Genomic DNA, 72,089 nt, shown 5'->3' with positions numbered 1-72,089 from the left:
ACGGGATTAAAAATCATGACCTACCCTTGTAGGGTTTCAACTTCACTACTGAGAAATTTTCAGATTACAACCTATGCAACCTAGGAATTAACCTCTTAATCCCTCACTAACTTGTAACACTCTATTACAAGCCACTTTGTAATAACTCTATTACAAAGACTTTTACAACTTGACTAACTCTAGCTAAGACACAAACACAAGGGTTTATGGTTTAGAAAGAGTTTCCTATGCAATGCTTCTAAACAAGCTAAGTAAGAATTGCAATTGAAGAATTATTACAAAGTTACAACTCAACTAAGAACATACAATAACTTGATATGGGGAACTGGTCAATAGCAGTGTTGTTCTTTGTTCCCGATGCACTTGAGAATTGTCTGCTTGATGATCAATCACATGAGAGTAATTCTCTAAATGTTCAAATGATTTGTTTTACCTTCTTTGATGTTAATAATATATGTGTGACTTCACTTACAATAATTTAAGCAAGGTAGGTAAAAGGCCTTCCTCAAAAAGTTGATTGCTGCATTGTTCTTGTACTGTAGCGTGTATAGGCAGCAACTTTTCCAGCTAGAGAGTTGACTTTGTATAGTTACCTCTGGAGCTGGTAGCGACCTGTTCCCACTGTTGTTCCTTTGACTCTAACGAGTTGAACTGTGTCCCAACTGGAGACTTCCTACGCAATGCTTCTAAATAAGATAAGTAGGAATTACAATTGAAGAACTATTACAAAGTTACAACTCAACTAAGAACATACAATAACTTGATATGGGGAACTGGTCCGTAGCAGTGTTGTTCTTTGTTCTTGATGCACTTGAGAATTGTCTGCTTGATGATCAATCACGTGAGAGTTCTTGAGTGAATTCTCTAAGTGTTCAAGTGATTTGTTTTACCTTCCTTGATGTTAATAATACATGTGTGACATCACTTATAATGATGTAAGCAAGGTAGGTAAAAGGCCTTCCTCATAAAGTTGACTGTTGCACTGTTCTTGTACTGTAGTATGTGCAGGCAGCAACTTTTCTAACTGGAGAGTTGACTTCGTACAGTTACCTCGGGAGCTGGTAGAGACATGTTCCTTCTATTGTTCCTTTGACTCTAACGAGTTGAAGTGTGTCCCAGCTGGAGACATGTTGATCTTTTAAGGTCCTGAAGAAGTGTATCTGGTTCTTTAAAGTAAGTTTGTTAGATCGTCAAAATATAACAGAGATACACATATAACCTATCAATTTCTCCCTTTTTGATGATGACAAACTTATAATTAAAGATCCCCTAGAGAACCAACATTTCCTGTATTCCCCTAATTATGTTCCCTATCTTGTTCCCCCTGAATTATTTCCCCCCCTTTGGCATCATGAAAAGATTAGTAACAGGATTTTAAGCAATAAAGAAGTCTAGCTTTAAGTTAACGCATGCCACTTTTGTGCACACAATCATGACTAAAAACAGAGCATAAAAGCAAAGTATAAACATCAAAAAGGGAAAAGCTTGCATTAACATAATTTGGATCTTTTCAACAGGAGCATAGTCAATGTTAATGACCACCATCCACAATTTAGAACAACAAAAAAAACACCACAAACATCATCATAAAAACTGACACTGAGGGACTTGACCACAAACTAGATCATAGACTTGACACTGACAGGACACTATTTAGGGAGCACTAGAAGGAGAAGGATTGGAGGCAGAGGCAAGGGTTTGGAGGACTAAATCCATTCAAGCATTTGCTGACATTTTCTCGTTGAGCAGTCTCTCTTTCAGGTCCTCCACTTATTTTTTGAGCTCAGCATTCTGTTTTGTCAAATGAGCAATCTCTTCACTTTGAGAGCTACTAGAACCAGGTGCCTCTTGCAGCTGACTTAACTGAGTTTCAAGGATAGTATTCCTTGCTTTCAATTGCCTTATCTCAATAGTAGTACTGTTTTGAGCATTGATCAACTGAGATATAGTAGAAGTGCTTCCAACCCCTCCAACTTTCTCAATACACTCACATTCTTCAAGAGTAGCTTTGGAGAAAGTTTGCTTCTTGGTGCAAAATTTAGCTTGTCCCAGAGGAACCTTGAAGTGCTCAAAGACCTTGGTAAGAAGGAACCCATACGGCAACCCATGATTACCATCTTTAAAGTCTGCCACTTTATTCATGTGCTCTATCATGATCCCAGGCATATTGATGGTAGTGAAGTTGTCCAGTGCTTCCATGAGGAACAAGTATGCACAAGAGGTGATAGATCTTCTCTCAGCTCGAGGCAGCAATACCTTATTCACCATCTCAAATAGTAGTTGGTATATAGGAAGAAGGACCTTCTTCTGAACTCATTCCCCCTGCTGGACTGCTTTGTCCTTCAAGATTGCATTTCTGAAATTTCGAGAACAACTGAACACTAGACAGACCTTTAGCAGGCACTCCAAGAATAGACCCCAACAAAGTAGAATCCATTATCATATAAACTCCATTCACCAACACACAGATGTGATCATCCTCAACCTTGAATAAGTCGGCATAAAAACCTTGAACTTCCTCCTCATACACCTTTGAAGAATCATTTGTGAACAAATGTGTCCACTGTTGAAACTCATCCATCTCAACCAACTGTCTCATACCAGCCTCCTCCAAGATATTAGTGGAAACTTTGCGGCCCTATAGCACCTTTTGGCTCCTCAATCTCTCTTTCCCAACACTTCTTGGTTCACTAACTCTGGCCCTCTTTGAGGATCCAGGTTCTTCATTAGTATCAGCTCTTCTTTTAGTAGACTTGCGAACATTCTTCTCTTTTTCATCAGACTTCACAGACTTTTCACCCAATTCTTCCATCACACCAGCACCAGACTCTTCCATAGACTTATCACCAGATTCTTTCACTACATTTTTTGCTAGAGACAAAATCATCAGAATTGTTCAGATTTTTAGCTGAAACAAAAGATCTCCTTTTTGGCTTGGGGAAACCATGCATCTATGAGAGCTTTCTAGTCAAGGAACCAGGTTTCTCGGCTTCTTTCTCATCCACATTCACGACAGGCACTAACTTTTTACTTATAGCTTTCCCATATTTCACCAACGTTTTTCCCATTGACTTAGCTTGGCTATTCTTAAGAGCAGACTCAAGAGCCTCCTTCCTTTTCAACCTTGTAGTGGGTCGCTTAGGAGTAGACTCTTGGGCAACCATTGGTCTACGCCTAGTCAAGCTTGCTATTGGCAAATCATCAGAATCCTCTTCATTATCCCCTTTTTCTTCTTTGAACATAGACTCTTCCTCATGCACCACCATATACAAAGGCTCAACATCAAAATGAGGAGAAGGAGCAGGGTCAGTGCTTACCTGGGGTTTTGGAGAGGTCACCTGAGTTGGATCCTCCGAAGGGGGATCAGGTCCTCCAACAGGTTTCCCAGTATCACATTTATGTGCCGATGGTTCAACAGGCACAAGATCTTTACCCTCTCCAATAGTCTTAGACTCTTCCCCCTGAGTCTCAAAACCATCCTTACCTCCTTCGACAAAAACCCCTTCAATAGCTATGGACAACATGTTCTCTATTGCTTTTTTCTTTTGTACACCCATGGAAAACTCAGGAGAGGAAGGAGCATCACCTATGGACATAAGATCAGGAGCAGTCTTTGTTGAGTCAACATTATCAAAACCCTTAGTTGATCTACCTTTGACCCTTCTTCCATATGAGAACTTGAGATTTCCTGATTTTCTTCTTTGTCAGCAGTACTCTTTTCATCCCCTTTTCCCGGCGAAGAAGGAGAAGAGCTCTAGGCTACAGATTTTTTGGGAGTAGAAATTTTGTGACTCCAATGAGAACCAGAACTCGATTGGGTAGGAGAAGAGACAAAATGTAGGGGTGACTCTGTCCTAGGGTTTTGGGTAGTAGTAGTATGGAGTGAGGAGTCTAATATCGGTGTTTCAGCAGGTGAGGACTCAATGGGGTTGTCGCTTGGAACACTCGAGGTTGATTGATTTTCAGTCATAGTGAGAAGAAGAGAGGGGATTTGGTAGTTTGAAGAGAGAAAGAAGTAGGAGGGTTTTGAAATTTGATGGGAGGAGTTGTGACATTGATGGATGTATTTATGATGGATGAGGGACTGATTAAGAAAGGGCAGCAGTTTTGGGAGTTGGGTTGGTTTTCAATGGGTGAGACGTTTGGGTTCAAAAGATACGAAGAAAACAATTGGCATACTGATGATGTGGCACTTGTTTTAACCGTTCAAAATTGTGCATGAGAGAACAGAGAAACTACTAACTTGTGTCAGGAAAACCAGGTTCTCTCATAAATCTTGCATTTGTAAGCTTTGCCCTTTTTACCATCATACACTGTCTCAACTACTTATTTGCTCTGTAATTATCATGCATGTCTACCTATAACGGTATAGAGGTGAGTTAGACTTTGCCAAAAAACACTTTTTAGCTAATTTTACCTGAACATTTCTTTCATAGCCAATTGTTGAGGGGCCAAGTTCTCAATTGGGTTTTATCAACCCCAGTGCCAGACGATTTTTCTCAAAGTGTTCTCTGCTCAGGGCTTTGGTAAATATATCTGCAATTTGATCTTCAGTGCTGTAGAATTTCATGCATATAAGCCCCTTTTCAACATTGCCTTTGAGAAAATAATGACGTACATCAATGTGCTTGGTTCTCTTATGTTGAATTGAATTTTTTGCCATGTTGAGTGCATTTGTATTATCACATAAGAGAGGTACGCAGTCTGAGAATACTCCAAAATCTTCCAACTGCTGCTTGATCCACAGTAGTTGAGCACAACAAGAGGAAGCTGCTACATATTCTGCTTTTGCAATTGAAAGTGCCACTGAGTGCGCTTCCTTGTACCCCATGAGATTAGGCAAAAACCCAGGAAATGTTCCATTCCAGACGTGCTTTTCCTGTTCACTAGATATCCTACATAATCAGCGTCAGCATACCTAATAAGATTAAATATGTCACCTGAGGGATAGTAGAGAACCAGGTCTTGCGTTCTTTTGAGATATCTCAATATTCTCTTGTCAGCCTTCAGATGAGATTCCTTTGGATTGGATTGAAACCTTGCACAAAGACCCACGTTGAAAACAATGTCTGGTCTGCTTGTAGTGAGATACAGGAGTGACCCTATTATCCCTTTATACATGGCCTGATTTATAGGGGAATCAGGTTCATCCATGTCTAGATGGGTAGCTGTGGCAATAGGGGTGTCGATGACTTTTGATGCTTCCATGTCAAACCTTTTCAGCAGCTCGTTGATGTACTTTTGCTGACTTATCAATGTTTCCTTTTGAGATTGCTTCACTTTAAGTCTTAGGAAGAAATTTAATCATCCCATCATACTCATCTCTCATTCACTCCCCATGAGTTTTGCAAATTCTTCACAAAGAGAGTCAGATGTGGCTCCAAAAATGATATCATTAACATATACCTGAACAATGAGCAGGTTCCTCCCCTGTTTCTTCAGAAAAATGGTATTGTCAATTTTTCCTCTTGTAAAGCCTTTTTCTAGAAGGAATTTTGACAACCTTTAATACTGTCACGACCCGGATTTTCCACCCTCAGGAGTCGTGATGGCGCCTACTCATGAAAGCTAGGCAAGTCGAGTATTATAGATTCACTACCTCTTTTATTTAGCCCCTTTTTAATAGTTTAAATCAAGATGCAATCAACAGTGAAATATTAACAATAATTAAATACATGCGGAAGACGTAATCTGATAACTTAGCCAAAAACAAGTACGACAATATCAAGTACATCTCTACCCAGATCGGTGTCACAATATCACAGACCATCTACGAATACTACAACCAATTGTCTGGAAAGAAAGATACAATCTGTCTTTAAAGTAAATGAAAACAGAATATAAAGATAGAAGAGAACGCCGGGGCCTGCGGGCGCCTGTAGGACTACCTCAGGATCTCTGACTGGACTGAAGGCAGCCACCCAAAGCTATGGTCCAAAAGCTGCCGCTCGGTGATCTGCACACAGTACAAAGTGTAGTATCAACACAACCGACCCCATGTGCTGGTAAGTGCCTGGCCTAACCCCGGCGAAGTAGTGACAAGGCTAGGACCAGACTACCAAATAAAGCGGTGCAGTTATATAATATATAGCGGAAAATAAAACAGAAATAAACAAGTAAAGATGTGAGGGGGACATGCTGCGGGGGAATATCATTTACCATCAGTAATTTAAGAGAAAACATAAAGAACAATTTATAATTCATAGCAAAAGAATAAGGAACTCGTAACCAACCAATAAGCACTTTTATTAACTATTGTTGCGGCGCGCAACCCGATCCAAATCATAAAAATACTGTTGCGGCGTGCAACCCGATCCATATCATTTATCACTGTTGCAGCGTGAAACCCGATCCAATCATATTATTGTTGCGGCGTGCAACCCGATCCAAATATAATATTGTTGCGGCGTGCAACCCGATCCAAATATAATATTTTTGCGCCGTGAAGCCCGATCCACATATATAGTTCAACACCAATCATAAAGGGAGTCCCGACAAGGGATCAATAAAGAAACAACACTATCCCGACAAGGGAATCGACAGTATAAGTAAATACATTCCGGAAAGGGAAAATCAATTATAACCAAACTTGTTCCAACATCTAACTTCCTCAACTAGCACCATTACTCAATCATAAGTGATTTCCACGAGAATAATCATAATCCGTGCTCAACACAGAGAATCAACAATTTAGGCATTCGTAGTATTTGTTAAGAACACAATAATTTCAATTTAAGACTCACGGTCATGCTTGACACCAACGCATAGGTACTCGTCACCATGCCTATACATCGTACTCAACAAGTAACACGTAGCAAATAAGACACAACTCCTAATCCCTCAAGCTAAGGTTTGACCAAACACTTACCTCGAACTTTCACGGTCAACTCAAGCCTCAAACACCGCTTTTCCTTTAGAATTCGCCTCCGAACAACTCGTATCTGGCCCAAATTGATTTAACAATATCAATAAATACTAAAGAATTCATACCCAATGCTTAATTATAGATTTCCTATCATTCTTCACAAAAGTCAAAAATCGACCCCGGACTCGCCTGGTCAAAATACGAGGTTCGGACCAAAACCCAATCACCCATTCACCCACGAGCCCGAATATGTAATTAATTTCGAAATCCGACCCCAAAACGAGGTCTAAATTCCATTTATACAAAAAGCCCTAACTCCACCCAAATCCCTAATTTTCTTCCTTTAAGAACATGATTTATGCCTATAAATCTAATGAGTGTTAATGGAAATTGAAGAAAATGAGTCTAAGATTACATACCTATGAATTTGTGGTGAGGTTCTCTTTTAAAAATTGCCCAATTTGGAGTTTGGAAGAAGAAGTTATGAATTTTGGGTTTAATCCCGAATGTTCTGTTACTGTTTAAAAATCAATGGGCAGACCTTCATCACGTTCGCGATGGGTCTACTGTATTCGCGAAGAGCAGCCTTCCTCCGGCTTATGCGATCGCGAGTCCTCTTATGCGTTCATGAAGGGTTGGCCCCCTTGACCTTCGCGTTCGCGGGGCTGTGCACGCGTTCGCGTAGAGGAATGATCACTTCCTAGATCAGCCCCCCATTTACACTACATGTTCGGGGGAAATGGGTCGCGTTCGCGTAGAGCAAACCCCCAGTGCTCCGCGTTCGCGTCCCTTACCTCGCGTTCGCATTGAACAAATCCACCCCTACCCAATTTTCCCTTTCGTGATCGTGAAGCACAGAAGGCCTGTGCATCATAACAACAGTTTCTGCAATTTTCCTAAGTTAAAAATTCTCTCGAGACCTATCTGAAACTCACCCGAGCCCTCAGAACTCCAAACCAAACGTGCACACTACCTTAAAAACACCCTACAAACTTGCTCGTGCGATCAAATCACCAAAATAACATCAACAACTACGAATTTAGCATCAAAATCATGAAATCACTTAAGAACTTCAAATTTTCCAATTTTCTCAAATACAGTTCGATTCACGTCATTTCAAGTCCGTTTCTTACCAAATTTCACAAACTTATCTTAAATCACATATAAGACCTGTACCGGGCTCCGAAACCAAAATACGGGCCCGATACCATCAAGTTTTAAACACATTTCATTTCCAAAAACTCATAAATATTCCAGAAAATAATTTTCTTTAAAAAAATTCATTTCTCGGCCTTGGGACCTCGGAAGTCGATTCCGGGCATACGCCCAAGTCTCATATTTTCCTACGGACCCTCCGGGACTATCAAATCACGGGTCCAGATCCGTTTACCTAAAATGTTGACCGAAGTCAACTTAAATTCATTTTGAAGTCAAAATTCATCATTTTTCACAAATTTTCACATAATGGCTTTCCGGTTACGCGCCCTGCGCACGAAAATCGAAGTGATGCTGAAAGAGGTTTTTAAGGCCTCGAAACGCATAATTAATTTCTAAAGCAAGCGACCCACATTCTCCACCTCTAAAACAACCGTTCGTCCTCGAACGGACATAAGAAGGAAGTACCTAAGTCGGGGAAAAGATGGGGATAACGGCTTCGCATATCGGACTCGGACTCCCAGGTTGATGCCTTAGCAGGCTGACCTCTCCACTATGCATGAACAGAAGGGAAACTCTTCAATCTCAACTGACGAACTTGCCGGTCTAGAATAGCTACCGGCTCCTCCTCATAGGACATGTCGTTGTACAACTGGACAGTGCTAAAATTTAACACGTGGGATGGATCGCCGTGATACTTCCGAGCATGGACATATGAAACACTGGATGCACGGCTGATAAGCTCAGTGGCAACGCAAGTCTGTAAGCCACCTCCCCCACTCGCTCAAGAATCTCAAACAGGCCAATGAACCTAGGGCTAAGCTTGTCGTTCTTCCCAAATCTCATCACGCCCTTCATAGACGACACTCGAAGCAATACCCGCTCACTGACCATGAAAGCCAAATCACGAACCTTATTGTTGACATAACTCTTTTGCCTAGACTGATCTGTGCAAAGCCTATCTTGAATGATCCTGACCTTGTCCAAGGCATCCTGCACCAGATCCGTACCCAACAATCGAACCTCCCCCAGCTCGAACCATCCAATCGGTGACCGACACTGACTACCATACAAAGCCTCATAAGGAGCCATCTAAATACTCGACTGATAGCTATTGTTGTAAGAAAACTCTGCTAAAGTCAAAAACTGATCCCACGAGTCAATGACATAAGCTCAGAGCATATCCTCCAAAATCTGAATAGTCCGCTTGGACTACCCGTCCGTCTGAGGATGAAACGCTGTACTCAACTCAACCTGTGTGCCTAACTCTCGCTGAACTGCTCTTCAGAAATGTAAGGTAAACTGCGTACCTTGATCCGAAATGATAGACACGAGCACACCATGAAGATGAACAATCTCCCGGATATAGAACTCAGATAACCTCTCGGAAGAATAGGAGACTGCCATAAGAATGAAATATGCTGACTTGGTCAGCCTATCAATAATAACCCACACTACATCGAACTTCCTCTAAGTCTATGGGAGTACAACAATGAAGTCCATAGTGATACACCCCATTTCCACTCAGGAATCTCAATCTTCTGGAACAAACCACCGGGCCTCTGATGCTCGTACTTAACCTGCTGACAGTTCAAACATCGAGCCACATGAGCAACAATGTCCTTATTCATTCTCCACCACCAATAATGCTGCCGCAAATCCTGATACATCTTAGCAGCGCCCGGATGAATAGAGTACCGAAAACTATGGGCCTCTTCTAAAATCAACTCTCGGAGTCCATCCACATTAGGAACACAAACTCGACCTTGCAATCTCAAAACTCCATCATCTCCTAAGGTAACTTGCTTGGCACCTCCGTGCTGCACTGTGTCTCTAAGGACACACAAATGAGGATCATCATACTGCCGACCTTGGATACACTCCAATAAAGAAGAACGGGCGACTATGCAAGCTAACACACGACTGGGCTCAGAAACATCCAAACTCATGATCTGATTGGCCAAAGCCTGAACATCCAAAGAAAGCGGTCTCTCACCGACCAGAATATAAGCGAGACTGCCCATACTAGCTGACTTCCTACTCAAAGCATCGGCCACCATATTGGCCTTTCCCGGATGATATAAGATGGTGATATCATAGTCCTTTAATATCTCCAACCACCTTCTCTGCCTCAAATTTAGCTCCTTATGCTTGAACAAATATTGTAGACTCTTGTGATCTATGAACACCTCATATGCTATGCCATACAGATAATGCCTCCAAATCTTCAACGCGTGAACAATGGCTGCTAACTCCAAATTATGAACCGGATAGTTCTTCTCATGAATCTTCAATTATCGTGAACCATATGCAATGACCTTTCCATCCTGCATCAAAACTGCACCAAGTCTAATACGAGATGCATCACAATAAACTATATATGGCCCTGAACCTGTGGGCAAAATCAACACCGGTGCCATAGTCAAAGCTGTCTTAAGCTTCTGAAAGCTCACCTCACACTCATCTAACCACCTGAACTAGGCACCCTTCTGGGTCAACTTGGTCATTGGGGATGCAATAGAAGAAAACCCCTCCACAAACCAATGATAGTAGCCTGCCAAACCCAAGAAACTCTGGATCTCTGTAGCTGATGCAGGTCTAGACCAGTTCTCAACTGCCTCTATCTTCTTCAGATCAACCTGAATACCCTCTGCTAATACAACATGACCCAAGAGTGCAACTGAACTCAACCAGAACTCCCACTTCGAAAACTTGGCATACAACTGACTATCCCTCAAAGTCTGAAGAACCACCCTAAGATGCTGCTCGTGCTCCTCCCGACTGCGGGAATAGATCAAAATATCATCAATGAAGACTATCACGAACGAATCCAAGTAAGGCCTGAACACTCGGTTCATCAAATCCATAAAAGCTGCTGGGGCATTAGTCAACCCGAATGACATCACCAAGAACTCATAATGCCCGTATCGAGTGCGGAAAGATGTATTAGGGACGTCGGATGCCCTAATCCTCAACTGATTGTAGCCAGATCTCAAGTCGATCTTTGAAAATACCTTGGCACCTTGAACCTGATAAAACAAATCATCAATCCTCGGCAATGGATACTTATTCTTGATTGTAACCTTGTTCAACTGCTGGTAATCTATACATATTCGCATCGATCCATCCTTCTTCTTAACAAACAATACTGGAGCACCCCAAGGCGAAACACTAGGTCTAATGAAACCTTTTTCAAGCAAGTTTTGCAACTACTCCTTCAACTCTTTCAACTCAGGCGGGGCCATATGATACGCTGGAATAGAAATGGGCTGAGTGCCCTGAGCCAAATCAATACAGAAGTCAATATCCCTGTTGGGTGGCATACCCGGCAGGTCTGAAGGAAATACCTCAGGAAACTCACGAATAACATGCACAGAATCAATAGAAGGAACCTTGGCACTAGAATCACAAGCATATGCCAAATAGGCCAAATACCCCTTCTCGACCATACGCCGAGCCTTCATATAAGAGATAACACTACGGGTAGAATGACCAGGAGTCCCTCTCTACTATAAACGAGGTAGACCCGTCAAGGCTAAGGTCACAGTCTTGGCATGACAGTCCAAGATAGCATGGTAAGGTGATAACCAGTCCAACCCCAATATGACATCAAAATCAACCATGCCCAGAAATAAAAAATCTACACGAGTCTCAAGACCCCCAATCACAACTATACACGAACGATGGACTCAATCTACCACAATAGAATCACCCACCAATGTAGACACATATACAAGGGCACTCAAGGAATCACTAGGCATGACAGATACGGTGCAAAATTAGATGACAAATAGGAGTATGTAGACCCTGGATCAAATAAAACTAAAGCATCTCTGCTACAAACCAGAACAATACCTGTGATAACTGCATCGGAAGCCTCAGCCTTAGGCCTGGCTAGAAGAGCATAACATCGGGTCTGGGACCCACCACCCTGAACTACATCTCTGGGACGACCTGTTTCTGGCTGGCCTCCACCTCTAGCTGCCTGACCTCCACCTCTAATACCTCTACCTCCACCTCTAGCACCTCTACCCCCACCCCTAGCTGGCGGAATGGGTAGTAGAATACTTGGCACCTGAACCATATCACGGGAACCCTGCTGCTGTGACTGAAAACCCACCAATCTCGGACAAGCCCTTTGGATATGACCATACTCACCGCACTCAAAGCATCCACCTGAATGTTGCAGCTGAGGAAACTGAGACGAACCCTGGAGACCTGAATAACTACCCCGAAAACTCTAGAGCGACAGTGAACTAATAGGAGCTGGTGGTACACTATAGGGTTGCTGATCAGAATACTACATATGAGAACCACGGCCACCCGAAGCGCCGTGAGAAATCTAAAGTGCTGATTGAAAAGGCCTAGGAGGATGGCCTCTACCATACGAATCCTTGCCTCCAGATGAGGCAACACTGAATCTGCCTGAATGACAAGGCCTCTTGTACTACCCCTGACCACCCCCCGCGACAGAACCATCTCAACTCTCCTGGCCACATTGGCTGCCTCCTAAAAAGAAATCTCACTCCCTGTCTCCTTAGCCATCTGAAGTCAAATCGGTTGAATAAGTCCCTCAATGAACCTCCTCACCTTCTCTCTCTTTCGGTGGGAAGTATGATAAAAGCATGACGGGCCAAGTCGATAAATCTGGTCTCATACTGAATAACGGTCATAGAACCCTACTGGAGATTCTCAAACTGCCTCCGATAGATCTCTCTCTGAGTGATAGGGAGAAACTTATCTAGAAATAGCTGAGTAAACTGCTCCCAATTCAAAGCCGGTGATCCGGATGGTCTAGCCAAACAATAATCTATCCACCAAGTCTTGGCGGATCCAGACAAGCGGAAGGTAGCAAAGTCAACCCAATTGGTCTCCACTATCCCCATGTTCCTGAGAACCTCATAACAGCTATCTAGATAATCTTGGGGATCCTCAGAAGATGCACCGCTGAAAGTAGTAGTGAAGAGCTTGGTGAACCTGTCCAATCTCCACAAAGCATCGGCAGACATAGCTGCTCCATCACAGATCTGAGCTATCACACCCGGTTGAACTATTCCAACTAGCTGAACTGCTGGAGTCTAAAACTGGGGATCTATCTACTCCGGAGTGCAAGTAGCAGGAGTCTAGGCTCTTCCTACAGCCTGAGAGACGACTGGTGCTACAGGAAGCAAGCCTGCCTGGGTGACACTCTCCATAAGACCCACTAGACGGACCAGAGCATCCTAGAGTACTGGGGTAGCAACAAAATCCTCTAGGACCTGAGCTGGGCCCACCAGAACTATTTGAGCCAAAACCTCATCATCAAAGCCAACTTGAGGCTCCGCCGTTGGTGCTGCTACTTTGGGCTGAGCTCTGCCCCTACCTCGGCCTCTAGCATGACCTTGGCCTCGCCCTCTGCCCCTCGTGGGAGCTGCTGCTGGGGGATCGGGCTGATGATCGGTGGATGAGGAAGTGCGTGTTCTCACCATCTGCGAAAGAACAGAGTATAAATTCAATTAGTATTGAGAAACCAAACCGCACGACATGAAAGAATAAATACGAAGTTTTTCCTAACTGTATAGCCTTTAGGGAATAAATACAGATGTCTTCGTACCGATCTCTCAGACTCTACTAAGCTTGTCCGTGAATTATGAGACCTATGTAACCTAGAGCTCTGATACCAACTTGTCACGACCTAGATTTCCCACCCTCAGGAGTCGTGATGGCACCTACACGTGAAAGCTAGGCAAGCAGAGTATTATAGATTCACTAACTCTTTTATTTAGCCCCTTTTTAATAGTTTAAATCAACATGCGATTAACAGTGAAATATTAACAATAATTAAATACATGCGAGAGACATAATCTGATAACTTAGCCAAAAACAAGTACGACAATATCAAGTACATCTCTACCCGGAACCGGTGTCACAATATCACGAACCGTCTACGAATACAATAAACAATTGTCTGGAAAGAAAGATACAATCTGTCTCTGAAGTAAATGAAAACAAAACATAAAGATAGAAGAGAACGCTGGGGCCTGCGGACTCCTGCAAGACTACCTCGGGATCTCTGACTGGACTGAAGGCAGCCACCCAAAGCTATGGTCCAAAAGCTGCCGCTCCAGGATCTGTACATAGTGCAGAGTGTAGTATCAACACAACTGACCCCATGTGATGGTAAGTGCGTTGCCTAACCCCGGCGAAGTAGTGACAAGGCTAGGACCAGACTACCAAATAAACTGGTGCAGTTATATAATATACAACGGAAAATAAAGTAGAAATAAACAAGTAAAGATGGGAGGGGGACATGCTGCGAGGGAATATCATTTACCAACAGTAATTTAAGAGAAAACATAAAGAACAATTTAGAATTCACAGCAAAAGATTAAGGAACTCGTAACCAACCAATAAGCACTTTTATTAACTATTGTTGCGGTGCACAACCTGATCCAAATCATAAAAATATTGTTGCGGCATGCAACCTGATCCATATCATTTATCACTGTTGCGACATGCAACCCGATCTAATCATATTATTATTGCGGCGTGCAACCCGATCCAAACATAATATTGTTGCGACGTGCAACCCGATCCAAATATAATATTGTTGCGCCATGCAACCCGATCCACATATACAGTTCAACACCAATCATAAAGGGAGTCCCGGCACTGGATCAATAAAGAAACAATATTATCCCATCAAGGGAATCGATAGTATAAGTAAATACGTCCCGTCAAGGGAAAATCAGCTATAACCAAACTTGTTCCAACATCTAACTTCCTCAACAAGAACCAATACTTAATCATAAGTGATTTCCACGAGAATAATCATAATTTGTGCTCAATACAGAGAATTAACAACTTAGGCATTCGTAGTGTTTGTTAAGAACACAACAATTTCAATTTAAGCCTCACGGTCATGCTTGACACCAACGTATAGGAACTCGTCACCATGACTATACGTCGTACTCAACAAGTAACATGTAGCAAATAGGACACAACTCCTAATCCCTCAAGCTAATGTTAGACCAAACACTTACGTCAAACTTCCACGGCCAACTCAAGCCTCAAACACCGCTTTTCCTTTAGAATTCGCCTCCGAACAACTCATATCTAGCCCAAATTGATTTAACAATATCAATAAATGCTAAAGAATTCATACCCAATACTTAGTTATAGATTTCCTATCATTCTTCCCAAAAGACAAAAATCGACCCCGGACCCACTTTGTCAAAACACGAGGTTCGGACCAAAATCCAATCACCCATCCACCCATGAGCCCGAATATGTAATTAGTTTCAAAATCCGACCCCAAAACGAGGTCTAAATTCCAGTTATACAAAAAGCCCTAAGTCTACCCAAACCCCTAATATTTTACCCTTAAGAACATGATTTAGGCCTAGAAATCTAATGGGTGTTAATTGAAATTGAAGAAAATAAGTCTAAGATTACATACCTATGAATTTGTGGTGAGGTTCTCTTTCAAAAATCGCAGAATTTGGAGTTTGGAAGAAGAAGTTGACTTTTGGGTTTAATCCCGAATGTTCTATTACTGTTTAAAAATCACTGGGCAGACCTTCATCGTGTTTGCGATGGGTCTGCCGTGTTCGCGAAGAGCAGCCTTCCTCAGGCTTACGCGATCGCGATGGGTTGCCCCCCCTGACCTTCGCATTCGCGGGCCTGTGCACGCGTTCGCGTAGAGGAATGATCACTTCCCAGACCAACCCCCCATTTACACTACGCGTTCGCGTAGAGCAACCTCCTAGTGCTCCGCGTAGAGCAACCCTCTAGTGCTATGCGTTCGCGTCCCTTACCTCACGTTCACATTGAACAAATCCACCCCTGCCCAATTTTCACTTTTGCGATCGCATGAAGGGCTTTTCGATCGCGAAGCACAGAAGGCCTGTGCATCAGAATAGCAGTTTCTACAATTTTCCTAAGTTCAAAAACCTTCCGAAACCTATCCGAAACTCACCCGAGCCCTCGGGGCTCCAAACCAAACGTGCACACTACCTCAAAAATGCCCTACGGACTTGCTCGTGCGATCATATCACCAAAATAACATCAACAACTACAAATTTAGCATCAAAATCATGAAATCACTTAAGAACTTCAAAATTTTCAATTTTCTCAAATACGGTCTGATTCACGTCATTTCAAGTCCGTTTCTTATCAAATTTCATAGACTCATCTTAAATCACATATAAGACCTGTACCGGGCTCTGGAACCAAAATACGGGCCAAATACCATCAAGTTTTAAACACATTTCATTTCCAAAAACTCATAAATATTCTAGAAAATAATTTACTTTAAAAAAATTCATTTCTCGGGCTTGGGACCTCGGAATTCGATTCCGGGCATACGCCCAAGTCCCATATTTTCCTATGGACCCTCTGGGATTGTCAAATCAGGGGTCCGGGTTCGTTTACCCAAAATATTAACCGAAGTCAACTTAAATTCCGTTTACCCAAAATTCATCATTTTCACAGATTTTCACATAATGGCTTTCTGGCTACCCGCCCGGACTGTGCATGCAAATCGAGGTGATGCTGAAAGAGGTTTTAAGGCCTCGAAAAGCAGGATTCATTTCTAAAACAAGTGATGACCTTTTGGGTGATCACACATACCAAGCCCGAGGAGCCTATTTTAGCCCATACAATGCCTTATCCAGTTTGAATACATCCTCAGGATGCTTGTGACACTCAAATCCAGGAGGCTACTTAACATAGATTTCTTCTTTCAGGTAGCCATTTAGAAATGCACTTTTGACATTTATTTGGAATAGTGTGAACTCCATATGAGATGTGTGACGACCCGACCCATCATCTTAAGAATTAATGCTTCGATCCCTTATTAACTACATTCCCCGAGTCTATTTCTGCTATTTTGATTCGCCGGAAGTTTTGGGACACTTAGTCCCTAAATGAGAGCTTAAGTGTTGGAAAGTTGACTGTAGTCGAAACAATGTGAAGACAAGCTCGGAATGGAAATCCTATGGTTCCGTTAGCTCTGTTGGGTGATTTCGGGGTTAGGAGAATGTTTAGATTGTGTTTTGGAGGTCCGTAGCTAATTTAGGCTTGAAATGTTGAAGGTTAAAATTTGAAGTTTCCGGTTCGATAGAGAGATTTTGATTCGAATGTCAGAATGGAATCCCAAGAGTTGCAGTAGTTCCGTTGTGTCATTTGGAATATGTGCGCAAAATTTCAGGTCATTCGGACGTTGTTTGGTTGGGTTTTGATCAAAAGCAAAATTCGGAAGATTTTAGAAACTTAGGCTTGAATCTGATGTGTTTTGGTTGATTTGATGTTGTTTGAAGTGTTTTGAAGATTGGTACAAGTTTGAATAAGGTATTAGGTGATGTTTGTGATTTTGGTTGAGGTCCCGGGGGCCTCGGGGTGATTTCGGATGGTCAACGGAGAGTTTGGAATTTTTGAGGAAGCTTCAGATTTTCTGCTTCTGGTATTTCTGCACCTGTGGATTGGGGACCGCAGGTGAGATGCCGTAGATGCGGGAAAAAGGAGCGCAGAAGCCGAAAGGGCCTAGGAAGGCTGGAACCGTAGAAGCGACTTAGGGGCCGCATCTGCGATGTCGCAGATGCGGAAAAAGGGATCGCAGAAGCGAAAATTGGGACTTAAATAAAAACCCGCAGATGCGGTTCAAGGACCGCAAATGCACTAGCGCAAAAGCGGAAATTGGGCCGCAGATGCGAAAAGGCCTGGGCCAGAACATATAAATAGTTGCCTTCGCGAATTTGAGCTATTCTTTCACCATTTTCATCCGGGTTTGAAGCTTTTGAGAGAGATTTTTCAGGAAAACAAAGGGGAATCACTTGGAGGTAACACCCTTGACTTCATAACTCGTTTTTATGTGATTAAAAGCCTAATTAGTGGTGAAAATTTTTGGGAAAAAATGGGTAATTAGGGCTTGAGTTTAAGAGACCTTTAAATGAGAATTTGAGGGGTCATTTGGACTCCAATTTCAGTGTTCTTGTTATATATAGACTCGTGAGAGTACGAGGTTTCCGAAAATTTAAATTTCACCCGATTCCGAGATGTGAGCCCGAGGGGCATTTTGGTCATTTTACATAATTTCGCGTATTAGCTTAGACTTTAATTTTAGAATCAGTTACTTGAAGTGTTATTTACATTATGCAATTTAATTGAATAGATTTGGGCCATTTGGAGTCGAGTACTCGTGGCAAGAACGTAGTCTCGGGTTAATTTTTGAGCCGGTTCGAGGTAAGTGGCTTGTCTAACCTTGTGTGGGGGACCTTCCCCTTTGAATTTATATATTTGGTAATTGAAATGCCTTGTACGTGAGGTGACGAGTGCATACTTGTGCAAATTGTTGGAAATCCGATTTTCTCTAAGTATTGATTAGTATGTTTCTTTTCCGGCTTTCATTAGTTGTACTATTAAGCCTGTTGTTAGCTTAGGAAAGCATGTCTAAGTGATTTATTTTCTTTGATTGTCCAACCTGTTTACCTGAACTCTGTGCATCATGCTAGGCTAGAGTTAATTGTTGCCTTAATATGAAATTTCCATTTCTGAATATTTTCTCGCTGCTGCTGTGTATTTACATTGGGACTACGGATGTGGGATTCCGGTAGCGTAGCTCCCCCTTGTCTGTTTATTTTGGGAGTAGGGATATGGGATTCCGATAGATCCCCCTGCACAGTTATATGGAACTACAGGAATGCACCCGGCAGATTCCCCCATTACTGGGTATTTACATTTGGGACAATGGAACGGGATTCCGGTAGATTCTCGCGCACTATGAGTTGGACTACGGGACGGTATCATGAAAGACTTATCAGATATGTGTATTTGGGACTACATGACGGTATCCTTGGAGATCCCTGATCGATATTATTGGTGATGAGCCGTACTTTCTTTCCGTGTTTACCTCGCTTCTGCATAGTTGTTGTTATCCTATATATCATAAGTTACTTTCCCTACCATATTTCATTATACTGTTCTATTCTATACTATCGAACTTTATATTTTTGTTTAATCTCAGTAGGGCCCTGACCTTCTTTGTCACTACCCGACCGAGGTTAGGCTTGGCACTTACTGAGTACCGCTGTGGTGTAATCATGCCCTTTCTACGCATGTTTTTCATGTGCAGATCCAGGTATCTCTACTCAGACCTACCATCCTTGAGGGAGGCGACTACTCTAGAGACTTCGAGGTACATCTGCCGCATCGGCAAACCGAGAAGTCCCTTTCTATTCTAGCTGTTAAACATTGCCCTTATGTATTTTTCTTTCTTGTTAGATATTCTGGAGTTAGACTGTTAGATATTCCAAAGGCTTGTGTTTCCGTGAGTTCTCGGGTTTTGGGATAGTGTACTGGTTTTGAGAATGTTGTGTTGTATATGCCGAGCGACATTCTAACTATTTTTCCATTCAGTTATTTTGGCTTTTGATTATTTCTTCCGCAAGTTTCGTTTATGTTCCACATTTGTTAGGCTTACCTAGTCGTAGAGACTAGGTGCTGTCACGGTAGTTCACGGAGGGTGAACTGGGATCGTGATAAGTTGGTATCAGAGCTCTAGGTTCATAGGAGTCATGGATCACAAGCCGGTTTATTAGAGTCTCGTTGATCGGTATAGAGACGTCTGTACTTATCTACGAGAGGCTATGTAACTGTTAGGAAAATTTTCACTTCATTTGATTTCCTTGTCGTGCGATATTTTGACATCATAATTCTTAACTTCTATCTTCTATTCTCTCACAGATGGTGAGGACGCATGCTACTCGAGATGATCAGGCACCCGCACCCCCTACTGCAGCAGTTAAAGGCCGGGGCCGGGGTCGGGGTAGAGGCCGAGGATGCGCACGTGGTGCAGCTAGAGCACCTATGCAAGTTGCCGCTGAGGTACCACCAGCAGTTCCAGCCGAAGTCCAGGCACCTGACACGCCTACTGCTACTACTACTCCAACCCTTCAAGAGACTTTGGCGCAGTTCATGAGCATGTACACCACCTTGGCTCAGGAAGGATTGCTCCCCCTTGTTGCAGCCACATCCTAGGCCAGGGGAGGAGCATAGACTCCCGCCGTCCGCACTCCTGAGCAACGAGTGCATGTTGAGCTGGTCCCTGAGATTATTCCCCTGCCGCCTGCAGTGCCAGTTCAGCCCGAGGATAGGGCAGTGGCTTCCGAGGATGAGAAGTTGAGGCTTGAGAGGTTCAAGAAGTACAAGCCTCCTGTATTTAGTGGTCTAAAATCGGATGATGCTCTGGGATTTCTAGATGAGTGTTACCGCATTCTCTGTACCATGGGTATATCAGGATCGAGAGAGGTTTCGTTCACTACCTTCCAGCTTCGAGGGGCCGCCTATGAGTGGTGGCACACCTATGAGTTAGACAGTCCGGATAAGGTATTTCACTAACTTGGGCTTAGTTTTCAGATTTGTTCCTGAGGGAGTATGTTCCTCAGAGCCTCAGGGAAGCATGGCACGCAGAGTTTGAGCATTTGTGTCAGGGTACAATGACTGTCTCAGAGTATGCTGTCCATTACACTAGCTTGGCTGGACATGCCCCAGCCTTGGTTTCTACTATCCGCGAGAGGGTTCGCCGATTTATTGAAGGCCTTATTCCTAACATCAGATCTAGCATGGATTGTGAGTTGGAGATGGATATTTCTTATTAGCAGGTGGTGAGCATTGCTAGGAGGATTGAGGGTATGCATGCTAGGGAGAGAGAGGAGAGGGAGGCCAAGAGGTCTCGAGAGTCGGGCCACTTCTCTAGTGCCCGTGCCCCAGCTGCAGGACGTCATGGTAGGGGTTATATGAGTCGCCCTATTCATTCAGCTCTTCCAGCAGCCAGTAGTGCTCTAGCTCCTCCTAGGCCTCAGGAGCCTTATTATGCACCTCCGATTTCTAGCGCGCCTCCTGCGCGGGGTGCTTTCTGAGGTCAGTCCAGCAGACCTAGCCCTAGCCAGTCATAGCCACCATGTCCTCCCAGAGCTTGTTTTGAGTGTGGTAACACATACCATATGGCGAGGGATTGCTCCAGACTTAGGAGGGGTGCACATCCACAGACTTCTCAGCCACAACGTGCCCCGCAGAGTTCTCAGGCTATGGTTGCCGCTCCAATTGCTACCCCACCTGCTTAGCCAGCTAGAGGTAGAGGTCGGGGAGGTATAGGTCGCCCTAGAGGGGGAGGCTAGACCATATACTATGCCTTTCCTTCCAGTACCGAGGTTTTTGCCTCCGATTCTGTCATCACAGGTATTATACTTGTTTGTCACAAAGATGCATCTGTTCTATTCAATCTAGGCCCCACTTACTCTTATGTGTCTTCTTATTTTTCTCCACATCTAGGTGTACCTCAGGATTTTTTGAGTTTCCCTATTTATGTTTCTACCCCTGTGGGAGATTCTCTTATTGTGGACCGCGTTTATCGGTCGTATTTGGTTGCTCTTAGTGGTTTTGAGACCAGAGCCAATTTATTGGTATTTAGCTTGGTTGATTTTGATATTACCTTGGGCATGGACTGGTTTTTGCCCCATTATGCTATTCTTGATTGTCACGCCAAAATCGTGACGCTGGCTATGCCAGGTATACCACATATTGAGTGGAGGGGGGCTTTAGATTACACTCCCAGTAGAGTTATTTCTTTTCTTAAAGCTCAGCGTATGGTTAAGAAGGGGTGTGACGCGTATTTAGCTTATGTGAGAGATATCAATATTGATACCCCTCCAGTTGATTCAGTCCTAGTAGTACGGGATTTTCCCGATGTGTTTCCAGCTGACCTTCCAGGCATGCCGCCTGATAGAGATATTGATTTTGGCATTGATCTGTTGTCGGGCACTCAGCTCATTTTTATCCCTCTGTATCGTATGACTCCTCCTGAGTTGAAGGAGTTGAAGGATCAGTTATAGGAATTTCTTGATAAGGGTTTTATTCGGCCTAGTGTATTGCCTTGGGGTGCTCCTATCTTGTTTGTGAAGAAGAAGGGTGGTTCTATGCGTATGTGTATCGATTATCGCCAGTTGAACAAGGTTACAATGAAGAACCGCTATCCTTTGCCTCATATTGATGATCTGTTTGACCAGCTTCAGGGCGCATATGTGTTTTGTAAGATTGATTTGCGCGTAGGTTACCATTAGTTGAAGATTCGGGAGTCAAATATCCCAAAGACTATTTTCAGGACTCGATATGGTCATTACGAGTTCCTTGTCATGTCATTTGGGTTGACCAATGCCCCAACAACCTTTATGCATTTGATGCACAGTGTGTTCTAGCCATATCTTGACTCGTTCATCATTGTATTTATTGATGACATTCTGGTGTATTTCCGGAGTCGGGAAGATCATGAGCAGCACCTGAGGACTATGCTTCAGACTCTGAGAGAGAAGAAGTTATATGCTAAGTTCTCGAAATGTGAGTTTTAGTTGGATTCAGTGGCATTCCTAGGCCACGTGGTATCAAGTGAGGGTATTCTGGTGGATCCGAAGAAGATAGAGGTCGTGCAGAGTTGGCCCAGACCATCCTCAGCTACAGAGATCCGTAGTTTCCTTGGTTTGGCGGGTTACTACCATCGTTTTGTTGAGGGCTTTTCATCGATTGCAGCCCCTATGACCAGACTGACCCAGAAGGGTGCTCCATTCTAGTGGACGGAGGAGTGTGAGGTGAGCTTTCAGAAGCTCAAGATGGCTTTGACCCCAGCCCCAATTTTGATGTTGCCTATAGGTTTGGGGTCTTATACGGTCTATTGTGATGCCTCAAGGGTTGGCCTCAGAGCGGTGTTGATGCAGGACGGTAGGGTGATTGCCTACGTATCCAGACAGATAAAGATATATAAGAAGAACTACCCTGTTCACGACCTTGAGTTAGCTTCCATTGTTCACGCCCTGAAGATTTGGCGCCATTATTTATACGGAGTTCCTTATGAGATTTATACTAACAACCGGAGCTTGCAACACCTGTTCAAGCAAAAGGATCTAAATTTGCACCAGAGGAGATGGTTAGAGTTTCCGAAGGACTATGATATAACTATTTTGTATCACCCGGACAAGGCCAATGTAGTGGCTAATGCCTTGAGTCGCCGGGCGGAGAGTTTGTGGAGTTTGGCATATTTATCAGCATCGGAGAGGCCTATGGCGATGGATGTTCAGGCCTTAGCCAACCAGTTTGTGAGATTGGATCTTTCAGAGCCTAGTCGGGTTCTAGCTTGCATAATTTCTCAGTCTTTCTTATTTGATCGTATCAGGGAGCGGCAGTATGATGACCCTCATTTGCTTGTCCTCAAGGACAAGGTTCAGCACGGTGATGCTAGAGATGTGACTATTGGTGATGATGGGGTATTGAGGATGCAGGGTCAGATTTGTGTACCCAATGTTGATGGGCTGCGAGAGTTGGTTATAGAGAAGGCCCATAGTTCGTGGTATTCCATCCATCCGGGTGCCGCGAAGATGTATCAGGATTTGAGGCAGCACTATATTGTGGAGGCGGATGAAGAAAGATATAGTTGGATTCGTAGCTCAGTATCTCAACTGTCAGCAGGTGAAGTATGAGCACTAGAGACCGGGTGGGTTGCTTCAGCAGATAGAGATTCCAGAGTGGAAGTGGGAGCGAATCACCATGGACTTTATAGTTGGACTCCCACGGACATTGAGGAAGTTTGATGCTATTTGGGTGATTGTGGATTGGCTAACCAAGTCTGCTTATTTCATTCCTGTGTGTACTACTTATTCTTCAGAGTGGTTGGCGGAGATTTATATCTGGGAGATTGTTCGCCTGCATGGTATTCCAGTGTCCATCATTTCAGATAGAGGTACTCAGTTCACATCATGATTCTGGAGGGCCATTCAACATGAGTTGGGTACTCGGGTGGAGTTGAGTACAACATTTCACCCTCAGACGGATGGACAGTCCGAACGCACTATTCAGATTCTTGAGGATATGCTCTGTGCGTGTGTGATTGAGTTTGGAGGGTCTTGGGATCAGTTCTTGCCATTGGCGAAGTTTTCTTACAACAATAACTATCAGTCCAACATTCAAATGGCACCGTATGAGGCTTTATATGGTAGGCGGTGTAGATCTCCGGTGGGGTGGTTTGAGCCATGTGAGGCTAGACTATTGGGCACAGACTTGTTTCAGGATGCTTTGGAGAAGGTTAAGGTGATTTAGGATAGACTCCGTACATCCCAGTCCAAACAGAAGAGTTACGTGGATCAGAAGGTTTGCGATGTTTCCTATATGGTTGTAGAGCGAGTTCTTCTTCGGGTTTCGCCTATGAAGGGCGTTATGAGGTTTGGGAAGAAAGGGAAGTTGAGTCCGAGGTTTATTGGCCCTTTTGAGATATTGAGGCGTGTTGGGGAGGTTGCTTATGAGCGTGCCTTACCTCCCAGCTTGGCAGGGGTTTATCCGGTATTTCATGTTTCGATACTCCGGAGGTATCATGGTGACCCGTCGCACGTGTTGGATTTCAGTTCAGTCTAGTTGGACAAGGATCTATCTTATGTTGAGGAGCCAGTTGCAATATTGGACAGGCAGGTCAGAAAACTGAGGTCAAAGAACATTGCATCAGTGAAGGTTTAGTGGCGGGGTCAGCCAGCCAAGGAGGTGACCTAGGAGATCGAGCAAGATATGTGCAGCCGTTACCCTCATCTTTTCACTACTTCAGGTATGTCTCTATGCTCGTTCAGGGACGAACGAATGTTTAAGTGTAGGAGGATGTGATGACCCGTCCGGTCGTCTTAATAAGTAACGCCCCGATCCCCTATTAACTACTTTTCCCGAGTCTATTTCTGCTATTTTGATTCACCGGGATGTCCGATTTTGAGTTTCGGAGAGTTTGGGGACACTTAGTCCCTAAATGAGAGATTAAGTATTGGAAAGTTGACCTTAGTTGGAACAGTGTGAAGATGACCTCAGAATGAAAATCTGATGGTTCTGTTAGCTCCGTTGGATGATTTCGGGGTTAGGAGCGTGTTCGGATTGTATTTTGGAGGTCCGTAGCTAATTTAGGCTTGAAATGCCAAAGGTTGAATTTTTGAAGTTTTCGGTTCGATAGCGAGATTTTGATCCGAGGGTCAGAATGGAATTCCGAGAGTTGCAGTTTGTGTCATTTGGGATGCGTGTGCAAAATTTCAGGCCATTCGTACGTGGTTTGGTTGGATTTTTGATCAAAAGCGAAATTTGGAAGATTTTAGAAACTTAGGCTTGAATCCGATGTGTTTTGGTTGATTTGATGTTGTTTGAAGTGTTTTGAAGATTGGTACAAGTTTGAATAAGGTATTAGGTGATGTTTGTGCTTTCGGTTGAGGTCCCGGGGGCCTCGGGGTGATTTCGGATGGTTAACAGAGAGTTTGGAATATTTGAGGAAACTTCAGATTTTTTGCTTCTGGTGTTTCCGCACCTGCGGATTGGGGACCGCAGGTGCGATACCACAGATGCGGGCAAAAGGAGCGCAAAAGCGGAAAGGGCCTGGGAAGGCTGGAACCGCAGAAGCGACTAAGGGGCCGCATCTGCGATGCCGCAGATGCGAAAAAAGGGATCACAAAAGCAAAAAATTGGGACTTAAGTGAAAAACCGCAGATGCGGTACCCCAGAAGCGGAAATTGGGCCGCAGATGCGAATATGCCTCGGCCAGAACATATAAATAGTTGCCTTTATGAATTTGAGCTATTCTTTCACCATTTTCATTCGGGTTTGAAGCTTTTGAGAGAGATTTTTGAGTAAAACAAAGGGGAATCACTTGGAGGTAACATCCTTGACTTCATAACTCCATTTTATGTGATTAAAGGCCTAACTAGTGGTGAAAGTTTTGGGAAAAAAATGGGTAATTCGGGCTTGAGTTTAAGAGACCATTAAATGAGGATTTGAGGGGTCATATGGACTCCGATTTCAATGTTCTTGTTATGTATATACTCGTGAGAGTACGAGGTTTCTGAAAATGTAAATTTCACCCGATTTCGAGACATGATCCCGATGGGCATTTTGGTCATTTTACATAATTTCGCGTATTAGCTTAGACTTTAATTGTAGAATCAGTTACTTGAAGTGTTATTTACATTATGCAATTGAATTGAATAGATTTGGGCCATTTGGAGTCAAGCACTCATGGCAAGAACGTGGTCTCGGGTTGATTTTTGAGTTGGCTCGAGGTAAGTGTCTTGTCTAACCTTGTGTGGGGGACCTTCCCCTTAGGATTTATATATTTGGTAATTGAAATGCCTTATACATGAGGTGACGAGTGCGTACTTGTGCAAATTGTTGGAAATCCGGTTTTCTTTATGTATTGATTAGTATGTTTCTTTTTCGGCTTTCATTATGTGTATTGTTAAGTCTGTTGTTAGCTTAGGAAAGCATGTCTAAATGATTTATTTGCTTTAATTGTCCAACCTGTTTACCTGAACTCTGTGCAACATGCTAGGCTAGAGTTAATTGTTGCCTTAATATGAAATTTTCATTTCTGAATATTTTCTCGCCGCTGCCGTGTATTTACATTGGGACTACGGATGTGGGATTCCGGTAGCTCCCCCTTGTCTGTTTATTTTGGGACTACGGATGTGGGATTCCGGTAGATCCCCCTGCACAATTATATGGAACTACGGGAATGCACCCAGTAGATTCCCCCAGTACTGGGTATTTACATTTGGGACTACGGAAAGGGATTTCGGTAGATCCCCGCGCACTATAAGTTGGACTATGGGATGGTATCCCGAGGGACTTATCGGATATGTGTATTTTGGACTACAGGACGCTATCCTAGGAGATCCCCGATCGGTATTATTAGTGTTGAGCTGTACTTTCTTTCCGTGTTTACCTCGCTTCTGTATAGTTGTTGCTGTCCTATATATCATATGTTAATTTCACTGTCGTATTTCATTATACTATTGTATTCTATACTATCGAACTTTATATTTTTGTTTAATCTCAGTAGGGCCCTGACCTTCCTCGTCACTACCCGACCGAGGTTAGGCTTGGTACTTACTGAGTACCGCTGTGGTGTACTCATGCCTCTTCTGCGTATGTTTTTCATATGCAGATCCAGGTACCGCTACTTAGGCCTACCATCTTTGAGGGAGGCGACTGCTCTAGAGACTTCGAGGTACATCTACCGTGTCCGTAGACCGAGAAGTCCCTTTTCTATTCTAGCTGTTAAACATTGCCCTTATGTATTTTTCTTTCTTGTTAGATATTCTGGAGTTAGAGTGTTAGATATTCCAAAGGCTTGTGTTTCCGTGAGTTTCCGGGTTTTGGGATAGTGTACTGGTTTTGAGAATGTTGTGTTGTATATGCCGAGCGACATTCTAACTATTTTTCCATTCAGTTATTTTGGCTTTTGATTATTTCTTCCGCAAGTTCCGTTTATGTTCAGCATTTGTTAGGCTTACCTAGTCGTAGAGACTAGGTGCCGTCACGGCAGTTCACGGAGGGCGAACTGGGGTCGTGACAAGATGCAAAGGCAATAAGAATTCTAATGGCTTCTATTCGAGCAACAGGAGCAAATATTTCATCATAATCAATCCCTTCTTCTTTATTGTAGCCTTGAAATACAAGTCTTGCCTTGTTTCTTGTTGTATTTCCAAACTCATCAAGCTTATTCCTGAATACCCACCTGGTCCCTATGATAGTTCGATCTGCAGGTCGAGGAACCAGGTGTCATACCTTGTTTCTTTCAAATTGGTGCAACTCTTCTTGTATTGCTGTGATCCAGTCTGCATATTTCAACGGTTCTTTGATATTTTTGGGCTCATTTTGGGAAAGAAAGGCTGAAAAGGTAAGTGAGTTTCTTGCTTTTGATCTGGTTTGAACTCTTGAGTCAAGAGGGGTGATTATGTTGTCAAGGGGATGTGAGCTTTTATGCTTCCAATTTGGTACCTGAATTTCATTGGCAGAGGACCCAGGTATGTCTGACTGGGGTTCTTGGGCACTTCTTACTTCAGCAAGTGGAGTACCTTGGACTGCATCAACAACTCTATTTTCAACTTCAGTTGGTGTGATCATGGGACCAGGTTCCTTTCTAATAGATGGAGGTGTACTAAAATCATTTTCACTGGATTCTTTTACATTACTCATCATGTCTGCTTTTCCATTTGCCATGTCAATAACTTCTCCTGGAACAGATAAGGGTTCTCCATCTTGATCAACATGTTTGTCCTTTTCACAGAAGAGGTGAGATCCGAAGATCACATGTATACTTCCTCAACACATTGAGTCCTTTTGTTGTATACTTTGTAAGCTTTGCTTTGAGATGGGTAACCCAGAAAGATTCCTTCATCACTTTTGGCATCGAATTTTTCAAGAGCTTCTTTTCCATTGTTAAGAACAAAGCATTTACACCCAAAAGTCCTAAGATGTGTCTGCTTGGGCTTCCTTCAATTCAGTAGTTCATATGGAGTTTTGTTTAGAAGGGACCTGAGCATGCACCTGTTCACCAAGTAGCGAGCAGTGTTGACAGCTTCTACCTAGAAATTCTTTGCAATCCCACTATCAATCAATATTGTCCTTGCCATGTCTTCCAGAGTTCTATTTTTACTCTCCACAACACCATTTTTTGAGGTGTTCTTGGAGCCGAGAAATTGTGAGTGATACCATTTTCCAAACAAAACTCATCAAACTTGGCATTATCAAACTTTATCTCATGATCAGACCTGATGCAGGCTGCCTTATTACCTATCTTCACTTGGATATTTTTGACAAAAGCAACGGACACTTCAAACGTTTCATCCTTGGTTCTGAGAAATAAGGTCCAGGTGAATCTGGAATAGTCATCAACTGTCATAAAGATGTATTTATTTCCTCCTCTGCATAGCACTCTCATATTTAGATCCATGTGAAGAAGATCAAGTGGCCTTGAGGTGCTGACTTCCTTTTTGGGCTTGAATGAGGACCTGACTTGCTTGCCTTTTACACATGCATCACACACTTTGTGATCCTTGAAACTTGAATTGGGCAGACCACGAACCAGGTCCTTCCTAACCAATTTGTTCAGCAATGTGAAGCTTGTATGACCCAGCCTTCTATGCCATAGTTCAACATCATCATCAACGACACTTAGACAACTGAGATCAACATTTAATAGAGACTCAAAATCAGCAGCATAGATATTTTTGTATCTTTTTGCTACGAGAACCACCTTACCTTGTCACAAATCTAGAAAACACTGCAAGCTATACTTCAACGCGTTCACATAGTACATATTTTCGATTGAGTGTGAGAGAGACTTCCCAATCCTTCCAACTACTAGTATGTATCCTATCTTGCCATTTCCAAAGGACACACTCCCTCCTTGCAGGGCCTTAAGTGAAAGGAAATCATTTGTACTTCTATCCATATGCTTTTATCAGCCATTATCCATGTATCATTGTAGGATACTTCATTTCACTGTTCCTTGCACAAGAAAATCAGGAGTTAGACTTAGGAACCCAAACGAGTTTGGGTCCCTTGTAATGAGGAAAGGGGTGAATGAGGGATCTTCTGGTCCAAACAGGCATCATGCGTTTTTTATATGATGGACCAGATTCTCTACTAGTAGTTACTTTTTCAGCGAAATCTTTGTTTTTATGCTGTGACTGAAACCTGGCCTTACAGTTTTCTTTAAAGTGCCCGGTGTTACCGCAGTGAGTGCATCACTTGCAACTTCCTTTCCCTTTTGAGAATTTTTAGGCCTACTCTTCATATTAAGTTCCCCAAGTGTTTCCTTTAAGTCCACCACCACCACTAATAGGTCATCTCTCTCATGCTCAGTGTTAGCAACTCTCTCAGCTAAGATTTCTTTTTCTTTTCTTACACACTCAATGATCTCTTTTAGGTCTACCACAACAACCATTAGATCATCTCTTTCATGTTCTACATTTGTAATTTTTTCATCTAAGGTATTTTTATCTTTCTTTAGGTTCTCAATTATTTCCTATAAATCAACTACAACGACTACTAGGTTATCTCTGGTCTGTTCTGCTTCTCCTAACTCCACAATTAAAGGATCTTTATCATTTATAAGACCGTGATAAGCATCAATTAACACATTTGTCAATGATATGAGTTTTTTAGGAGAATAAGATTTTAGATTTCTCGGAACATCCAGAAAATTTACCTCATCATTGTCGTCGTCTTCATCATCATCAGACTAAGCCATCAAGGCAAAGATTGAATCATACTCAGTTGCTTCACTTTCCACTGCTATCATTGAACTATCACCATGATCATTTTCTTCTTCAGATTCACTGGAGGAGTCTCCCCATGCAGCAAGAGCTTGCTTTACAATATTGTCAGCGACATTTTTCCTCTTGAAGCATTTATCAGGAACTAGGTTCCTCTTGGCTACTTTGTCAAAGTTATTTTTGTAGTGAACTTGCTTTAGGAGAAGGCAATCCTTGATGAAGTGTCCTGGCTTTCCACATTTATGACAGAGGTCATAATTTTTTGGCTTGCTAGAACTTCCCCTTTTTGGAATGCCTCTATTCCCATGAACCATCTTCTGGAATCCTCTTGTCAAGTAAGCCATATCACTATTCTCATCACTTGAACCATTGCTGTTTGTCTTGAGGACTAGGTTCTTTTCCCTTTTGGGCTCTCTTCTTTCACTGTCCTTCTTCTTCTTCATTTCATATATTTATAGATTCCCGACAAGCTCATCGAAGGTTAGCTCTTACAAGTCATTAGCTTCTGTAATGGCGTATACATTGCTTTCCTAAGAATTGGGCAGCATACTAGGAATTTTTCTGACAAGCTTGTTTCTTGGAATAATTTCACTAAGAGAGTGAAGCTCATTAATGATAGAGGTGAACCGAGTATGCATATCTTGGATAGATTCATCATCTTTCATCCTAAAGAGCTCGTATTCAGTTGTGAGCATGTCTATCTTGGATTGCTTAACCTGTGTTGTTCCTTCATGAGATGTCTGAAGAGCCTCCCAGATTTTTTTGCTGATTGACATGCTGATATCCTGTTATATTCATCAAGACCAATGCCACAAACAAGAATTTTCTTTGCACGAAAATTCTTTTCTATGACCTTTCGATCAGCGTCATTGAATTCTTTCCTTGTCTTGGGAATGGCTACAGCTGGGTTGCCATGATTCTTGGTAGGAACAATAGGTCCATCACCGATAACATCCCATAGCTCTAAATCTTCAGCCATGATGAAGTCGTGCATCCTAGTCTTCCACCATCCATAATATTGGACGTTGAACCTTGGTGTCCTGTAAGAAGACTAGCCTTTTTCAAAGTTTGGCGGAGCAGCCATGAGGATCCTTTCTAGGTGTTAACCTGATAGAAAGAACCCACTCTAATACCAATTGATAGAATTTAAGGGTTCACTAAACTCTATAAAGAACCAGGTTCTCTATTAGGTTCAACAGAACACACGCACACTGCAGTAAATAAATGGCGAGGAATTTTACATGAAAAATTCCCAGCTCAACGGGATTAAAAACCACGACCTACCCTTGTAGGATTTCAACTTCACAGCTGAGCAACTTTCAGATTACAACCTATGCAACCTAGGGATTAACCTTTTAATTCCTCACTCACTTATAACACTCTATTACAAGCCACTTTGTAATAACTCTATTACAAAGACTTTTACAACTTGACTAACTCTAGCCAAGACACAAATACAAGAGTTTATAATTTACAAAGGGTTTCCTATGCAATGCTACTAAACAAGTTAAGTAGGAATTACAATTGAAGAACTATTACAAAGTTACAACTCAATTAAGAACATACAATAACTTGATATGGGGAACTAGTCCGTAGAAGTGTTGTTCTTTGTTCTTGATGCACTTGAGAATTGTCTGCTTGATGATCAATCACGTGAGAGTGCTTGAGTGAATTCTCTAAGTGTTTAAGTGATTTGTTTTACCTTGATGTTAATAATACATGTGTGACATCACTTATAATGATATGAGCAAAGTAGGTAAAAGGTCTTCCTCATAAAGTTGACTGCTGCACTGTTCTTGTGCTGTAGCGTAAGCATGCAACAACTTTTCCAGCAGGAGAGTTGACTTCGAACAGTTATCTCGGGAGCTGGTAGTGACCTGTTCCCGCTGTTGTTCCTTTGACTCAAACGAGTTGAACTGTGTCCCAGGTGGAGACATGTTGATCTTTTAAGGTCCTGAAGAAGTGTATCTGGTTCCTTATATGGTTCTGTACAGTAAGTTTGTTAGATCATCAAAATATTAGAGGAATACACATATAACCTATCAGAGCGTAACCGCTTAAATGTTACAAAACTAAGCCTCACACAAATTTCAAGACGTTTTGATAGTGCTCCTAATTGTACAGCTGCATCTACGACGCTATTACAGAAATTCAAAATTTTCTGACAACCACTGATAACATGCAATTTGTCTATCATGTTGGGACAGACCAGGCAAAGAAAAGAAAAGGAAAAGAAAGGTAAAAGGAATAATGAAGTGAAAACTGAAAAGGACAGAAACTTGAACTATTCATGCAATTTTATCTGTCATCTCAAGAAGATTTTCAATCAGAGTTGACATTATTGTTCACATGCACATAAAGATTTAGTCACTGTTTCTATGTAAGACTTCAATAATAGAGGCGATAAGTGTTTTTAGGTGAGCTCAATAATAGAAGATGGAGTTTTGATCAATTAAATTTGAGGAATATCCATGTATTTGGTAGTGGCCTGGGAGTTTTCTATATGAACCTTTTACAAGAATACTTTCTTCTTTCTATTGATCCGTAGCAGCTTTTATATTTGGGTGATTCTTTCTGATTATTCTTTTAATTGTAGAGTCTCCCTTTTATACTATTATATTGATATTCGGAGGCGGAGTTAAAAGCCTAGACATGGATTCGACCGAACCTACTAACATTTGCTCATAAATGCATTTGTATTAATAAACTCATTAGATGTGTACATATTTTAAATTTTAAAACTCAATTATTAATACTTGAAGTAGTCGTTTTAAACTTCAAACCTCATAAAGTTGAAATCCTGTTAACCCTTCTTTTCTTTTAATAAAACGTATATATACCAAGTACCCACTATTTTAATGCAACATCGAACAGATATTAGAAAAATATTTCTTTTTATATGGAAAAGACATGGAGAGTTTTCTTTATGAGTATTTTAGTCAGAGCTATGTGGCAATGAGAAAATCATACATAGACTAATTCCAAATAGCATGTAAAGAGTTCTGTTTGAGTAAAATACAACATAGCAAAAGAGGTATTCATCAATCGGAGTTGCAAGAAGTCCATTCATGGCCTTTGGCCTATAATAATTGGGGAGAGGGGGGGGGGGAGGTTAAGAATATCTTGGCATGCATGATCTAGTGGAAAAAGCAATCAGTAAAACAGGAGAAAATGAAAATAGTATGCGGGTACTTGTTATGTTCTCATAAAATATCCAAAGAAATGAATGTTATGGTAAAATCATTTTACCCTGTTTAATTTAATCAGCTATAACAAGTTATTATCTAAATTTTACTTCTCCATATCAGATTTGCTATGAAAAGTTCTCTACTATTATAGATCAATTTAATAACCCGATGATATGGTAAAAGGTCTAGCACTATATGTGTATGTGTGTGTTTAATTATGAATACACAAACCCAAGCACCTATATTTTGTTGGGATATTAAAATATAAAGTGTAAACTGAAAGCAGAGCCTAGATACTAAACCAGGCCATTAATTGAAGTGAAAAATTGTTCCATCCATTCTTCTTTTGTTTTTCTTCTTTTTCTTATGAAAGAGACAGTAATTTATTGAAACACCAAAAGTATGTAAAAATTGCCGGACAAATTAAAACCTTTGGCCACAATCAAGTCGGCCTAGGCTTTACAGTCACCATTGTTTAAATTATTGCATCTCCTATTTATTGTGGTTAGTCCTTTTCTGCTTTTTTGCTTTCCGTTCAATCTCCATTCACTTGGTGCTTATTGCCTTGTCTTTGTCTCTCTCTCTCATTATCTCCCTCAGATTTTTGTTCATAGTGTTTATTGCCTGCTAGGGTTTTCTTCCCTTCCAAAAACTTCTACAAAAATCCAATACCTTTTTATAATCCTTTCCTATATAGCTCTATAATGGTGCGATCTCCTTAATCTTAGGAGAAGCAACCGACAAAGCTTGAAATATTTGGCACTACCAAGAATAAGAGGTATCACTATATAGCTTTTTTTTTTTTCTTTTTTTCCTTTTAATTTCTAGATCGACCTGAAATCACTCCAAGATGTAGATCTATATATAACCGTTAACAATTTCTTTAGACGTTTTCCAAAAGATGCGTATTGGCATCTTTAGAAAGACAATCAAATGAAACACTTGTCTGACTTTCAATTTTGTAGTTTGATCTATAAAGTCTTGTTTGCAGGTGGAATGTCGGATAAAATCTTCGTAGTAAGCTCACATGTCTCACTGTTTTGTTACTGATGACTTGACAGTTTTGGGTTCACTATATTTCATAAATTATGGCAATACACATATTATCCTTCCCTTTGGCTTTAATTGGAAGTTAATTACTAAGCATGATGCCAAATTAGATTTACACATTTTTCTGTGAGCCTTTGAACATGATTTTAGTTTGACCCCATCTCCCTTGCAAGAACTTAATTTAATATAAAGTAGTAGATGCAACAATATGAAGAAGGCTGAATTTGATTGAGTAGCAAAAGGAAATTCAGAACTATAAATATGTTGTTGATTAAAATTTTGAGCTCCATATATGCAAACTTTATATTTAGTCAAGGCCTGCAAGATGAAGAAATTTAATAACAGAAGAATAACAATTTAGGTGTTTCTCATTACAGTTTCAAAAAGATTCCCTGTAGAGGAAATTTGATGTTAGGTTTGATGTTAGAACCATTGCAGAAATATTTTAGTAATTTGTGTCATTTTTTCCGTTGATAAAGTAATAACTTAAATCTATTTTGTATGCTCGCGCCTTTAGTCATATATTATAAGTCCCTGATCTTATAATTCTTAGATCATTGAATTTCATTTACGATGACTAATACATAAGGGTTCGTTTGACCATGCGAAATTGAGAAATGAGAAGCATGGAGATTGTGCTTAAACATTTAATCACACATGAGTATTTTCTTGTCAACAGTGTCAAGGTTTGAAATATCTCCCTTTGATATGTTTGGCAAAAAAAGGCTTTTTCATTAGCTTTAATATTTAAGATGGTACCGCACATATACACCAATGAATTTGTGATATGTTGATTGACAGTGTAAAAAGATCTTACACTAGCTATTAGGTTAATAAGTTGACCTATTATTATTTCTGATATTGTGACCTGAAAGTTTTATAATACTCCCTCCGTCTTAATTTATGCTATTTTATTTTTATTTTTTTCTTAGAAAATTTTCTGCTTTCTATATTTGGATTTAACTTTAAACTTTTTATTTTACTCTTTATGAGATACCAATTTATATTCACATTTAAGTCTTGTTTTATACTATAAGTTTCAAAAATCTTTCCCTTTTTTCCCTTAAACTCCATGCTCATTTAAATACTATCACATAAATTGAAATAAAAAAAGTAACATATTATAATTGGAATTTAAGTTTTGAGTATAGATTGTTTATCATAGTCATGATAAATTGACCAACAACAACACATAATTAACTTTTCATATCAAGAGTCTGATATGGTAACGTAAGAAATAGAGTAGTGATGTTGTAACCGATTAAATTGATTTTACAATGTCAGTATGTATAACTTAAACCGTTGGTCATAAAATTTCATTGATAGAGTAAGGGGTCGTTTGGTATGATGGATAAATAAAAATAATGTTGGGATAAAAATTTAACATCACCTTAATTACTTATTTGGTTACCAAATCTGGGATAAGTTATTTCGGGAACAATTAGTTCCGGGATAACTTATACCTTGTAGGGGTGAGATAATTAGTGTTGGGATAGAAATTTATGCAATACATGTCACTTTTAATACAACATACCAAACAGTGGATAAAAAAGAATACAAGGATAATTAATCCTAGCATAACTAATCCCAGCTTAACTTATCCCAGCATAACTTGTATTGTAACCAAACGACCCCTAAAGGTATTATATTTTGTAAGTTCATATAACTTAAACTCGTACGAATTAACAGCAAATTCAATTTGTTACGTAGCAGATAAGTGTTGGAGAGTAAGCAATTAGATGTCTTCTTCAAGCAGCTACTCAAACCCTCCATGCGCTGCCTGCAAATTCTTGAGAAGAAAATGCTTGCCAAGTTGCATTTTTGCTCCTTATTTCCCTCCAGAGGAGCCAATAAAGTTCACAACCGTACACAAAGTATTTGGTGCCAGCAATGTAAGTAAGCTTCTGAATGAAATCCAACCACATCAGAGAGAAGATGCAGTCAATTCTCTCGCTTATGAAGCCGAGGCGCGATTAAAAGATCCAGTCTATGGGTGTGTTGGAGCAATTTCAGTTCTTCAAAAGCAAGTTATTCGCCTCCAAAAAGAACTCGATGCCACAAATGCTGACTTAATGCGATACGCCAATTATGAATCTGGAGGAGGAACAGGTACTCTAATTGGTCTAACATATGGAATGTTTGGTCATAGATATTCTTCTGCGTGGAATAGTCGTATTAATTCAGGAGATTATAACAATGGCATTGATGGTGATAGTGGCAGGTGAGGAAGTTCCAGCATCACTGAGGAAAATGACAAGCTATCAATATTCTAGCTTGTTATAGCTAGATATTGTTAGTAGGTATACTATTTGTTAATATTATTACCTTTGTTTCCCGGAGTGGAAATTAACGTTTAAAACAGTCCTATCAATTTGGTGGATTATTGAGTTTGTGTATATGTCTATGTATATATATATGCGAATTCTTATTTTGCACTGTATATAGTCTTTTTTGGGATCAATCTCCCGTTTTAGAAGTAGTTGAACGTGTTTTTCATTTTGAAGATAAATTTAGCTCACTAGCTATTGGGGACAGAATTTAACTAGCAGCCGCAAAAAAAGGATCTTTATTGCAAATGCCCCTATCTAAAATTTCTGACTTCTATATTGGACTTCTTTTTTTAACCTTAGTAATGTGTTTGACTGTTTGTGGTCGCTTGTGAACATTTTGGCATCTTGAAATAACTGTATGCGTCGTCTTTGACGATAACAACAGTAACCTGAATAGTTGCCTATTCTAGAGTAGGATCCCAAAAGCAAAAGCTCTTTTCTTATGTAAATATGCGAGGGCCCATAAAGCCTGTAGATGCCTGACTGTTGAATTATCTATTCATATCACGAAAGAGGAAAAATATATGGAATAGCTAGCATACACAGAAGAAACAACAATTGAGAGAGGTTTCAAATAAAATAGTACTCCCTCCGTTCCAATTTATGTGAACATGTTAGACTAGGTACGAAGTTTAAGAAAAAATAAAGACTTTTGGAATTTGTGGTCCTAAACAAATCAAAAAGGGGCCCAGAGTATTTGTGTGGTTATAAAAGCTTCTCATTAAGCGTAGAATTGTAAGTTTAAGCTAAATTGTTTTCAAATTTAGAAAGGGGTCATTCTTTTTGGAACGAACCAAAAAGAAAATACGTTCACTTAAACTGGAACGGAGGGAGTACGAAATATGTAGAATCACCTTCCGGTCTCGCATCTTTCCATTCTCTACTTAATTGTCTCAATTACATGATTTTTATCAAACTTAGCTCGAACTGAACTATAATGGAGGTCGGAAGCTTCTGGAAAGAAGCAATAAAAGAGAAGAGAAAGCAGAGAACACGTGAGTGGAGAAGAAGAAATCTCAAACTGATTAATTGTGTGTAGGTCCCCTTACATATAATTAGCAACAGGAATGTAAAATATCTATTCTAATGTGACTACAACTATTAAATACTAACCACTAACTGCTGACTCAGCACATACTGGCTAATCTGTAAAGAGAAGAAATATAGGATAAATATTTAATCTCAATACTCTTCCCCAACCCCCTTCAAGTTGGAAGTGCCGACAACACTGCCAACGTGCCTAATACAATAGAATGTTTCACTCTGATAAGAGCTTTAGTGAGAATGTCTGCTAGCTGCTCATTTGTAGTGACATAGTGCAGAGATATGAGCCCTTCTTGTAGTTTGCCACACACAAAATGGCAATAAACTTCAATATGTTTAGTCCTCTCATGAAACACAGGATTTCTAGCAATGTGGAGGGCTGATTGGCTATCACAGTGTACTGAAATAGGTATGGGATATGGCACATTAAGCTCATAACCAAACCAACTCTCCTGCTACCTTCCTAAGTGATCTGTACTCAGCTTCTGCTGAGGATAAAGATATGGTCTCATGTTCTTCGACTTCCAACTGATAGGACTATTTCCCAGTAATACCAAATAGCCACTCATTGATCTTATTGAATTTGGGCATGAAGCCCAATCAGAGTCATAGAATGCCCTTACTGTCCGGTCCTCATCTTTTGACATGAAAATACCTAAGGTAGAATCACCCTTCAGATATCTTAACAAGTGGAATGCAGCTTTTAAGTGAGGTTCCCTAGTTTCTTGCATAAATTGGCTTAAGTGTTGAACATTATAAGCTATGTCAGGCCTGATTTTAGTGTAATGACCCGACCGGTCGTTTTGAGCATTATAGCCTAGTTCCTCTATTTATTGCCTATTCTGTATTTGTTTGTTATAATGGGACTTGTCAGGGTGGCTGGTTTGGTTCTGAGTTTGTTTTGGGATGAATTGGGATACTTAGTTCCAAGGTTGGAAGCCTAAGTTGAAAGAGTTGACCGGAAGTTGACTTATGTGCAATTGACTCCGGAATGAAGTTTTTATGGTTCCGATAGCTCCGTATGATGATTTTGGACATGGGAGTGTGTTCAGATATTGATTTGGAGGTTCGTAAGTGATTTTGGCTTGAATTGGCCAAAGTTGGAAAAGTTGAAGTTTGGAGAATTGAGAAGTTTGACCGAGAGTTGACTTTGTGGTTATCGGGATCTAATTTTGGTTTCGGAAGTTGAAATTAGTCTGTTGTATCATTTATGACTTGTGTGCAAAATCTGAGGTCAATCAGAGTTGATTTGATAGGTTTCGGCATCGATTGTAGAAGTTAGAAATTCATTAGTTTCATTAGGCATGAATTAGGGTGCAATTCGTATTTTTGATGTTGTTTGATGTGATTTAGGGCCTCGAATAAGTTCATATCGTGTTTTGGGATGTGTCGGTATGTTTGGATGGGTTTCGGGGGGCATCGGGGATGATTCAGATGGAAATCGAAATAAGTTTGGACTTGAGGAATTGTTGAAGTGCACCAGGTCTGATGCGATCGCACCTACGGAGGATTTGGTCGCAGGTGTGAGACCGCAGAGACGTGTTTGGCATCGCAGGTGCAGAATTTTTCTGGACTGAGGGGATGCACAATTGCGAGGTTTTGGTCGCACCTGCGAGATCGCAGATGCGGGAAGGAAAAACACATGTGTGATTTGGGTGAGTGGCAGCAGTTTCCACAGAAGGAGAGAAGAGGTTGCCGGTGCGACTTCGTAGATACCGGGCCTTGTCTGCAGAAGCGAGGACAAAGGGACTTCATGAAATCGTAGAAGCGGAATTTTTGTCGTGCTTGCGGGACCACATAAGTAGGATTTTTGTCGCGTCTGCAGGACGCAGATGCAATTAAATGGATGCAGGTGCGAAAGCACTGGTACTATATTATTTCGAAGGGTTCCGAGAGTTTATTCATTTTTGGACTTTTGGAGCTTAGATTGAGGCGATTTTTGAAGGGTTTTCACTAGATTTTAAGATGTAAGCCACTTTTAATCTTTTTATTCATTAATATTGAATAACCATGTAATTTCCCACCTAGATTATTTGTTTTTAAGGTGAAATTTGGGAGAATTTTGGACTAGGGATTGGAGAGTAGATTTGGGGATTTGAGTGTCGATTTGGGGTCGGAATTGGGTGTTTTAGTATGGTGGGACTTATTATTGAATGAGTGTTCGCATTTTGTAATTTCTGTAGGATTCCGAGACATGGGCTTGGGATTAACGTTTTGACTTTTGTTAAAGAACTTAGCTTTATCATATGGAATAAATTCATATAGCTTGTGTTGATGGTATTGAGTTGTTTGTGGCTAAATTCGAGTCGTTCGGAGGCTGATTCGCGAGGCAAGGGCGTGTTGGAGTAGAGATTTACGTGGTTGAGATAAGTAACACTTCTAAACTTGGTTCTGAAGGTATGAATCCCTGAAATACGTGTTATGTGTTTGGTACTGAGATGACGCACATGCTAGGTGGCAAGCGTGCGGGCGTACACTGTAGTAATTGTGACTCGGTTGATTTCATGGAACTTTGTAGTCATCTAATCTTGCTAGTATTCGTGTTCACTCCATGTTTTAGAGAGCTTGAGATGTGATTCATGCTAGAGATCATGTCTAGGTTATATGCGGGTACTGTTGGGACCCATAAAGGTCATTCTTTTGTTGTTGAGTTATTTGCTTAAATTGCAATTATGTATTCAGTCGCATTCATCATTTGTATATCATATCTCAATCTCTGTTATCATTTATTGTGACATCATGTATCATTGTTTTGTGCCGATTGGCATGAGTGTTGTGAACCCAAGATATTGGAGAGATTGATGACTCACTAAGGCCGAGGGCCTAATTGTGAGTGATATAGATGGGATCGGGCTGCGCGTCGCAGCAAGTTTTATTGATTCATGATGGGATCGGGTTGCACGTCGCAGCGGACATTATTGACTCATGATATGATCGGGCTGCACACCACAACAAGTATTATTGATTCATTATGGGATCAAGTTGTGAGCTGCAGTAGGTTTATTAGCGCTTGGGGGAGGGATCCGCCCTTCCCGAGTCTAACATACCAGTAGTGAGTGTAGGTACCTTACAGTGCTGAGTGATTGAGTGTGATGAATGAGAATTGAGACAGTCAGATTGAGTACTCTAAGAGTGGGAGTATGTGAGGTTATCATTATGATGCATTACCTGTGACATGCACATTTGATATGTAGATATAGAGATGTAACATTTCTCATATAAGTCATACTTGGCATATTTCATTTGTCTTGAGCTTAAACTGTTAAACTTGAAAACATGTCTACATTTCCGTACTGTGTACCATATAATTATGAGTTTCTCTGAGATTTTAATGTCATATTTCATGTCATATCTATATTGTTGTAATCTGGATTTGGACTGTACTTTTTGAGCTCGTCACTACTTTCAGCCCAAGGTTAGTCTTGTTACTTATTAGGTACATTGGGTCGGTTATACTCATACTACACTCTGCACTTTGTTTGCAAATCCAGGCACTTCTGGGCACGGCGGTTGCTAGCTTTGGATCGTTATTTGCTCGGAGACTATTAAGGTAGTTGCCTTGGTGTCTGTATACCTTGACTCTCCTTATTTTCAGTTTATTAGTATTGTTCTATCTTTTTAGATAGTGTTTTAGCAGTCAGACTATGTTGTTATTTAGATGTTCATGTACTTAGTGACACCCGAATTCTGGGAATTTTGTATTGAGTAATGGTATTTTCTTATCAGTTTTTATGAGGTTTTCACTATTAAGATTATTTTATTATGCTTTCAACTAAAAGATGTGTGGTTTTTTGTGATTGTTGACTTGCCTAGTATTGCGATAAGCTCCATCACAACGTGTGGGATTTTGGGTCGTGACAAGTTGATATCAGAGCCTAGGTTACATAGGTCTCACGAGTCATGAGCAAGTTTAGTAGAGCCTTGCGGATCGGTACGGATAATCTGTACTTATCTTCAAGAGGGTGCTGAACCATTAGAAAAACTTCACTTTTTTGTAATCTTGTCGTGTGAATTTGTTGATTCTGGAAACTAAACTTCTGTTATTCTATTCTCTCACAGATGGTGAGGGCACATGTTACTGTAATGGCCAGACGGCCACCAATACCACCAGTTAGGGCCACGAGAGGCCAGGGATGTAGTAGAGGCAGAGGTGCAGTTTGTACAGTGGCTAGAGCAGCACCTGTAGACCCACCAATTGCTCTAGCTCAGGAGTAGATTCCAAATGTGGTTGAGCTGGTGGGACCAGCTCAGGCACTAGCTGTACCCATTGTGATTCCAGGCCTTCAGGAGGCTCTGGCCCAGATATTGATCGTATACTCTATAAGTGGTTTCCATTGAGGCCGCACCAGCCACTTCTCAGGTAAGGGGGAGGGGGGTGACTCTCGCTACCCGTACTCTAGAGCAGGTGGGACTTCTGACACTGGGGGTGCTACTAGCCTATTCGGTTACAATTTCTCAGGCCTAAATGGGTCCCTCTATGAGTGACGAGGAGAAGAAGAGAATAGAGAGGTTTGGGAGGCTCAAGCCTCCATCATTCAGTGGGGATGAGTCAGGGGATGCTTAGGACTTCTTGGATAGGTGTTAGCGGATTCTTCGCACGGCGGATATTCTAGAGACTAGTGGGTCTCATTCACTACTTTTCAGCTGTCGAGGATAGACTTCAAATAGTGGGAGGACTATGAGCGGAGCAGGACAGCCGGTGCTGCATCACTTATATGGAACGAGTTCTCCTTTCTCTTTTTAGAGAAGTTTGTGCCACCGACCCATAAGGAGGAGCTACATAGACTGTTTTAGCACCTATGCCAGGAGGTTATATCTATGACCTAGTACGAGATGGAATTTTTAGAGTTGGCTCGTCACGCGATCTGGTTGGCTCCCACATAGAGGGAGAGGATTAGAAGGTTCATTGATGGCCTCAACTATGGACTCCATTTTGTCATAACTTAGGAGATTGCATCAGGTGCTAGGTTTGACGAGGTGGTTGATATTGCCAGGCGGCTAGAGTAGGTCCGTAGTTAGGATTGTGAGGAGAGGGAGGCCAAGAGGCCTTGTGGTTTTGGTGGTTTTAACGGGTGTTTCTTCTGGAAGGCAGTCCCACCACAGTAGGGGTTCATCTCGTGCTCCATCGGTTCAGGTTCATCTTAGCCAGGTCCCTCTAGTAGTTATTTAAGTTCTTGGGGTCCGCTTCAGTACCTTCCACCATTATCAGAGCGGGGTTTCTTTGAGTGTGGAGAGTTTGGTCATGTGAAGAGGCATTGTCCCCATTAGCTCGGGGTAGGGCTCAGGTAGCTCAGGGTGGGGCTCAGCCAGCTTAGGGTGGGGCTCAGCCAGCTAGTCATCAATCTAGAGAGGGAGGCCGATTAGATGGTGGTCAGGCCTAATGCTATGCTTTCCCTGCCAGGCCAGAGGCCGTTGCTTCAGACGCAGTGATCACATGTATTGACTCAGTATGCATAGGGATACTTCTATATTATTTGACCCTGGTTCCACTTATTCGTATGTATCATCATATTTTGCTCGTTATCTAGATATGCCCCGTGAGTCCTTAGTTTCATATATTCATATACCTACACCAGTAGGCGATTTTATTGTTGTGGACCGTGTGTATCGATCGTGTGTGGTGACCATTAGGGGATTGGAGACTAGATTTGATCTCTTATTGCTAAGTATGGTTGATTTCGACGTGATTTTGGGTATGGACTAGTTGTCCCTATGTCATGCTATTCTGGATTGTCACGCTAAGACCGGGACATTGGAAAAGCTGGAGTTTCCAAGGATCGAGTGGAGCGGTTTTCTAGACTATGTTCTCAGTAGGGTGATTTTATCTGAAGGCCCACCGGATGGTTGGGAAGGGGTGTTTGTCATATTTAGCATTTATTAGGGATGTTGGTGCTTATACTCCTACTATTGATTCTGTTTAGGTAATGCAAGACTTTCCAGATGTGTTTCCTATAGCCGAACGTGGCACCCGTCAAGGATATTGATTTTGGTATTGAATTGGTGCTGGGCACTCAGCTCATTTCTATTCCTCCATATCGTATGACATCAACAGAGTTGAAGGAATTGAAAGAGCAGCTTCAGGAGCTTCTTGCTAAGGGATTCATTAGGCCTAGTGTGTCGCCTTGGGGTGCACCGGTTCTGTTTTTGAAGAAGAAGGATGGTACTATGTATATGTGCATTGACTAAATGCAGTTGAACAAAGTTACAACTAAAAACAAGTATCATTTGCCGTGCATTGATGACTTATTTGACCAACTTTAGGGAGTTAAGGTGTTCTCCAGGATTGATTTGAGGAGTGGGTATCACCAGTTGAAGATTCAGGACTCGAATATTATGAAGACGGTATTCAGGACCCGCTATGGTCACTATAAGTTCCTTGTGATATCTTTTCGGCTAACCAATGCCCAACAACATTCTTACATCTTTTGAACAGTATATTCCAACCATATCTTGATTCGTTTGTTGTTGTATTTATTGATGATTTCCTGATGTACTCACGTTTTTAGGAGAAGCTAGAGGATTGTACTACAGAGGTTAAGGGAGGAGAAGCTTTATGCCAAGCTCTCTAAGTGTGAGTTTTGACTCAATTTAGTGGCATTCTTGGGGCACGTGGTATCCAGTGAGGGGATCAAGGTGGATCTGAAGAAGATCGAGGCAGTTCAGAGTTGACCTAAACCGTCTTCAGCTATGAAGATTCGGAGTTTTCTCGGCTTGGCAGGATATTATCGTCGCTTTGTAAAGCGTTTCTCATCTATTGCAGTGCCTTTGACTAGATTGACCCATAAGGGTGATCCATTCAGGTGGTCGGATGAGTGTGAGGAGAGCTTTCAGAAGCTCAAGATAGCATTGACCACAACTCCAGTTCTAGTTTTGCCTTCAGCATCAGGCTCTTATACAGTGTATTATGATGCTTCTCGGATTAGTTTTGGGTGTGTCTTAATGTAGGAGGGTAGAGTTATTGCTTATGCTTCACTCCAGCTGAAGCCTAATGAGAAGAACTACCTTGTTCATGATTTGGAGTTGGCAGCCATTGTTCATGCATTAAAGATTTGGAGGCATTATGTTTACGGTGTGCCTTGTGAGGTATTTATGGATCATCGGAGTCTCTAACACTTGTTCAAGCAAAAGGATCAAAATTTGAGGCAGCGGAGATGGTTGGAGCTGCTAAAGGATTATGATATTACCATTTTCTATCATCATGGGAAGGCCAATATGGTGGCCGAGTCCTTGAGTAGAAAGACGTTGAGTATGGGTAGCCTATATTTATTCCTGTTAGTAAGAGACCGCTTGCATAATCTATTCAGGTCTTGTCCAATCAGAGTGTGAGGATAGATGCTTTCGAACCTAGTTGGGTTGTAGCTTGTGTGGTTTCTCGGTCTTCCTTATATGATCGTATCAGAGAGCGTCAGTATGATGACCCCCATTTGCTCGTCATTAAGAACACAGTTCAGCATGGTGATGCCAAGGAGGTTTTATTGGGGATGATGGGGTGTTGCGAATGCAAGGTTGGATTTGTGTGCCCAATGTAGATGGGTTACGTGAGTTGATTCCTGAGAAAGCCCACAGTTAGTGATATTCCATTCATCCGGTGCCGCAAAGATGTATCAGGACTTGAGGCGGTACTATGGTTGAGGAGGGTGAAGAAATATATAGTGGGGTTTGCAGCTCGGTGCTTAAATTGTCAGCATGTGAAGTACGAGCATTAGAGGTTGGGCAGTTTGCTTCAGAGACTTGAGATTCTAGAGTAGAAATGGGAGTGTATCACTATGGACTTTGTAGTTGGGCTCCCACGGACTTTAAAGAAGTTTGATGTTATTTGGGTGATTATAGGCCCATTGACTAAGTCCGCACATTTCATTCTAGTTGGTACTACCTATTCTTCAGAACGGTTGGTTTAGATCTATATCCGCGAGATTGTTCGCCTTTACATTCACAATGTGCCAGTGTCTATTATTTCAGATCGGGGCACGCAATTCACATCATAGTTTTGGAGAGCAGTGTAGCAAAAGTTAAACATATGGGTTGAGTTGAGTATAACATTCCACCCTCAGATGGACAGATTGTCCGAGCACACTATTCAGATATTAGAGGATATGTATGTGCTTGTTTCATGGATTTCAGGGGTTCTTGGGATCAGTTTCTACCTCTTACAGTTTTTGCCTACAACAACAACTACCAATCGAGTATTTAGATGGCTTCGTAGGAGGCTTTGTATGGGAGGTGGTATCGGTCTCCGGTTGGTTGGTTTGATCCGAGTGAGGTTAGGCTATTAGGTATTGACTTGGTCCGGGATGCTTTGGAAAAAGTTAAATTGGTTCAGGTTCGGCTTCATACGGTGCTGTCTAGATAGAAGAGTTACGCCAATTGGAAGGTTCGCGATGTTGCTTACAAGGTGGGAGAGAAGGTATTGCTTAGAGTTTCACCCATAAAGGGTGTTATAATGTTCGGGAAGAAGGGAAATTTGAGCCCTCGGTGTATTGCCCCGTTTGAGGTGCTTGAAAGGATTAGAGAGGGTCTTATAAGCTTGCATTGCCACCTAGTATATCGTGTGTTAATCCAGTGTTTCATGTTTCCATGCTCCAGAAGTATTTCAGCGATCTGTCTCATGTTTTGGACTTCAGCACGGTTCAATTAGATGTGGATTTATGATGTGAATTCGGTGGCCATTTTAGATTGGCAGGTTTGAAAGTTGCGGTCAAAGAATATAGCTTCAATTAAGGTGCAGTGGAAAGGTCATCCAATTGAGGAAGTTACTTGGGAGACCGAGCGGGAGATGCAGAGCATATATCCACACATGTTTGAGACTTCAAGTGTGATTCTAGACCTATTTGAGGGCGAACGTTTGTTTAAGATGGGGAGAATGTAACAACCCGACCGGTTGTTTTGAGTATTATAGCCTCATTCCCCCATTTATTAACTATTCTATGTTTTTATTGTTATGGGACTTACCGGGGTGGTTGGTTTGGTTCCGGGAATGTTTCAGAGTGAACTGGGAAACTTAGCAAGGTTGGAAGCCTAAGTTGAAAGAGTTGAACGGATGTTGACTTATGTGTAATTGATTTCGGAATGGAGTTTTGATTATTCTGATAGTTTCGTATGGTGATTTTGGACTTAGGAGTATGTTCAGATATTGATTTGGAGGTTCGTAGGTGATTTTGGCTTGAATTGGCAAACGTTGGAAAATTGAAGTTTGGAGAGTTGAGAAGTTTGACCGAGAGTTGACTTTGTGATTACTGGGCTCGAATTTTTGTTCCAGAAGTGGGAATAGGTCCGTTAAGTTATTTATGACTTGTGTACAAAATTTGAGATCAATCGGAGTTTATTTGATAGGTTTCAACATCGATTGTAGAAGTTGGAAATTCATTAGTTTCATTAGGCTTGAATTGGGGTGTGATTCATGTTTTTGATGTTATTTGATATTATTTGGGGCCTTGACTATGTTTGTATCGTGTATTAGGATGTGTCAATATTTTTGGATGGGGTCCCGGGGGCCTCGCGGATGATTCGGATGGAAATCAAAATGACTTTGTACTTGAGGAATTGTTAAAGTGCACCAGGTCTGATGCGATCGCACATGCGAAAGATTTGGTCGCAGGTGTGAGACCGCAGAGGCGTGTTTGGAATTGTAGGTGCAAAATTTTGGTGGATTGAGGCAATGCGCAGGTGCGAGGTTTTAGCCGCACCTGTGAGATCGCAGATACGTGAAGGAGAAGCGCAGGTGCGATTTGGGCGAGTGGCAGCAGTTTTCGCCGAAGCGGAGAGGAGGTTGCTGGTGCGACTCCAGATGCAGTGCCTTATCTACAAAAGTGAGGGTAGGCAGCCTTCATGAAACCGCAGAAGCGGAACTTTGTTCGCCCCTGCGGGACCACAGATGCGGTTAAGTGGATCGCATGTGCAAAAGAACTTGCAGTATATTATTTCGAAGGGTTCCGAGATTTTATTAATTTTTGGACTTTGAGAGCTCTGATTGAGGCTATTTTTGAAGGGGTTTTCACTAGATTTCAATTGGTAAGCCACTTTTGATCGTTTTTATTCATTAATATTGAATGACTATTGAATTTCTCACATAGATTATTTGTTTGTAACATGAAATTTTGGGGAATTTTGGACTAGGGATTAAAGTGTAAGATTTGGGGTCAGAATTGGGTGATTTTGGTATGGTTGGACTCATTATTGAATGGGTGTTCGAATTTTATAAATTTTGTCTTATTTCGAGATGTGGGCCCCGGGTTGACTTTTTGACTTTTGTTAAAGAACATAGCTTTATCATACGGAATTGATTGCTATAGCTTGTGTTGATTGTATTGAGTTGTTTGTGGCTAGATTCGAGTCGTCCGGAGGCCGATTCGCGAGGCAAGGGCTTGTTGGAGTAGATATTTACGCAATTGATGTAAGTAACATTTCTAAACTTAATTCTAGGGTATGAATCCCTGAAATACGTGTTATGTGGTTGGTGTTGAGGTGAGGCACAAGCTAGGTGGCCGGCGTGTGGGAGTGCAACATAATTATTGTGACTTGGTTGATTCCGTGAAACTTCGTAGTCATCTAATTTTGCTATTATTCATGTTCACTCCATGTGTTAGAGAACTTGAGCTGTAATTCATGTTAGAGATCATGTCTAGGCTATATGTTGGTACTGTTAGGACCCCCAGATTTCGTTCTTTTGTTGTTGAGTTATTTTCTTATATTGTAATTATGTACTCAGTCGCATTACTCATTTGCATATCATATCTCAGTCTATGTTATCATTATTATGACATCATGCAACATTGTTTTGGGCCGATTGGCCTGAGTGTTGTGAGGCCAAGAGACTGGAGAGATTGATGACTGACTGAGGCCGAGGGCCTGATTGTGAGTGATATTGATGGGATCGGGTTGCACGCCGCAGCAAGTTTTATTGATTCCTGATGGGATCGGGTTGCATGCGGCAGCGGGCATTATTGACTCCTGATTGAATCAGGCTGCACACTACAATAGGTATAATTGATTAATGATGGGATCAGGTTGCACGCCGCAACAGGTTTATTAGTGCTTGGGCAGGGTCCGCCCCCTTGAGTTTGACATAGCAGCAGCGAGCACAGGTAATGTACAGTGCTAAGTGACTTAGTGTGATGAGTGAGAGTTGAGACAGTCAGATTGAGTACTCTGAGAGTGGGAGTATGTGAGGTTATCATTGTGATGCATTACCTATGATATGCACATTTGACATGTAGATATAGAGATGTAATATTTCTCATATTAGTCATACTTGACATATTTCATCATCAGTGTTGAGCTTAAACTCTTAAACTTGAAACCATAGCTAGATTCCCGTATTGTGTACCATCTGATTATGAGTTTCTCTGGGAGTTTAATGTCATATTTCATGTCATATCTATATTGATGTAATCTGGATTAGGACTGTACCTTTCTGAGCTCGTCACTGCTTTTAGCGTTATACTCATACTATACTCTGCACTTCGTTTGTAAATCCAGGTACTTCTGGGCACGGTGGTTGCTAGCTTTGGAGCTTTATCTGCTCGGAGACTATTGAGGTAGCTTTCTTTGCGTCCGTAGACCTTGACTCTTCTTCTTTTCAATTTATTAGTATTGTTCTATCTTTCTAGACAGTGTTTTAGCAGTCAGACTATGTTGTCAATTAGATGCTCATGTACTCAGTGACTGTTGCACCCTATTTTGTACTAGTCAAGACATGATTCAACTGGTGGTTTCTCTGTTGTTGATGAAAGAGTTGCTACCTAATATTTAAAGGTATATTAGGGTACCTATTTAATTACTAAGTTACATTTTTATTAGTCTGCTTATCGGTTAGATTATGGGTAAGGGTTCTTGTTCTTCTAAGGGGAAGGTGTTAGGCACCCATTAAAATCTACCTGAGGTAGCTCCATAGGACTTAGACTAATTTTATTGCATCAATTATTTGTACAATACTCAATTATCGTTAAAAGTACAATTTATTATATATATATATAAGGGAGGGTATATAAAAAAGGATGTAAGACTTAAGAGGGATGTGAAATTATAAAAGATTCTAGAGATAGGTTAAAAGAGTTCTGAAAGAGGTGTGTAAGTGGTCTATATATTTTATAAGGGCTTATCGAAAGAGGTTAAGTTATGAAAACAGTTGATTTAGGGAATGGGAGTTTATATAAATCTAAAGATGTTTGTAAGAAAGTGAAACTAAATGTACTTTGATTTTAAAATCTAAAGAGGAGCGATCTGTTGAAAATCTATTTGGGCAATAGTATTTCACTTTTTTATGAAAATATGCTTTTACCTCTTGATAGTAAATCTGACGATTCTTTTTTGATTTTTTTTGAAAACAGGGCTGCTAATTTTGACAAAATTCTGGGCTTCAAAAATCTTTTGAGAAAAAGCAAGTGAGCAAGAACATTATAATGATACAGGCAGATTAGAATTAGCGAAACAAGGATTAGTTAATAACTAATTCCTTTTAAATCCTATATTATTTGAGCTTGCCTATGTTTCACATGATATTAAAGCATGAAGATAAAGTATGTGACCTAATATATGAGTGTTAGATACATGGCAACAAAATGCGATAAAGTCACAAGGCAGTAGGTAAAAATAATGAAGTAGTAAACTAGATTAAGGAAGCAATAAATAATAACAAAGGAAATGATGGAAAGAAGACCAGACTCTGGTGATTGGGCCACAAGAAGGTAGGCCCAACAATTGAGAAACTTGAGGCCTAGCAATTGAGAAATACGGCTACAGCTGACTGGACTCTCCAGAAAAATGCAACAAGGTTGGTCTGGGCCTGAGTTCCTTAGGAACTCAGCAGGCCCAAATGTGTACATGCCTAAAAAGGAAAACAAATCATTAGATACATGCTCCATATATTCAACATATTCAAACATGTATGAAACATATATAAATAAACGACTAAAACAAGAAAATATCAATATTCAAATGCTATGGGAAATTATACTAATGTGGTAGCTATACATGGAAAATAATTTACATTGAAAACCTTTCATTGTCATTAAACACTAAACCCCTAAAGAACTGAAAGTGTTAATGAATTAAAGGCTAAGGAGGAAGTTCTACTCAAGATCGATGTCCCCTTTAAATCCTCCTGACACTTCAAATTCCAAGGAACTCAAGGCCTAGGGCAATGCTTGTGTCGGGGAGGGCAGCCCAACCTAGAGCTAAACTCCTCTTCCAAATACCCTTAACCACTAACGACTTATTTTCCCTATGGGTTTAAGTGTCAATGAGTCCCTTTCAATGTAATTAAATGTTATATTACTTACCATAAAAATATACTTTCCCTCCTAACATAAGAACACATAGTCTACATTTTGATATTAAGTAAAGAATACACATGAGGTAAACCTAAAGGTCAGACTTTAGAACACATATAAAAGAGAAACAGAAGTCTCATGACATACTGTTACAGGGGAAGAATCATTATGGAAAAACACATTCAAAGAGAAAGTGGGGAATACAGAATTCATATGGACAGCAACACAAGAGATGCAGATACTCCTACCCTGGCAAACTAACTGTGAATTGCTTAGTTTGTAACTAACACATGCAGGGATTAGTAACACTACTTGGAATTTTAAAGGATATTAATGAAGGTTCAGATAGATAGTCACAACTAGCACCTTTTACATAAATTACCAAAGATATCATAAATATGACCCAACTCTCAACATGACTGCAGGTTCACATATTTGAACATGGAATCCCTAATGGATCAACAGGATCATATTCCTAACAATATTAGTCCTAAACAAGCCATCATATTCAGACAATATCAAATAGGAACTTCTCACAATGTTCAAGGATCAGATTCAGTTTCAGATTGACAATAAAGAGAGGAATGGGTTGGTTCAGGACAAAGCATGAAATCAAAAATCAAATAGGAACATACAGTGTTCTGTTAGTTATATATGAACACTTCAAGTGAGGTTGTGACTTCATATAGACATGGGAGCTATTCACATTATAGGATCAAGCTAAACATGTCATGAAGAGAAGGAGTTACAAATAAAGGAAGTATTGCATCAAATCAAGTTTAACTCAGACATATAGTCTTGCTTAGTATCTAAATGTGAAGTAGTCATGCTTCAACTTTTTTTAAAAAAATTATCACTTGATTATAACAAAATACTAAGTCCTGCTTTCATGGAAGATAATCTCAAAGATAAATGCATGTAAGCTTCATAAAGTTAATAGTAGTTTAAAGATATTAAAGATAGGGAAGTACTACACTAAGTAGATTTTGAATTAAACCTGTAACTAAAGGTTTTAACTAATTATGAGGTGACTAAGTTCAGTTGTACAACAATGATCAGTTACTTATAACAAAACAGGATCATGACTTGTTCTATGAAGAAAACAATAACTTTAACAAAATGTATACAATAGAACTACTAGGGTTCATGAAAAGAAGACAATTTAACTCAAACAAGAATGTTTCATGAAAATGCAACCAACAGTTAGGTATAATCATGTGAATGCCATAGTAACATCCCAAAAGTTGCCTTTAGGGTTAGTAGATACAAGTATAAAGAAGGAAGGCATTTAGACACTCAGATTTTCATGCTTAAGTTAAATGGTAGATAATATGAACTTAGGAACTTTTAGATTCATTTCAGTTATGATTACCAAACAATTGACTCAACTATAAGACTAATAGAATAAAAGGAAATAATATGTAAAGGCAAAGATCACTGCAGAATCATCAATGAAAATCTGTGAAGTTTAGGTAAGTATGAACAATCATTCAAGACACATTACAACTTAAAGATGTAGACTGTTAGAACTCAAAAATAAAATCATCAAGAATCACTTAATAACTTGATCGATCATCAATTAAAGACTCAAAAGGCATGACAAATGATCACAAGCAGACAATATACTATCATGATCAGACAAGCATTCCTATACTAATTACAAACATCATAAACTACTGTAATTCTCAGAAGATAACTAGCATATTTATAGCATTCAAGGGAGATGAGAAAAAGAGAGAAATGAGGAATATACTGACCTTTTCGAGGGAAACAGACAAAATGAGGATATCTCTTAGTTGCTTAACATCTCAGTAACTTCAAACTCGATGCAACTATAGTACTCAGAAACGAAAAAAGAAGAGAAAACAATAATGAACCCTAGGTACTTGATTTCAGAATTGTTGTTAAGTGATTGTGTTGATGTTTTTAACGTTAGGTTGTATTTTTTCATGTGTTTGGTGAGAACATTAAAGGCCCCTTTTATAGTGCCACTTAAGGCTCTAGGGTTTCACAAATTTAAATCAGTAGCGGAGAGTGATGCATGGTAGGTAATGATAGAGAGATTGAGTAAAATCAGAAAGAAGCAGGAGGTAAAAACAGTGTTGAGTTTATCTGAGAGGAGGAATCGACCGTTGAAGGAAAAAACCAACAGACAAATCCTAAAACCCAGAGGTCACTACTTTTGACTTTTGGGTGTAGAAGTCTCATGATGAATCTTTGAATAAGCTCCATGCATGCTCCGATATGACGGAGCATGAGAGGATTTAAACAATTTAAAGTTTCATGTTTAAGATAGAGTTCTAGATTTTAGGCGTTTTTGAAATTAAATAACAAAAAAGGGAAAAATAGGTATTATTCACGGCTAGAGAAGACAAAAGGGATGATTTGGTTGTCGATTTTGACTTAAGAGAGCAAATCAGATGGTTTCTCTTTTGAGCTTAGGGTTTCGGATTTAGGGGTCTTGGGTTTGTGATTGAAAATAGATTTTGCAGCAAGATTCATGGTGTATAAGGGACATGAGAGATGATTTACAATATTTTTGAGTGACCCTGCACGAATTTGTGCAAGGTTCTGGGAGTGATGGTTGATTGAGAGGAGAGAAAAGAGAGAGGAAGGGGAAATGAGAATGACAGGGCGTGGTAGAAATGATTAGGGTTTCTGGGTAATTGGGGGTTGGTCTCTATGGTTAAAGATGAGAGACGAAACGGAAGTCTTTGGATCTGTTGATCAACGACTCCACTTATTTGGTGATTGGATTCTTTTAAAATATTTTAAGTAGGAAAATCGGTGGTCGTTAGATAATGGGGTTTTGTACGGTTGAGATTAGATCTCTGCGGGTGGGTATTTAGATCAAAAGAAAAATAATTAGAGAATAAACATGAGCTGTTGATCAGATGGATCAACGACTCAGATGTGGGTGTTTTTGTTCTATGAGTTGAGAGTAAGGTGACATGGTATGCCGTGATTGGTGAAAATAAGATGGTTTGAATCGCCAACAGGGAAAGAGATGGGTGTTTATGTTGGGTAATTTCGGATTGGGCTTGAGTAATTGGGCCAAAAGTGATTTAAGGAATGGCCATTTTGCCTTTGATTTGAGAATGCAATTTTGGCTCTTTTGTCTTTTAACCCCTTTTGAATTTAAATTAAATAAACTTAATAATTATCAACAAAATATGGTAAAAATCATAATTACTATTTATATTACTAATTACTTAATTAAATATTTGTAAAAGACTTTATTTTTCCTAAATTGCAACACTAATTTCGAATTTCACATAATAATTTAATTAACTAGAAATTAAAGAGTAATTTACCAAATTAATTATAAAACCTATGTAATATATATATATATATATATATATATATATATATATATATATATATATATGAATTATTTTAATAATCTTAAAAATAGTAAATATAGTTGTAATTACATAATGTTAATACTATGTGATTAATTTTAAAAACTAATACATAATTAATTTTTAAAAATAAGTATTTGCCAATAGAAAATACTTTGAAAATAATTATTGTAAATTATTAAGTATAAATAAATTAAATTAAAAAGAGAGGGTCAAAATTGGCCGTCAACAATGACACCTGAATTCTGGGGAATTTTGTATTGAGTCGCAGTGTTTTCTTATCAATTATTTATGAGGTTTTCACTATTAAGATTATTTTATTGTGTTTTCAATTGAAAGATGTGTGGTTATTTGTGATTGTCAGCTTGCCTAGTATTGTGATAAACGTCATCACGACGTATGGGATTTTGGGTTGTGACAAATGTCACGACCCAAAATCTAACCATGTCGTGATGGCGCCTATCGTGATACTAGGCCAACCACTTATTTTCAAATACTCCATTTTTCAAATAAAAACTCAAGGAAAATCATAATTTTTAACATAAATGCAACAAAATAAAAGTATAAATCAAAATCCAGCGGAAAGAAACACAATCCCGACTTCGGGTGTCACTAAATCATGAGCTAAAACTACTACATTTGTTCGATAATAACATGACCAACATGGTCTGAGAATATCTAAATTAATATACTAAAGGAAGATAAGGAAAGGAGAAGGCTGAACTGCGGTCGCCAAGCAGCTACCTCGCAATCTCCATAGAAAGTATCCAACTGGTGTGATAAACAATAGCTGCCGTGCCCCGAGATATCTAGATCTACACACAGGGTGCATGGGGTAATGTGAGTATACCAACTCAGTAAGTAACATGTCCAAACTATGGACTGACGATAGTGACGACCCAAACCTCAACAGGTTGCAACAGTTAATTGTACGGAAAAGTAGACATGCTTATAGTTCATGTAGTTTCTCAGCAATAATTAAACACAGTATGAACGATACAGAGTATAAAGCTCAGGAAACTCTAAGTACAAATGCACAAATAGCATGATCAATGTTACGTATAATACTTCTACTCACAGTGCTCAACCACTTGGTACTGTATATGGCCCATTTGGCCTAGGGAAGATCTATCCCGGAATATATATACATCAGAGACTATAAGTCACCCAACACCGAGGAAACAGGCCAATCTAGCCTCATGGATAAGATCCATCTCCATACCAATACTTCGGACAAGATCCATGTCCAAGGAAAATCCATCCCTTAATATCATCAACTGCGCTCACTAGGGGTGTAAAGACTCCGGAGGGGCTTCTCTGAGCCCAAGCACTATATCAATGTCAGCGAAGGCATGATCAATATCTCACTGCGTCGTGCAGCCCAAACCCATACTGTCAATCAATATCAGGCTCTCGGCCTCACTCAGTCAATACTCTCCAGTCTCATACATACGAGCTAAAAATGTTATGATACAAGCCCGAACAATGATATGATATGTCAAATAGAAATAATCGAGACTGAGGCATGATATAATATGCATGAACCGGACTGAGTATAGATTATAATGAAGCTAATGATATGACAGCAAGAAACGACCTCTCGGGTCTCAACAGTGTTGGCGTGAAGCCTTAACATGATAATTAGCATGATTTGCAGCTTATTAACTTAATCACATAATTACAACACATATATCAACATAAAAGAGTCACTAGACGGTTCCATGGAATGATCCAGGCCGCATTTCTCATGGTGAACGCCCATACGCCCGTCATTTGGCATTGCGTCACTTCAATAGTAATCATAGAATACACAGTTCGAGGTTTCGAACCCTGAGAACCAAGTTTGGAAGCGTTACTTACCTCAAGTCAAGCCAAACTCTAGCCCGCGACGCCCTTGCCTCTCAATTCGGCCTCCAAATACCTCGAATCTAACCAAAATTAGTATATAACCATCAAAATATGCTAAGGGAACAAAGCCCACTCGAAAATAATTAAATTACATCAAAATCCTGAAATTGGTCAAAACCCGATCCCACATCTCAGATTCCGATAAAAATCACAAAACTATAATCCTTACACTCTCACGAGTTTATACATACCAAGAATACCCAAATCCAACCACAAATGGCCCCTCAAATCCCTAGATTAAGCTCTCCAATTTCCAAGCCCTAAATCCCTAATTTTAGGCTTCAAACCCCCTAAATTTCATGTTTAATTAGGTAGAAATCATAATAGGATCGAGCATTAAGTCCATAAATCTTACCTCAAAGAAGTTCTCTTGAATTCCCTCTTCAATCTCCCTCAAGAAGCACCAAAACCGACTCAAAATGGTGTACTATGGCCAAAAATCGCAAAAATGGCCATTTAAACATTCTGCCCAGCGATTTAAATTCCTTCTTCATAAATGCGGTCAAATCTTTGTGTTCTCAAAGCACAAAAACTCATTGACCAAAATTTCTCTTACGCGAATGCGACCTCCAGCTCGCGAACGCGAAGCTTCTGCTTCCCAGACCATCGCGAACGCGACCTCCATAACGCGAACGCGAAGAACAATGCCCAGGACCCCCAACTGCCCCCATTTACTCTACGCAAACATGGGAAACTCATTGCGTTCGTGATGCATACTGACCCTCACCCTTCGTGAATGCGGGATCACCATCACGAACGCGAAGGCCAAATTGATTCGTTTAACCACCCGAAACTCACCCGAGACCCTAGGGACCTCAACCAAACATGACAACATATCCCATAACATTATTCAAACTTATTCCAACCTTCGGAATGCTCAAAACAACATCAAAACACCAAATTAACATTGGATTCAAGCATAAGAATTTCAAAAACTTCTGAATTCCGAATTCGGTCAAAAAGTCTATCAAACCTCGTACGAATGACCTGAAATTTTGCACACACGTCACAAATGACACAACGAACTCCAACTTCCGGAATTCCATTCCGACCCCTATATCAAAATCTCCCTTATCAACCGGAAAATGCCAAAATTCTAATTTTGCCAATTCAAGCCTAAATCTACTCCGGACCTCCAAAACACATTCCGATCACGCTCCTAAGTTCCAAATCACCTCCCAAAGCTATTTGAATCATAAAATTCAGGGATCGTTTCCAACTAAAAGGACCATTTAAGAGACTAAGTATCTCATACTCTGATCCCAAACTAACCAACATGATGCCACATAATACAGCTGAACAAAACATAAAGAAGTATAAATGGGAGAAACGGAGTGGTAACTCATGAAACGACTATCCGGGTCGTTCCATCCTCCCCCTCTTAAACAAATGTTCATCCTCGAACGAGTCAAGAAATATACCTGAAGCCTCAAATAGGTGAGGATATCTGCTCTGCATCTCCCGCTCGGTCTCCCAGGTAGCCTCCTCCACAGGCCGACCTCTCCACTACACTTTCACTAAAGCTATATCCTTTGACCTCAACTTTCGAACCTATCGCTCCAAAATAGCCACTAGCTCCACATCATAAGTCAAATCACTATCCAACTGAACCGTGTTGAAATCCAAAACATGAGACAGATTGCCAATATACTTTCGGAGCATAGAAACATGAAATACGGGATGCACAGTCGATAAGTTGGGTGGCAAAGCAAGCTCATAAGCCACCTCCCCAATCCTCCAAAGCACCTCAAAAGCCCAATGAATCGAGGACTCAATTTACCCTTCTTACCAAATCTCATAACACCCTTCATAGGTGAAACCTTCAGTAGAACCTCCTCCCCAACCATTTAAGACACATCACGGACCTTCCTTTTGGTATAACTCTTCAGTCTCGATTGCGTTGTACGAAGCCGCTCCTGAATCATCTTCACCTTGTCAAAAGCATCCTGCACTAAGTTTGTACCCAAAAGCCTAGCCTTACCCGATTCAAACCAACCAACTAGAGATCTACACCGTCTCTCATACAAAGCCTCATATGGAGCTATTTGAATACTCGACTGATAACTGTTGTTATAAGAAAACTCCGCGAGCAGTAGCAACTGATCCTATGACCCTCCAAAATCAATGATGCAAGCGCGCAACATGTCCTCTAATATCTAAATAGTACGCTCGGACTGTCCGTCTATCTGAGGGTGAAAAGTTGTGCTCAACTCAGCCTGAGTACCCAACTCTCTATGCACAGCTCTCCAAAACTGCAAAGTAAACTAAGTACCCCTATATGAAATAATGGAAACTGGGACACCATGCAAGTGATCAATCTCTCAGATATTGATCTCTGCGAACCGCTCTGAAGAATAGGTAGTACGCATAGGAATGAAGTGCGCGGACTTGTTCAATGGATCCACAATCACCCAAATAGCATCAAACTTTTTCAAAGTCCGTGAGAGTCCAACTACAAAGTCCATGGTGACCCGCTCCCACTTTCACTCTGGAATATTTATCTGCTGAAGCAAGCCACCCGGTATCTGATGCTCATATTTCACCTGCTGATAATTGAGACACTGTTTCCACAATATCCTTCTTCATTCTTCTCCACCAGTAATGTTGTCTCAAATCCTGATATATCTTCACGGCACCCGGATGGATGGAATATCGCGAGTTATAGGTCTCTTCTAGAATCAACTCATGAAGCCCATCAACATTGGGCACGCATATCCAACCCTGCATCCTTAATACCCAATCATCACCAATAAACAAGCAAATAGGGATCGTCATACGGACGCTCTCAGAGCCTAGGTTACACAGGTTTCACGAATAATGAGCAGGTTTAGTAGAGTCTTGCGGATCGGTTTGGAGACGTTTGTAGTTATCTTCGAGAGGTTGCTGAACCACTAGGAAAACTTCACTTTCTTGTAATCTTGTCGTGCAAATTTGTTTATTCCGGAAACTAAACTTCTGCTGTTCTATTCTCTCACAGATGGTGAGGACACATGCTACCAGACCGGAAGGACGTTCACCAGTACAACCAGCTAGGGCCACGAGAGGTTAGGGACGCAGTAGAGGCCGAGGTGCAGCTCGTACAGCAGTTAGAGTAGCATCTGTAGACCCACCAATTGCTCGAGCTTAGTAGAAGATTCTATATATGGTTGAGCCGGTGGGACCAACTCAGGCACCAGCTGTTCCCATTGTGATTCCAGGCTTTTAGGAGGCTCTAACCCAGATATTGACTATATGCCCTAGCCTTGCTCAGGCAGTTTCCGTTCAAGGCGCATGAGCCACTTCTCAGGCCGGGGGAAGTGCACAGACTCTCGCCGCCCATACTCCAGAGCAGGTGGTGCAGGGACTTCAGACACCAACGGTACTACTAGCCCAACCGGTTGTAGTTGCTTAGGACCAAGTGGGTCCTCCTATAACTGACAAGGAGCAAAAGAGACTAGAGAGGTTTGGGAGGCTTAAGCATTCATCATTCAATGGTGCTGAGTCATAGGATGCTCAGGACTTCTTGGATAAATGTCATCTAGGGGTGTGCATTCGGTTTATCTATTCGATTCTGACCCTTATCAGTAATTACTTATCGATTATCGATTTGTGCATATACTTATCGTTATCGTTTCAATAAGGTTCAATTTTTTCGATTTCGATTTATCGATTTTTGGGGCTTATCGATTACACCAATAAGAAAATTTGCGGGATTTCATAGAAAGTATATCGCTATAAATCTAGAGTTATTGAGTTAACTGTAAACTCTGAGATTCTCCTGCAAACTTGGCTTCTATCTGTTCCTCAGACAGACTTTCAATCTGTAAGTCCTTCAATGTTTTCTCTTTCTGAGAATTTTTCTTATAATAGCCTTTGTTACAAATCTCCGGTATTAGTTCTTATGATCTCTATTTTGTCAAACTATTTTTTCCTGCATATTCCTGGTAATCTATGCTATTGTGTTTAATCTTCAAATTATCATTTGATTTTTTTCCTATATGCTTACACTTCCCGCTCTCTCCCTTTCTATTTTGTTGTACTTATTGCATCAGTAGTTTATTGGTATATAAATGAAAGTAATTGGTGAAATAATCGTTTGATTAGTGTTTCCAGAAGAGCCATCTATGAACTATATTTTTTAGTATATCTTATCGGTTTATCGATAAATCGATAACCGATAACCGAAGAGGACTAAATCGAAATGGAAATCGATAACTCAATAAGGAAAATTTCAAAATCGAAATCGATAAATCTATAAACCGATAACAAATAATCTATTCGATTTATCGATAAACCGATTCGAATGCACACCCCTAACTTGTCAGCGGATTCTTTGTACATCGGGTATTCTAGAGGCTAGTAGGGTCTTATTTACTAATATTGAGCTGTCGGGGGTAGCCTTCAGATGGTGAGAGGCCTATGAGTAGAGCAGGCCAGCCGATGTTGCACCACTTACTTGGCACGAGTTCTCCATTCTCTTATTGGAGAAGTTTGTGCCACCGACCCACAAAGAGGAGTTATGTATGTAGTTTGCGCAGCTATGCTAGGAAGGTATGTTCGTAACCCAGTATGAGATGAGATTTTTAGAGTTGGCTCGTCATGCCATTTGGTTGGTGTCACAACCCAAAAATCCCTTCGAAGGAGTCGTGATGGCACCTAGTCTCTAAACTAGGTAAGCCTAACATTAACTGAAATAACATTGATATTTGCCAACTTTAAATTCAATAAATCTTAACAATTTACAATTCCCAAAACCGGTGGTACTAGTCATAAGCCTTTCTATGAATAGTTATACAAAATAGATACATCATTGTTCCAAAACAAAACGGAACATATGGAAATAAATACAATTGTAGGTGACTTTGAGGCCTGCGAATGCAACAACATGTTTACCTTGAGTCTCCACAGCAATGATCCGCACAGCCACTAACGATCAATTACCTCGATCTGTACAAAAAAATATACAGAAGAGTAGTATGAGCACACCACGGCAGTGCCCAGTAAGTATCAAGACTAACCTCGGTGGAGTAGTGACGAGCACTAGTCAAGACACCAACTGGTCTAATAAACTGAACAAGCATAAATATAGGAATGACAGAACACGACATCTATCACACGATATGGCTAACAACATAGCAACTACAATAATGAAGGAAAACCAACAAGTAATAATGGAACACCATAATAATACACAGAAGGATAGACAGAAACAAGTCCCAAATCCGAAAATCACAATACAATAAGGGCAAGTAGTAACTCAGCACTGCAATAATTTCCACGCAAGGCCTTAGTCAACAACCCCAATATTATAGTCAATCCTTCAAGTATAATCTTTCACTCGTAAGTTTCTGTATTGAAATCTTAAAAATATAATCCCTTCCAATTGAAAAAATTCTTTTAAAATATACTTACCTTGAATATAAACCTTTCAACTAAAGATTCTTCAAAACATAGTTCTTTCAAGATAGTTACTTTTCAAATATACTCTTTAAATAAAAAGTCTTTCAAACATAATTTCTTCAAGATGAATGCTTTTAAGATAAAACTTTTCTTTTAAGTAAATATCCTTCGAGTATAGGTCACCTTGTGACACTTAAGTATAGAATATTAACAGTTCCGAACATAGAAATATCAACAGGGAAATCTACCGGGGCCCCGTCCCGTAGCCCCGAATTCATTATACAGTACATGGGGATCTTCTGGAATACGTCCGTAGTCCCAAAATAAATATGCAGTGTTGGGGGATCTCTTAGAATACGTTCGTAGTCTCAAAGTAAACATGTAGGGGATCTCTCGGAATACCGTTCCGTAGTCTCAAAGAAAATACGCAACGCGAGCAACAGAATCAACAATTAATCACCACAATACATATAACAACAAGAATGCCCCCAGGCCATCTCAAATCATCACAATATATCCTTGGCATAGCCCATCTTGTCTCGCCACGTGGGCAATAATAACATAATAAGTGCCCGCCTTGTTTCGCCACACGTGCATCATAATGTTACCACCTTGTCTCGCCACATGTGTAACCCACATATAAGCATATATATACATACCCCGCCTTATCACACCGCATGTGCAATATATCAATAGTAGCAATAGCATGGCAGAAACCTCGTGCAACCCCATAACAACAGTCGCACGGCAGAAACCTCGTACATCACAATATCAACAACCGCACGGCAGAAACCTCGTGCACCACCAAAACAAGTACAACAAAAACAATGATAATATATACAAGAACACGACAAGTAAATCAACTCAAGAACTTTCTATCCCAAGGAGACGGTAAAACTAGCTCACAAGGAATAACCACAATAGAGAATACTAAGTGTGATAAGAACAACTCAACATGGGAGAAAATAATATGAAGCAACGACCCCACAATATGTAATTCAACAACAAGGAAGCTAGCATGAATCAAATAATTCCACCTAAATCAAGACTAAACAATTACAGGAAGGATTATAAAAATGCCTAAATAGGACAAGCAGTTATGAAAATATAACATGGCAATAGGAGAGGCAAAACTCTTCATTTAAGTCAAATAGGAGTCAATTAGGCAATAAGAGTGAGTCATGAAGCAATTAATTCCAATTAAGCATGTAGAGAGGAAACTAATAAGTAGGAACTCAGTCATATCAAGAATAACTCCATACATAGTCAATATAATAACCTAAGAACCCTAAAAGGCCAACTATCCACAATTAAGTCCGAGTACGCACTCGTCACCTAGCGTACACGGATTACAATCAACATAGAAGACTCAATCCTAAGGAGAAGTCCCCCACACAAGGTTAGGCAAGATACTTACCTCGTTTCGCAACCAAATCAAGATTCCAATAAACCTTTGCCTCACGAATTCATCCAAAGCTTCAAATCTAGTCACAATACTTCAATATACTCAATATAAATCGTATGAATTAATTCCATATGAAATTACTAATATTCCGGATTAAAATTCAAAATTTATTTTAAAATTCAACAACAAGACCCATGTTCCGAATCCAAGAAAAACTCACAAAATCCGAACACCCGTTCCGATACGAGTTCAACCATACAAAAATTATCGAATTCCGACATCAGATTGTTTTTCAAAAGTTCAATTTAAAGTTTTGAAGATTTCTACCATTTTAAGCCCAATCTTTACCTATTGGAACTCAACAATCTTCCCACAATCTTATTGTTACAAGCATGAATAACTAATACTCTCACATCCAAGAATCATCTTACTAATTACCCATTTCTAGTTAGATTTCAAAATTGAAGAATTGGGGAAAAAGAAATCCTTACCTCTTTTATGAAGAACTTGAGGGATTTCAAGGCTTGGACAAGATTTTGATGAACCAAAACACGTATGCTTCTTTCTCTCTCTAGAAACATTCTCCTCTCTCTCTAAAACACCAGAAAATACCCAAAAAATATGAACCCTAAACGAGTTAAATGAAATAGGGGTCGGGTCAGAAAAACCCATTTTTGTACAGCCGCTCCGCATGGTGCGGGGCATATGTTCAAAATATGCCTGGAAATGAAATTTCGGACCATTTTGGAATTCCTCCAAGCGTGCCGTGCCGCGGTAGTACAAAGTTTTCCAGTGTTTGGTAATGTGATCATAACTTCTTGTAGGAGTGTCCAAATGACAAACATTTTGAAGCGTTGGAAATTAGACTCAAAGAGATTTAATTTGATAGGTTGTGCATCACACAAATCGTTATATACAATGTAGATATGCTCGTCCAAAGTGAGGTCTTGCGCGTACTCATTTGCAACTTTAGTCTATTATGAAATTTTCCAACTTGGCTTAGACTTAGGACATTCGTTAAACCCCATATCACTTATAATATGCATCGTACACTTATTATCATATTAAATTGGTATCGATCATGGTAATAGACCTCTTCCACATATAAAACAATATAATTAGAACACGTCAATTTTCTTACTTCGCCAAAATGCGCCAAATTGTCTTATGGACTTCCGAATCCAAATTCGAACACACGTCTATGTCCGAAATCACCATACGAAGCTACTGACATCATTAAAATTCCATTTTGGGGTCGTTTACTCAAAAGTCAACTCTCTGATCAACTCTTTCCATTCGAGCTTCAAAAATAAGAATATATTGTTCTTTCAATTAAGTCTTGAATAATTCGAAAACCAAAATCGATCGCACGCGCAAGTCATAATACACATTATGAAGCTTCTTGAGGTCTTAAGCCGCTGAACGGGACACTAATTCTTAAAAAAAAGTCGGGTTGTTGCATTCTCCACCTCTTAAACAAACGTTCGTCCTCAAATGTGCTAAGAATTATTTTGTGGTTACCAAAATGGTGTTTCTACTTTTACACATATACTCGTGGACTCGTGGTTGATACCACATTACCATATTCAAAATAAGTTCGACAATACCATTTCAATTGAGGCTATTTCTCTTGCCCCTATTTGTAAACTTTAAGCCCAAATTTATTACACTCCGAACATTTTCAAAAAGGTAAGATTTTCATATCATCACACGATCTTAGTCTCACCTGGCTATAGCAACTCGTGCCTACGCACGCATCAACTTTTTAATAGTGCTTAACGGTTGTTACATCCTCCCCCATTTAGGATCATTCACCCTCAAATAAGAAGTAGATTCCATTCTCAAACACATAATGTAACTTTTCTTTTTCTTCGCACATCTCAATGTCCCAAATTTTTCTAACTCTTAAATTTTTCAGAAATTTTGGCAGAGTCTCCCCTGTAATTGGGCCTATCCACCTGTCAAAGTAGCATCAAAACAACTCCTAACAACACATCCACAACCCAACAAAGCACCAGAATGTATATATCAATAATACTAATCTCTGCATTACAAGCACGATATTATCATAATGATATCTCGACATGAAACACATCATATGTATGACCATAACCACTTCTCTGATCTTAATAGTTGTTCATAATCGATTACAAATCGCCAATTAATCTCATGCCAACAAAAATTTCATTTCAAACCTCCATTTTCTAACAACGAGGCATGAAAACCTCATAATTAATTACCCGAATTAACGAGTCACATTTAACGCCACCTGGGCACTTGTCTTGTGGGCTAAAACTCAATAGTTACAATATAAATTGGCAAATTATGCATAGAGATATTCATATAAGAGTTTTTAAATAAGACTAATAGGCATGACTCCCAATAAATACTATATTACAAATTTAATTTCACAAGGGAGAGTTTAAATACCATAATTTTCATCACAAGGATCTCGTCCTTATATAACTTTCACCGCAGCTTGTAGCTGGTTTAAATATCACACATCATATAAAAATACGAGGATCTCATCCTCAACTCCGTACCACAAGTAATATGCATATTATGACAACTGAAACTTTCCATTTCCTTTCTTTTTTCTTCTAAATAAATTCCGTTAAACAAAATCACAACATATAATTAACCCTCATACCGGTAGGGCATATAATTCACAGTTGAAATCAATTATTTGGAAGTTACTTCAAACTCACTTAGATGGTTAACAAAAGTCACTTTTAGCCTCACTACTATTTTTAGTGACCAACATATAATTATAGACATAGATATCTTCATATAATCTCTCAACAGGAGTATTCACATAAATAGATTTTAAAATTACGAACCTCACTCATGATTGGTGTATATTATGAGGACTTGCCTCGATACTCAGAACCGAATCAAGTTAATGAAATTGTTACTTTATAATAACTCGAGATCATATTGTAACAACATTATCTCGTGTTGCGATATCAGCCATACCATAACAAATATATCAATAGGTCGGGCCTCCACCTCTTAGCTGCCATCTACCCTCTTTTCCTCCAGCCCTAATTGGTAGTGGGAATAGAGTAGTAACTGTAATGGAGTACGTGGTATGTGTGCTCTGATGGAATAGATTTCTCCCAAGTCTGGGACAATTTCCCATGATGTTCCTAGTATCACAATATTCATAACAACCAATCTGCGGTCCAACTGCTCATACCGGGTCTATGCCGGATAACTAGGATAATCATTGTAGGGATCCCATACCAGTGGTGCATTAAAAGATGACTACCCTACACGAGTGTTGTGATTAACTTAAGCACTACGAGTATACTGAATATGTTTCCATGACCCCGCTGATACTGAAATGTAGAATTATTAAGGATGCGGGAATATCTCAAGTCTCATCATCATACAATTCAATCCTCAGCTCTTGATCATATACAAATTTTGGAAAACCTTTCAATACCACATAAATACATCTCAGGCCAAAATTGGTATAACACATGACCCCGCAATTTGATCGTTGATAGTGGACTCCCCTCACTTGGCACGAAGCCATAGGTCACAACATCCGATAATCCACAATGTTAACCTTTACAGCTCATATAATTCAACCAGACGTCAGGGTCTATTGCACCCCTACATGATTCACTCGGTGATCTCTCAATACTTCTGCATCTTCAATCTTGGCAACACGTGGTAACAATGATTGAGCAATCCTGGCTCCCTTATAAGCCCTCTGTGGTACCACTGACCGTTGGCGCATAGTTATTACCGAGTGTGCAATTTCATACATGAGCGGATGTAAAACAACATAAGTTATATGCTTCAAGTTGAATAAACGTTGTACGATAAGGAATGAAAGAAGTGAGGTTATCCTAATAGTTCTGTAGCCTCTCGAAGATAAGTACAGACGACTTCGTACCGATCCGCAAGACTCTACTAAACTCGCTTATGACTTGTAGCACCTATGAACCTAGAGCTCTGATACCAACTTATCACGACCCAAAAATCCATCTGAAGGAGTCGTGATGGCACCTAGTCTCTAAACTAGTTAAGCCTAACATTAACTGAAATAACATTGATATTTGCCAACTTTAAATTCAATAAATCTTAACAATTTACAATTCCCAAAATCGGTGGTACTAGTCATAAGCCTTTCTAAGAATAGTTATACAAAATAGATACATAATTGTTCCGAAACAAAAAGGAACATAGGGAAATAAATTGAAGGTGACTCCGAGGCCTGCGAACGCAACAACAAGTTTACCTTTAGTCTCCAAAGCAATGATCCGCACAACAACTAACGATTAATTACCTGGATCTGTACAAAAAATGTACAGAAGAGTAGTATGTGCACACCACGGCAGTGCCCAGTAAGTATCAAGACTAACCTCAGTAGAGTAGTGATGAGGACTAGTCAAGATACCCACAGAACACGACATCTATCTAATAACCGCACGGTATGGCTAACAACATAGCAACTACAATAAGGAAGGAAAAACAACAAGTAATAATGGAACACCATAATAATACACAGAAGGATGGACGGAAACACGTCCCAAATCCGAAAATCACAATACAGTAAGGGCAAGTAGTAACTTAGCACTGCAATAATTTTCACGCCAGGCCTTAGTCAACAACCCCAATATTTTAGTCAATCCTTTGAGTATAATCTTTCACTCGTAAGTTTCTGTATTGAAATCTTAAAAATATAATCCTTTCCAATTGGAAAAATTCTTTTAAAATATACTTACCTTGAATATAAACTTTTCAACTAAAGATTCTTCAAAACATAGTTCTTTCAAGATAGTTACTTTTCAAATATACTCTTTAAATAAAAATTCTTTGAAACATAATTTCTTCAAGATGAATGCTTTTCAGATAAAACTTTTCTTTTAAGTAAATATCCTTCGAGTATAGGTCACGCTGTGACACTTAAGTATAGAATATTAACAGTTCCGAACACAGAAATATCAACAGGGAAATCTACCGAGGTTCCGTCCTGTAGCCCCGAATTCATTATACAGTATAGGGGGATCTTCCGGAATACGTCCGTAGTCCCAAAATAAATATGTAGTGCTGGGGGATCTCCCGGAATATGTTCGTAGTACCTAAGTAAACATGTAGAGGGATCTCTCGGAATACAATTTCATAGTCCCAAAGAAAATACGCAACGCGACCAACAGAATCAACAATTACATCACCACAATACAAATAACAACAAGAATGCCCCCAGGCCATCACAATCAATCCCTGACATAGCCCACATTATATCGCCACATATGCAATAATAACATAATAAGTGGCCTCCTTATTTCGTCAAACGTACATCATAATGTTACCACCTCTTCTCGCCACATGCGCAACCCACATATAAGCATATCTATACATACCCCGCATTGTCATAACGCATGTGCAATATATCAATAAAAGCAATAGCATGTCAGAAACCTCGTGCAACCCCATAACAACAGCCATACGGTAGAAACCTCGTGCATTACAATATCAAAAACCGCACGACAAAAACCTTGTGCACCACCACAATAAGTACAACAACGACAATGACAATATATACAAGAACACGACTATTAAATCAACTCAAGAACTTTCGATCACAAGGAGACTGTAAAACTAACTCACAAGGAATAACCACAATAGAGAATACTAAGTGTGATAAGAACAGCTCAACATGGGAGAAAATAATATGAAGCAACAATCCCACTATATATAATTCAACAACAAAGAAGCTAAGATGAATCAAATAATTCCACCGCAATCAAGACTAAACAATTACAGGAAGGATAATTAAAATGCCCAAATAAGACAAGCAGTTATGAAAATATAACATGACAATATGAGAGGCAAAACTCTTCAGTTAAGTCAAATAGGAATCAATTAGGCAGTAAGAGTGAGTCATGAAGCAATTAATTCTAATTAAGCATGTAGAGAGGAAACTAATAAGTAGGACCTCAGTCATATCAAGAATAACTCCATACATAGTGTATATAAGAACCTAAGAACCTTAAAAGTCCAACTATCCACAATTAAGTCCGAGTATGCACTCGTCACCTCGCGTACACAAATTACAATCAACATAGAAAACTCAATCCTAAGGGGAAATCCTCACACAAGGTTAGGCAAGATACTTACCTCGTTTCGCAACCAAATCAAGATTCCAATAAACCTTTGCCTCGCGAATTCGTCCGAAGCTTCAAATCTAGTCATAATAATTCAATATACTCAATATAAATCGTACGAATTAATTCCATATGAAATTACTAATATTCCGGATTAAAATTCAAAATTTATTTAAATTTCAACAACGGGACCCATGTTCCGAATCCAAGAAAAACTCACAAAATCCGAACACCCGTTCCGATACGAGTTCAACCATACAAAAATTATCGAATTCCGACATTAGATTGTCTTTCAAAAGTTCAATTTAAAGTTTTGAAGATTTCTACTATTTTCATCCCAATCTTTACCTATTTGAACCCAACAATCTTACCACAACCTTATTGTTACAAGCATGAATAACTAATACTCTCATATCCAAGAATCATCTTACTAATTACCCATTTCTAGTTAGATTTCGAAATTGAAGAATTGGGGAAAAAGAAATCCTTACCTCTTTGATGAAGAACTTGAGGGATTTCAAGGCTTGGACAAGATTTTGATGAACCAAAATACGTATGCTTCTTTATCTCTCTAGAAACGCTCTCCCCTCTCTCTAAAACACTAGAAAATACTCAAAAATATGAACCCTAAACGAGTTAAATGAAATAGGGGTCGGGTTAGAAAACCTGATTTTTCTACAGCCGCGCCGCATGGGGCGCCGCAGGGTGCAGGGCATCTGTTCAAAATATGCCTGGAAATGAAATTTCAGACCATTTTGGAATCCTATGGGGCGGCGCGGTAGTACAAAGTTTTCCAGTGTTTGGTAATTTGGTCATAACGTCTTGTAGGAGTGTCCAAATGACAAACAGTTTGAATCGTTGGAAATTAGACTCAAAGAGCTTTAATTTGATAGGTTGTTCATCACACAAATTATTATATACAATGTAGATATGCTCGTCCAAAGTGAGGTCTTGCGCGTACTCATTTGCAACTTTAGTCTATTATGAAATTTTCCAACTTGACTTAGACTTAGGACATTCGTTAAACCCCATATCACTTATAATATGCATCGTACACTTATTATCATATCCAATTGGTATCCATCATGGTAATATACCTCTTCCACATATAAAACAATATAATTAGAACACGTCAACTTTCTTACTTCGCCAAAATATGCCGAATTGTCTTATGGACTTCCGAATCTAAATTCGGACACACGTCTAAGTCCAAAATCACCATACGAAGCTATTGACATCATTAAAATTCCATTTTGGGGTCGTTTACTCAAAAGTCAACTCTCTGGTCAACTCTTTCCATTTGAGCTTCAAAAACAAGAATGTATTGTTCTTTCAATTAAGTCTTGAATAATTTGAAAACCAAAATCGATCGCACGCGCAAGTCATAATACACATTATGAAGCTTCTTGAGGTTTTAAGCCGCTGAACGGGACACTAATTCTTATAAAAAATAAGTCGGTTTGTTACATTTGGTTCCCACAAAGGGAGAGGATTAACAGGTTTATTGATGGTATCAACTATAGACTGCGTTTTGTCATGACTCCGGAGATTGCATCAGGTTTGAAGAGGTGGGTTATATTGCTAGGCAGCTAGAGCAGGTCCGTAGTCAGGAACGTGAGGAGAGAGAGGCCAAGAGGCCTCGTGGTTTGGGTGGTTTCAGCGGTGTTTCTTTTGGAGGGCGGTCCCACCACAGCAGGGGTAATAAGTGTAAATTTTGACTACTTATTAGCACTTTTTACTTTCATTTTAGTCCAAAAGTCTAATTATATTCCCGAAAACTGATGAAATATGCTCAATTGCAGGAGTATTAGAAAATGAGATCCAAATATGTAATGCAATATAAGAAGGAGTGATCTGAACTCAAGGACAAAATCAGGCGCAAAATCATAAAGTGCGAACCGCATATTTCCATATGCGGCCGCAAAATGCAAAAGAAATCCATCAGAGTGCTAGTGCAAAATGCAGACCGCACAATTATTGTGCGACCACAGAAGCTACATCAGAGCTAAAGTTCAGAGAGTAGCCATTTCAAGCCTAAAGGAAATGTGAACCACATAATTATTGTGCCGCTAGAGAAGTCAGCCATGCGGCCGCACTCAGAATTGTGCGGTCCATAGAAGGTCCCTGTGCGGCCGCACCAGGATTTATGCGGACTGCAGAACTTAAGAGATGCGACCGCATTCCAGAATTGTGTGATCGTAGATTCAACTCCTATCAAGCCTCAAGCAAAGTGCGGACCGCACATGGAATTGTGCGGCCATAGAACCTCCGAAAGGGCATTTTTGTCCGAAATTTTCAACTTTATATAAATAGACTAGTTTCACGAAATTAGGTCAAGTTTTGAATATTGTAACTCCTGTAGCCGTTTTTCCTTACTTCTTTAGGCAACTTTATCTTACTTTAGTGATTTAACATGTGAATTTTTATTTTTTAATCTTTGAAAATGAATTTTATCATCTTTTCTTCCTTGCTTTCTTCTATACCCGTTATGAGTAGCTAGATTTTTAACAAGGGTTGTGACTCAACCCTGGTGTGTAAACCTAATGGGTGTTTGATTTATGGCTTGTTTATGGTCTGGTATTCATTATTGGGAGAATTGCATAATAATACACTCCACAAGTTAACCTTGCAACCGGATGACCCAGATTTAAGTTGACAAATATGTAGACCAATATTAGTTGGCTTAGATCCGAAAAAATCATTCATGCCCTTTTTATTCTGACGTAAAATTTTCATGATTTGTTTTTCTATTTCTTACCCAAGTTTATACATTCATATCTCAGCTATAAAAATACAAAAAGCTGACCTAAAATCTCTTAGTCTCCAAGTTCTACATAAATGAATTCGCTCCAAAGTTTATAATTTGATAGACAACTTAACAAAGAAAGAAAATTTGAAAAATTCATGATTTAG

General features: G+C 40.1%; 2 protein-coding genes and 1 long non-coding RNA gene across 3 annotated transcripts; 1 reads left to right on the top strand and 2 right to left on the bottom strand.

The window, feature by feature from the left end:
- Positions 1–30,086: 30,086 nt before the first annotated feature.
- Positions 30,087–30,563, bottom strand: LOC138885524 (uncharacterized). The gene has a single exon (XM_070166481.1). It carries the CDS (start codon positions 30,561–30,563, stop codon positions 30,087–30,089), a length of 477 nt encoding a protein of 158 aa, XP_070022582.1.
- Positions 30,564–30,650: 87 nt separating this feature from the next.
- Positions 30,651–31,099, bottom strand: LOC138885523 (uncharacterized). The gene is made up of 2 exons (XM_070166480.1): positions 30,974–31,099; positions 30,651–30,905 (listed from the first exon to the last, which is right to left on the bottom strand). The coding sequence occupies exons 1-2, from the start codon at positions 31,097–31,099 to the stop codon at positions 30,651–30,653; spliced, it is 381 nt and encodes a 126-aa protein (XP_070022581.1).
- A 2,828-nt stretch (positions 31,100–33,927) lies between these two features.
- On the top strand, positions 33,928–36,819 carry LOC104210627 (uncharacterized). Its single transcript, XR_011405480.1, has 3 exons — positions 33,928–34,086; positions 36,072–36,467; positions 36,574–36,819. It is a non-coding gene; the product is annotated as an uncharacterized lncRNA (long non-coding RNA).
- Positions 36,820–72,089: the final 35,270 nt, after the last annotated feature.

This window comes from Nicotiana sylvestris, chromosome 2, assembly GCF_000393655.2.
Source record: "Nicotiana sylvestris chromosome 2, ASM39365v2, whole genome shotgun sequence".
Classification (NCBI taxonomy): domain Eukaryota; kingdom Viridiplantae; phylum Streptophyta; class Magnoliopsida; order Solanales; family Solanaceae; genus Nicotiana; species Nicotiana sylvestris.
This window is presented reverse-complemented; position numbering and strand designations above follow the sequence as displayed.

Coding starts and splice junctions, on each gene's coding strand:
- LOC138885524 (XM_070166481.1), bottom strand. CDS start 30,563: ATGAAGAAGAAGAAGGACAGTGAAAGAAGAGAGCCCAAAAGGGAAAAG.
- LOC138885523 (XM_070166480.1), bottom strand. CDS start 31,099: ATGGCTGAAGATTTAGAGCTATGGGATGTTATCGGTGATGGACCTATT. Junction 30,906..30,973: donor TCAATGACGCTGATCGAAAG/GTCATAGAAAAG, acceptor TGAATATAACAG/GATATCAGCATGTCAATCAG.